The sequence below is a fragment of the Adiantum capillus-veneris genome, chromosome 4 (genome assembly GCF_014529385.1).
Source record: "Adiantum capillus-veneris isolate H3 chromosome 4, ASM1452938v2, whole genome shotgun sequence".
In the NCBI taxonomy this organism is placed as follows: Eukaryota; Viridiplantae; Streptophyta; class Polypodiopsida; order Polypodiales; family Pteridaceae; genus Adiantum; species Adiantum capillus-veneris.
In genome coordinates this window covers 93250072-93322160 of record NC_140934.1, presented here as the reverse complement: position 1 = coordinate 93322160, position 72089 = coordinate 93250072, and the positions used below count along the sequence as shown (strand labels likewise).

The window sequence follows — 72089 nt, the reverse complement described above, 5'->3', positions numbered from 1 at the left end:
GCCCGTAGTGGAAATGGAGGCCGAAATGAGCCCAAATCAAAATTCTGAGCAGACCAAGCTCTTTGAGCTTACCCAAAATATTTGTCGACCTGCGAACGCTCGCCAAAGCTCACTGAAATCGGAGAAAGTGAGCAGGCGTGTGCTGGAGCAGCTGGCGACTAAGCCCGAGAGGACGTGACCTGTTCTGATACCAATTGTTGGAATTAGGGTTGTAGAGAAACACACACAGCTTGGAGAAGACGAAGGAAGCTCAAGGCACACGATAGAGAGTGTGTTACTTAGTGTGCAACGGAAAGATAGATAGCCCTAGAGTGATGGGCGTATATACAATGCACGGGGGAAAAAACCTCCTAAAGAGGGAAAAAATGCCCCGGCGGTCCTAGTGTGTTCACACACATCACTACCACATGTATATGGTAACAAATGAGGCCGAATACCTCACGCTTTTCCTTGGGTTGAAGCAGTGTGTTGAGTTTGGACTAAAGAGGGTCATTGCAAAAGGGGATGCATTGCTAGTCATGAATCAGTTGCTTGGTTTGTGGAATGTTAAGAAAGACAATTTGAAGAAGTGGTTCTATGGCATCAAGAAGCTTTTGCATGAGTTTGAGAAGATACAGTTTAAGCATGTTCCTCGTGAGCAGAAAAAAGAAGCTGATGAGTTGGCGACAAGTTGGATGCCTTGGTAGCTCCTTTAAATGTCAAGGAAGCCTTGTATGCAGGAAGGGAATCATTGCAAGATGTAGAAGTATTTCTTGGTAAAGGGCAATGTCCAGAGGGCATGTCAAAGGTTCGGAGTAAGAGAATAGTTGCAAAAGCAAGAAACTACACATTGGTAGGTGAAGATCTCATTTATGGCAAGGATAGCATTTTGAGAAAAGTGCCATACAAAGAAGAGATAGGCTTGATTTTGGAGCAATGCCATGAAGAAATAGGCCATCAAGGCAAGGATCAGGTTGTCTTTCGTGTTTTAAGAGCAGGTTATTGTTGGCCCTCTATGATGAGAGATGCTTATTTTTGGTGCAAGTCATGCCATGAATGCCAAGTGTTTGCAAATCGGAAGCTTTTAGCTGAGCCTCAAAAAGCTATAATGTCTTTTGATGCATTTGCAAAATGGGGAGTGGATGCTATAGGTCCAATGCCGATGACCAACAATGGCAAAAGGTATATCCTTGTGGCTGTGGACTATTTGACAAAATGGGTGGAGGCAAGAGCAGTAAAAGATGTAACAGCAGGAAGAGTGGCCTCTTTTTTATATGAACAAGTGTGTTGCAGGTTTGGAGCTCCTATGGTTATCATTTCTGGTCATGGACCAGGGTTTAGGGGAAAACATGTTGCTGCTCTCATGGAGAAATTAAAAATTCAGCATAGGCATTCTTCTCCTTACTACCCACAATGCAATGGGTTGGTTGAGAACTGCAATGGCCAAATTGTGAAGATGCTATCAAAGTATGCTAGAGAGCATCCTTAAGAGTGGGACTTGGACTTGGAAAAGTGTTTGTGGGCTTATAGAACTGCGTATAGAGTGTCAACACAGTTTACACCATATGAGCTTGTTTACGGAAAGGAAGCTCTTATGCCCATACAAGTGCAGTTGGATGCCTTGAAGTTTTTGTGCAGAATGCAAGGTGAGCATAATGACAAGCTGCAAGCAAGAATTCTTTCTCTAGAGTTGCTGCGAATGAATAGAGAAAAAGCCAGTGATTATTATCTTCAACAAGCAGAGACAAGGATGGAGAAAATGAATAAGAGGCTACCAGAGAAAGAGATCAAAGAAGGAGATTTGGTGATGAAGTATGATTCTCGCTTGGATTTTACTTTTCAAAAGAAGTCGAGGGACAAATGGTTGGGTCCATACAGAGTGAAGCATGTATTTCCTAATGGCACCTATGAGTTGGAAAAATTGTCTGGTGAACGTTTGCGCTACAGAATAATTGGTTATAGACTGAAGAAATATTTTGCAAGAATGTGGTTCCAGATGCAAATAGTCTCTTGGTCGAGCATAAATGCTCTACCTAGAAGGTGGGCAATGATGATAGACCGCTTTTGGCGTGTACAAAGTAGCGTTTATATGCATGGTCATATGTACAAAAATATGTAAATACATGCATTTGGGAGCTTTGCAAAGTGGTTTCAAGTTCGAAAAAGGTGCAACGTGTGAACATTGTAAATATGCGTGTTTGCGTGTCGGCAGTCGAGCATACGTACCTGTCTGGATAGGGTACCGGGGCCTTGGATATGGTTCTAGGTGTCTTATTTTGGCTCTAGATAATGTTTTTGAGCTTTCTAGAATGTAAATAATGCAAGTGACAAGTGTGGGTACTCTCATCCTGCTCGAGAAGTTTTACACATGCGTAACTGTCTGTTTGCGGGGCTTGATCTGCGGTGATATGTGCATCGCCCTAGAAGTGGTTAAAAATGGAATGTGGAGATGTGGAAATTTGATTTGGGTATTGAGGATCAAGTGTGCGAAATTTGCTGAATTTTGGAGTCCGTTACGGGTTTTTCCCGCGAAAAACGCCTGTCGGGGGTCAAACTGGCCAAAACTGGGCCAAAAAAGGTCAAAAAATGGTCAAAAATGGTGTGAAATGGCTTAAAATTGCCACATCACTCACGGTGCCATGATGGTCCAGGCTGAGGGAGGACTTTGGAAGAGCAATATCAACACTTTCACCCCTTTGTGTGTGGGAGGAAGCAGGGTTCCTACAGGTGGTCTAGTGCAGTCCCGTTGCATTCCCGTCCTGTTTTTGAGGGTATGGAGGAGTGAATGAGAGCTTTCTCTCTTCAATTTTGCAGTTGGGAGAGTCTATGGAAGCTCTGAGGTTTCCATGGATGTGTGTGTGCAAGGAATTGAGGGAAGAAGGTGCGGCTTTCTGCAAGACTATGTGACCCTGTATCGGTGCCATTAGGGTTGGCGCTACTCCAAAGAGTCCAACAGAGTGGAGTTTGGTGAAGCTTTTGCAATGGTTTGAGAGTGGCCTTTTGTGTCTGGAGTTTTTGGTTTTTTGATGGTTTTTCTTGTATATTTTGGTCACCATCAAGCGTGATTTCAAGTGCTCATCACCTCGACTCACCTTGTAGTGTCTGCGGGCAGGCAAGGGCTTGTAGGTCGAGGCGTTTGGAGTTTGAATTGAGCTTGTGGGTAGAGTTTTCAGGGAACTCTTGAGTGGTAGTGAGTGAGGTGAGGAATTTAAGTAAATTCCTTGTGTTGTGTTGAGTTGTCTGGGTGTGTGAGTGTGCGCACGACATCTTTTGCTCCATCAACGTTTGACAGTGGGGTAATGGTTAGTTTCATGCAAAAGAGCAGGGGCAGTGCCAGAGACACGAATGAGAGCACTAGAAACCTAGATTACTGTGGTCTGGTGTCAGATATTGAAAGTCAGCTTCAGGCGGTTTGAGATGTTTTTGTTGGATGTGAAGTGGTTCAAGGTGATTACTTCTGGTCGCAATGCAACGGTACGCAGAGATGGAAACAAGCTTATGCAAATAGATTCTACAAAGGTTTGGACAGATGCGAGCGACACATTTGCTCTCCCCGAACATTGCGAGCAAGTGGTCTTTGTACCGGACCCTCGAGAGCGACAATGGTGGTTTGTGGTTCAGGTTGCTCCAAGAAATAAACAAGTATTTGAAGGGCAAGAGCTCCCGAAGGAAAGTAGGTCAGACGACGCAGATACTTCTGTGACATTAAATGAGATGGATGAAGGTATGGCAGAGGAAGCTGACAGATATATGAGGGATGATGCAGACGAGGCGGATATGACACTTGTAGATGAAGATGCAATGGATGAAGATAATTTGCCAGAACGAGTTGGGACAGAGTTATGTCTGCAATTAGAGATAGACGATGATATGGTGCAAGATCTTATCGATGATGCCTCACTCGTCGAGGCCTAGGTCTGTAAGTGTTTGTGTGAAGACGTTGATTTAAATTAAGCTTAAAGTTAATTTAAACAAAGGTGTTCTGATGCTTTCTTTTACTTTCTTTGTGCACGACTTTAGTATGGCAAACTAGTTTCTAGATCCCGCTTCTATGAGTGCAGATGCATTTATGGGCTTCGTCACATGGATGACGCCCAGTCATATGGCAGAGGCTTCTCAGTACTGGGTAGCCAGAGGCACGGGTACTACGCCTCCGGGCTTCACACCCAGAGGGTCCGACGCCTATGGGGGGGGGGGGGGGGGGGGGGGGAATGCCTACGGGTCCGACGCTTGCGAGGTCTCCCATCACGGCCGCTTCGACACCTAGGGGTACGGCAGAGGCGGATACGTCCTCATCTCCGCAGCACAGGCGTACTCGCTGATCTCGGTGATCGTCAGGTGGAGGTGGTGGTTGCTGTGGAGGAGGGTCCACAGATGCTTCGACCCCTCCTCGCTCACGACCCCCGTCCTACCCAGGCACACCTCTTGACACACCTCTTAGCACACCTCAGACACCTTGGGGGGCACACGATCCTAGTGCCTCCAAGCTCTATACTGTACGGGCAGATGGTTCTGTTGACATGGATAGAGTCGGGACTGAGATGAGACAGCGGATTCGCTAGCTCACGGAGCTGCAGTTTTCGACCAGCATTCTGATGCCTTGACCAGAGCAAGATCATGACAAAATCAATTATATAGCGGAGACCATCATGAGAGAGTATCAGTCTACTTCGGGTTCAAAGGATCTTCCGAGGAGATGGATCAAGGGTGTTGCACGGGACACCGTGAAACATCGACGAGATGCAGCTCGGCAGGCTTTCAGGACCGGCTCGCTGAAGCCTTCGGGCATCCCACACGAGACGTGGCAGCAGATCAGGGAGGATGAGCGGACAGTGACAAGCGGTTCAGACAGCAGCGTCAGGCCGTGCAGATACGACAGATGACCAGGGGGACATCTCATCTTGGCAGCAAAGGCTTCGACACCTTTCGCTATGAGTTTGTGAGTTTCCAATCCAATCCTAGCTGTGGCGTTTTTTTAAACGTGATGAATCATGTATTTTTAATTACTTTGATTTTTGTATAAACGCAGAATCTTGCAATGCATCGAGCCCCGACACGCCAGTAGGAGACATATGGATATCGCAGAGGTATTTATGAAGTATTGAATGATCTTGCTGCCTCAGGAGAGCCTGTAGACTGGGAGGCCTTAGAGTCTCGCTGATCGATTGAGGTGAGACGTTAATATGTGTGAGTTGGTTTAATTAAATAAGTATATGTGAAGTAATATCAATACTAATTTTGTGACTTGTCCTATGTGCAGGTTGTGAGGCGTAGTCATCAGTGGATTTCATATATATGTTTTGTGAGACACAGACACGCTTCTGTGTCTCTTTTTGTATAGACATGGTTATGGTTATTGTTCAGACATGGTTATGGTTATTGTTCTTGTATAGACATGGTTATGGTTATTGTTTTTGTATAGACATGGTTATGGTTATCATTATGGTTATGGTTTTAATTTGGTTATGGTTTTGCACAAAGTTTGTTATGGTTATGGTTTTGCACAAAGTTCATTTTATTTCTTGCATTTGCCTTAAATCTCATGTGAGATCCTACATGGATAACATGTAGGAGACGTATACATATGGTTTTTTTTGAAAAGTTTATCTTAAAACAAAGGGAACTCTGTTGAAATTTCTGCAGGAGCACGGTTGATTTTGGTGCTGCTCACTTTGTTGGGCAGAGGACAGGCAGTCTGGCTGTGGCTGTGTCCATCTTTTCACTGGGCACAGGCCAGGCTGCCTATCCTCTACCCAAGAATTTTTTTTTCTGTTATGGTCGTCGCAATTCGCATCGCTAGGCGCGTCGAAATAGGTGTCGATAATTGTGCCTTTCGACACCTATATCGACGCATATTGCAATGTTTTCGTAGGGACGGGTATTTCGACGGAGAGCGTTGAAACCTGCGTCGAAGGCCCCCTTTTTTGTTGTAGTGAACGGAACTACCTACGCAAGCACGATTGATGTTGATCTTTATCCAGGGAATAAGACATGTGGGACTTCAGAAGGATATGCATATGATAAGGAGCTTGACGCTTAACGAATTGATCAAAGAAGCTCTTTATATGGTGGATAACTGCAAGCAATATAAAGAAAAGGATTGTAAGAGTCAAGAGAATGACACATCCTCTCAGCACAATGTATCACAGATGAGTGAGTTCATTGCAAAACCAGTGGCACCTACCGATCAAGAAAAGTTTATCGATGAAATGGTCAAGAGTCCTCTTGTAAGGTCTGATCCGAGGGAGCCTAAGAGGTGCAAAATTGAGAGGAAATGGACAAACCATATGAGGGAAGAGTGTTACTATAGCATGGAATATGCTAGGGAGAGGTATGTACAACCTATTCCACCTAGATATGTACAACATATTCCAGTAGCACCTACTCCACCTAGATACATTACGGGGAATGCGCCAGGTTCAGTAGGAGTTTCAAGGACACAACCTGTCTTAGGACAACAACCTTCGGTGCCAATGCTAGAATGCCTATAGACATGAGATACACATCGATGTTATAGACATGAGATACACGTCGATGATGGAAGCATCTAATAAACAAGTGCTAGTACCAACTACAATGTGATAACAACCAAAGCGGGTACTACCCTTCTAAGCGACAGAAGATGAGAGAAACACATGGAGCGGTGAGGCCGGTACAACCTCCATTTTGTGTGTTTCAACGTGAAGAAGGGAGGTATGAGATGGACGAAAGGACATTGCGGTTCATTGTGAATAGAGGCTTAGTGAGGTCAGAGATTGTTTACAGCCAAGAAGAAGTGCAAGTAGAATCTCCTCAACCAGAGTTAGATTGTCACATACAGCCGTGACAACCACTTGGTCAAACAATGTCCTCATACAGAGATCACTTAAGTAAATGCTTATTGTCTTGACCGTGGCATCATTCACTTGATCCCCCACTGTCCAAAAAACCCAAACCGAGTCATAAAGATCACAACAAATGTCTCAGGAATCATTCAACTACTGAGTAGCTTGAAAAATGAAAACAGCATACCATTTCATGTAGTTACAAGATCGCAAGCTCAAAAGGAAGCTGATGAGGACCCAGAGATAGAGAAAATAGAAATGGACTCGAGTCTAGAGACGGGTGAGCCAAAGATTGACTCACAAAATAAAAAAACCAAGAGCAAACAAAATAGTTGGAAGGCTAGAAAGGCTAGGGTGAAGGCACGTAGGGAATGAGAGCAAAAATCCCTAGTTGAGGAGCTTACCTAAGGTAAAGAGAAGATAAGACAACATGAGAAAATGGTTGCACCTTCTCTTGAGTGGATATCTCAACCTCCAGAAGAACCATCGACGGAAAGCGAGCGAAGAAGTGCTAGTTCAGGAGGATCAGTATTGGTCAAGAAGGTTAATGAGCCATTAGATGTCCTCCTAAAAGCCTATGACACAAAACAACCAAACCCAATAACAGAGGTGGATGAAATATCAATATGTGGAACTAAAAAAGCAAAGGCTTCAAATGTGTTAGAAAATGATTCAAACAACCCAAGCTAGAACCACCAATTGAAAAACCTGAGAATGTGATCCTTGTCCCACCTACACCCGTAATCCACCCACATGAGGAACAAAAAGAGCTAGATTCTAGGCACGAGCATGTTCCAAAGCTTAAGGAACTAGCATTAGAACCAGGGATAGTGTTGAATACCAACGATAACTCTTTCGAGGAATTTCACCTAGTTATACGTAAGGGTTGTAAAGAAATAGATGGTCTTGACGAATTGTGGAAACAAGTCAGAGAGGCCAATGAAGACAGTGAGCTAAGCAGACGAGTAAATCAAACCGATGAGAGGAGAGGAGTGTCTCTTCCACCAATAGAAGAAATTGAGATTGGATCTCAAATGAATCTAGAAGTGGAATCGTATTGGGGAGACAAAAGGGTATGTACAGTCTATGGACAATCAACCCCATTCGCTAAGAACACTATTGTCCTATATGGGAGAGCACGAGGCCAAGTTAGATGTTATTGGAGTCCCATCACAGAGACTGCCTTTCAACAAGGTCATCAATTCAAAAGGGTTGATAGACATTTTATCAACATCAGTCACCTGTACGATAACGTTAACTGAGCTGCTCAGAATAAGACTAAACATGTGGACTACTGTGGGAAAATGCTTAGAGAAATTTGGTGTAAAAAAACCAATGACTCAAATCGAGGAAGGGATCAAAGAGTTGGAAATGCCTTGGCTAAACAGGCCAGTGCCATTAAACAAGGTAGGCGAGGAGAAGATGGAAACACCACTCTTCCTGTGGAGTTCCAAGGTGTAAAAATCATGGCAATCCTTGGCAGTGGAGCTGTTGTTGCCATCGCAACAAAAGAGTTCTGGAAAAAATGAGAAAAGCCAGTAGTGAGGGCTACCAGGATGAAATTGCAGCTTGCAGATGGACACAAGGAAAGGCCCATAAGACTGCTAGACAGAGTAATTGTTACTTCTTCTGGCATTAAATCACACCTTCGCTATTGTTGACTTTGGCAAGAAGAATAACTATGATATCATTCTAGGAAGACTATTCATGCGGTAATTGAAAACGGTCCAAGATTGGGGTTATGATCGTATCTACATGAGACACATGGAAACCACTACGAGAATAAATCTTAAGGACCATAGTTACAAGGATGTGACAAGAACCCCTATAGAAGAGTTAGATTCCGCTACAATAATAGGATCAAAACTTCCAGCATGGTTGGGTAAGCCTAAAGAACTATGGATGTGTGGAGCTTTGCAATGTGGAAGCTTAAAGCGAGAGGAGTGTATTTTAGAAAGGGCAATCCAAGATAAGGATTATATCCCAGAACCCTTTCCCGAGGAAGCTTTAGAGCCACTCGAATGGGAACACATCTTGGCTACTCTGGATATGTACACTATGGTGGCTGACGGTCCCACAACAAAATTTTGTGATAGAGATGGCTCTCATGTCATTCCTTACTTTCCTGTGAGTGTAATCCAAGAAAATGAAGAGAACTAGGCATCAAGAAGCTCCCAAGATGAAGAACAAACAAAGGAATGTGGTGAATAAAAAGATGAAGAAGAAGATAAGTTCGTAGAGCACTTGGAGCTTCAAGATGATGCACACAATTGAAATCCGGACAATTGAGCAGGTGACATGAATGACACTTTAACTAATGCACGGTTTTATGATTGTCCAGATCAAACCAATGTCACCGCTACAAGAATAAAGTGCATCAAGAATGGATTCAAAAATCCTGGGTGGTGACACAATTGCAACAAGCATCCTCTTATGTGGCTCCTATACAAGAAGAAAAGACTCGGTCAAGAAGAAGACGGCCACGTCAATGAGCTAACAATGCGCTCATCAATTGGGTAGAAAAGTCCTTCCAAGAACAACAATCCAAGAGCAAACAAATAGTAATTTTCCATAACCAGCCAAACCACAAAGGGAAAGCGCCAAAATTCAACCTTGTTGAGGAAAGTGCAACAATGAGGACTTTTATGACATCCCCTAACAGGCACTCAGGTTATCACCCTCACTAGCAGCTTCTGTAACAACCAAGGAACGCCAAAAGCAAAGAACAACAACTCAGAGCCAAAAAGTTCAAAAAATTTGGCTACTAAAGAGCCAGCTCAGCCAAAAGCAGGTATGGATCAAGAAGATAAAGATCTCTAATGAAAAACCACAAGATTCAACACCACAAGGAAAACAATCAAAGTCTGCAAGAACGGCTCAAAAATCACAAAGTTGCAAGTTGTCGCAACTCAAATTTGGGTTCTTAAAGAATTTGATTCAAGCACAAAAAGCTCAGGAGTTTATTTGGATTCCGACAGCTCCTACAATTACAGTACAATTAGAAGAGATCAAGTTGCTCATTTCACCACTCCATGTTGCACAAGGCTTACGAATCAGGAGGTGAAGTGAATGCACCAAAAAAGCTTGGAATCAAAATAATCAGAGGCAACCAAAGAGGAAATCCAAATATCTCTACAACCTCCAAGCAAGCAAATCACGTAGGAGCTTCAAAGACCATCACATTGCTTAGAATAGGAAGCCTCGCCAGCAAATGCCAATAAGCAAATTGCTTATACCCACATCTTGCACATCATAAATTTTTTCCATGCATTGACTGTGTATGCATAATAGGGCTACATTAAAAGGCTTGCATAGGTGCAATTTTTAGTTTCCCAAGCATATCACATACCCTTGACGATACCCTATCGTCAAGGAGGACTCAAAATGGGGAGGGGGGGGGGGGGGGGGGGGGGGGGGGGCATTCTAGATGTGGACCTAATATTATGAATATTAGAGGGCAATGTTTTGTGAGCTGGATTGAATTTTTGCGTTTCATTGTGATGATTTTTTGAGAAAATTCATAGTATATGCCCTCATAATAGCGTTACAGGAGGAGTATGAGGACAAAAGGCATATATGAGCCCTTAGGCACATGTGTATAGTACATTGTACATAGCGTTTAGAATCCTAGTTGAAGGATTTTGCTTTTTGTTGAGTTGATTTTTGGTTTGTTTGGTTATTGCCTGAAGTTCAAAGAGAAGGTACATGAAAATGACAAAACTTAATAAGGTATGTCTCAAAAGCCATGCGCACAAGGCTATAATGTCAGAGGTAAGAAAAAAATGCTGATTAGTCTTGAACAACAATATGAGGCCAAAAATGACTGAGACTTATCATAAAACCTCGGGATAGCCTACAAGGACAAAGAAATTTGGTGATGCGACTAGATGAACATACCCATCAAGTGCTTCTTAGACACTTCATGCGACTACAAGGCCGTGTATAGGAAGTATAACTTTATACTGTGAATCTTCTATCTTGTATGTGACTTAATGAAGCCTAACAAACAAAGGGACTAACAGTACAAACAAGAACAAAAGGGACAGAAATGACAGTTCAGTCATCCATCGTGATAGATGTCTGCAAAAGCAACCAGGGGTCAAGCCAAATTCTGGTCATCATCATTGGTTCTACATGTGTTTGGCAGCCAGAAGGTGCTAGAATGCGCATCAGACGTTTTCAAGACCGAAATCCAAAAAGTGCTAAATACAAGTCCAAATCAAGCCAAACTTTGTTAGTAGGCTATGAATAGAGAATACAAGCTAAGGGTTTTTGTTTTTTTTTGAAAGGGGATAAAAGTCTAACCCCTAGCCAAAGATGTAATTTTTTTCAAACCTGAAGTCATGATAGCCATCTACATACCCTGTACATCCTGTACATGAGTTTTGGGGACCAATGGACAGTGATGGCTCGCAGATGGTCATCTATTGCGAATGATTTCAGATAAGACCATTTTGAAGCAAGTTACTAACTTGGGGAATTAACTGGGGTTTGTTAGGCTTTCATTAAGTTATGTATTAAGTAGAAGCAATATAATGATTTACATAGCACACAAAAACTAACAGTGGAAAATGCGACTTTGATCACCTTGATGTAGGAACAAAGGAGTCACCAACGAAGAAGAGTAGACACAAATGGTAGACAAACCAACCTTTACAGGGTTACATATCTTGTCCTTCATGAGGCGGATCCAATGTTGGACATGGGTGTTTTGGACCTCAAATTAGAAAAATTCTACATAATCCTGACAAAGTTGTTGTTGGTTCACAAGATCTAAAATCCAATCATTCAATTCTACATATTGTAGAAGTTGTTTCTGAGAATGAGAAATAATCAAAATTGACACATTTACTAGAGCAAGTGATGGATGGAGCTTTATCTATACATGATGATAAGAGTCAAGCTGAACAAGATTGGGTTCTTTTTTAATTTAGATATGGCAATATTCCTATAATGACAGCAACAGATGTTGCAGCTCGGAGCTTGGATGTGAAGGACATAAAGTTCGTCATCAATTATGATTTTCATGGATCATAGTTCTTGTTGTGGTTTGACAAAAGTACAAGCAGTGGAGCACAATAAAGCAAAACAACAAAAAAGACCGCACTGACATCGACAACCAGGTCATGTCAGGGACAACATGAATTTTTTTTTTTAGGGGGGGGGGGGGGGGGGGGGGGAGTGTTGACCCATGGGTCAACAGTACGACATAACTGAACAAAGCCTTATTTTTTGAGAGTTATGAAATGCTACAGATTATGGTTATAAACATAATTTGTAATGAGTAGTTATTGTAGATGCAGATGTTGGGGTGCAATGGCACTTCCAGTTTTTACATACAAAGCCATTTGACCCATTAAACTATGTTTTAAGTTTAACCTATGGTAGCCTTAGTATATAAGGTACCTATGTCATTTCGTTAGAAAAAAATTATCATAATCAAAGTTTTGAGCTATTGTCGACCGTGTGTGAGAGAGAAAGAGAGAGAGTGTGAGCTTCATCTTGACGCAACTCCCTGCTCGCTCATCACATTGGAGAATAGATTGCACCATTGTGTTAGGCTCGGTGAGAGCTACGCATCAATGCCAAGCATTCCATGCAGAGCGGAGCACACGCGCTACCACATCTACTAGCTATTTGTGGCCGTAAGTATATCAAATGATGTTTGTTTTCTTCGTGCAAGTAGCCATTAGAATCATGGTAACATAGGCGATGCATAGGTACTCATAGATTTCAGTTTTGGGCACTTCCAAAATTCGGCTCTTCATACACGTTTTTTGCAGATGGGTCTGAGTGAGTGTTTTGAGTGTAGAGGCTTTGGGACAGGTGTATCCTAGTGAGGGGATGGTGTTCCTTAAGTTTCATACGATTCTTGTATGATTTGATGAGTTTCCTTCCATTTGTGTGTATGTGGGTTGGGTGGTGTAGTTGAGAGTAGTGAGATTCTTGATTGTGGTTTAGTTGGCCTTCCTGAGTGTTGTATGTGTGGGATGGTCTCAGCCTGACAAGCTAAAGAGATTGCCTCCGTGCGCCTATCGTGTCAGTTCTATCCTCGATTGACATTATGTTGACCTAGGTAGTGTTGCATGCACTTTATAGGTGGCGTGATTCGCTCTCGCAACAATAGTGCAACATCATTCATATTAATAAATATTTTCACACACAACACGAGTTGGATTTGTAAGGCAAGGATGTGTGGAAACTCTACTCTGGAGACCGTTTGCCTAGTATCAATAAGATGGAAACTCTCATGTATAGACCGTTTGCCTAGAGTCAAAATCAAGCTCAAGACGAGCTCAAGACTCTCTAGGGTAAAGGAGCCAGTTGTAACACGGGTGCCTTTTAAAAGTCATACACGCCTCAATTTAGAAACAAAAATTTGGAATATACTAAGAATCTTGCTTATGTGTCAACATGTGATTTGTTGAAATTGTCCCACTATTGGACCTTGGTTGTCTCTAACCCCTAAAAGACCTCAAAATTTAAAATTTCTCAAACTGACTGCCCAAATTAAATTAAAAAAATACCAATCTTGGTATTACCTAATCCGCCTTTGCATGAGGAATCTCATGCAATTTTCAAAATTCAAATCCGACCAAATTTGCAAAACCCCACTCAAAATTACACTTTTTTTCTTGAGTGTCTCTAAACTGGCTCCTTTACCCTACACCATCCTCTCAAAAACAAACCAAGAGAAATCGTTAAAAAAGCTTGTCCACAAAAAGGAAATTTGGTGTTGTGTCACGTGTGTAGGACACTTCTTCCACAGTAACAACCATTACACCCTCTTGTCCAAATTAAATGAAGCAAAATTGGTGGAAAAAATGTCTCCAACAAAGAAAAGGCATTACTCACATCTAAGAACCGTTGCACTTTGGATTTGTGAAGGGTTTGGCACCTCAATATAGAGAAAATAAAGTCAAGGTTTGGAAATGATGATTAAGTTGAGTAAGTTCTTCACTTTGAAGAAGTAATTGATCTTCTTAGCTTCTTATATCAATGTTGACCTTATAGCAAATTTGCGTATTAACAAATGCATCTAACCAAATCCTAGAAACCCATACCTTTGACTTGGTATCATCGTTGGCCATGTAGTCTCTCCATAAATTTGCTCCTTAAATCAACATACTCTCTTCAAAGGTATTTGAATACCTTTGTGAGCATATCCAAATTGTTTGTAAAACTTTTTAGTGTTGTACAATATCTTCTTTTGCATAAGAATTTTCTAATATCTACAAAAAGACATTGAATCCAATTCCTCTTACTCTATGTTCTTTCTTCCATTCGACCCATTTCAGTGTACATAGTGGTGTATAGGAAAAGAAAAAATGGTGTATGTGTATTTTCTAATGGGAACAAAGGTTTTTTCGTAGACTTGTGCATCATTTCCCAACTGCAAAGGTCTGATGGAGCAGTGTGCATGATAATATATTTGACTTAGGTCTTGGATAGAATCTCTTGATGCTACTAGACTAAGTACAACAGACAATGTTACAATTGTTGAGAACTACAAATTTTGATCGATGCAATGTTAGTTGAAGCACCTGGTATCATGTTTGTCATTTATAGAAGCAGATCCATGGAGCACATATGGTAAACATGCATAGGTTGTGTAGAGAACACCATGAGTGCCATGGTTTAGCAGTGGAGACCACACAATTTTTGAGAAACAACCCGAAATGGCCACAAAGGTGTGTATAGCTGAGCATGCTCTACCATTGTTTGCGGCCAAGAGTGGCTAGCCAGGTCTATATAAAGGGGACTGCTATGGTTGGGTGGAGAGATTATGCTAGTGCTCTTATGGTAGAGAGCTCTCAAGTTATCTCTTCCAAGTAGTTTAAGACTGAGGCATACAAAGCCTTCGCATCATATTAAGTACTTTTGTTGGGATGGTAGAGGAATGCAAGCATATGCTCTTATTGGCACAGCCTACTTGCAACTTCTTTAAAAATATATCATTCCACCCCTTCATTCTTGTAAGAGAGAACAAAGTGGCAAGGTTGTATTGTAAATAATGAGTATGTTGTTACTTGCTTGTGCTGTTTTTGAATTAATGTTTTCGTTTTTTAAGGTCAACCTTGGTAATACATGTCAAGTGTGTATTGTTGACCAGTATTTTATTGCATCTTGCAAGACAAAGCCTATATAGGTCTTTTCATTTGGCAAGGCATGCAAGAAGGGTGATGAGGACCAAAGCATACCTACAAAGGAGTGTAATTGCAATCGATTTCAAATTGATGGCATGTGAGTATAAGGAAGGTTGAGGGAAAAAAAAAACAAAAAATATGGGTGTTGCAATTCCTTCTCGTTGCTCACGTTATTAAGGATTTCCTTAGGCTAGCAATAGAGTCAAAAAAGACATAGGAAAGACATGCTGAAATCTTCTCCTTTGACTACAGTTTGTCTAATGTCGCATATGAATCTTCTCCTTTGACTACAGTTTGTCTAATGTAGTACCAAAACTGGAAATGGAAGTGATTTTATCCCTTCTTTCCCTAGAATTTTCATGTTAGCTATATTTTCATGTAGAATACATAGGAATACCACTGGGCATGAACTTTTTAGCATGATATGCTTTTTTTGAGCATGCCATTACAAGGAATATTGTTGAATATGCCAACAATTCCACATAATTAATTCCCAACCTCCACCTACATCTTCAATACCTTGTATGTGTATGGGATAAAAAAGAGTTCCTACATTAGCCAAGTTGGCAAGGCTATTACAAGTATGCCTAAAAAATATACATTCACCGACTCTAACCCTATAGTAAAATTGTTGTCATCATAATACAATTGTGAAATATTGATGTTTATGCCATGAGTTCTACAGATTGAATGTGTGAAATGAATGAAAGATGTAGCATTTGCAACAACAAATTTGCCAAAAATTTCCCATGAAAGTTACTTGAAACTTTCAAGTTTGCTATATTTGCAAATTCTTGATTTGGTATTTTGTTCAATGTTGCCTCCAATTCGGGCACCTTTAACGCATGTATATTTAGGTTGGTAGAAACACCGTGCTTCTTTGTTTGAGATTGTCAAGATTGAGGCTTCTAAAAATACAATCTTTGAAAATTAAATGTACATTGTCTTTCAATGATGGTTATTCTTGCACACAAGTATCTTTGATGGTGAGATATGTTATAGGTTTAGTCCTAAATATTTTGTTGCTTCAAACAATTTGTCGGCATCGTTGAAGATATATTAAGGTGTAAAGTGTTTCGAATAGTTGCTCGCTATAGCTAAAAATATATCGAGGTGTAACGGGTGGAGTATATGCTCTAGGAAGATAAATGATCTTGGAATAATAGGGAAGAAAGTCCCAAGATATAATGCCTTGTAATCCTTAAGAAAGCGGTGTAGCTAATAGTAAAAGGAAGTATCTCATGGAGATTGTAAGATGCACAATCAAGAGTCGAGCTTTGCCTCTTGCTTTTTTGGCTTGAGCTTATTGACAATTTCACCTATTCGCCAGAAAGGGGATCCACTAAGACATTGCCATATGTTACTCCACACAAGTCGTGTCATACTAAGAAGCCTCATTTGCTCACTCACATGTGTTTGATTGTTTTTCTAATGTTTTTTTGTCATAGAACAACTAAAAAAGTTTGATGATAAAGTGTGAAACTTGTACCATCCTCAAACTATGCATGTGATCATCAATTTGGACGTGGTGTTTGTAGAGATGTTACCATGTAAGGAAAGTTTTTACCACTATTCAACAATCATTACAATATGTATAGAAAAATAATCTCCTTTCTATGATCTCCAAAGTTTACATATAAATGTTTCCAATAAGTCTAAAGATCAATCTCCCTATTTGTGTTGATGTCCAAGATGATCTTGATGGAGAATATGGAGTGTGCAGTCTAGGACAATGCCAAGATGACTATTGGTAATCTTTCATGATAGTAAATTGAATGGACCTTTGCTTAACAATATTGGTTGTGGTTCTCAACAAACATCGTATACATTATATTATTATGTGATGGTCACTTTCTTATGTCGGATGAAGAAGAGCATAAATCATGTGATAAGGCATGTGATTCAAAAAACTAGATGGCCACAATGTAAATGGTGTGTGACACTATCATCCAAAATGACACCTACTAATCATGTTCCTCATGGCAGAAATGCAATGAGGACGAACAAAAAAGACCTCTCTGACTACTCAAGAAGAGCTCTTAAACAAGCATGTTGTATTAGTTTCGCTTCATACTATTTTGGTCTTTTTTTTAGATCAGCTTGAAAACCTGCAGAACCTTGGCCATAGAAAAGTTCTTGCTCGAAAAATATCACAACAGACCCCAACTCAGAACAAATTGTGTATTCAAATCCACAAGATGAGCCCTCTTGCCAACTCAGGTCCATCTGGGTCCGCACCAAAATCACTGCCCACTTACATCATAAGAAAACAAGTCGACAAACATGAAAAGTCCCAAATTCAAGTCAAGTCCTACACACAAGCTCCAACATCAAAAACTGGCATCCTACAAATTCCATTGCTCCAACCTGAAACCATCCACCCTTCACACAAGTTTCAAGATGAAAAAATCTTGTCTACAATTGCAGAGATAAGCCTTGAGATCCACTTTAATTAGATCATTTGCTTCCTGTGGATTACATAATGGAGTGCATCTAAGCCCTCTGAAAAACCAATATAACCTTCACACCCATATATCAGGGTCAATTTGATGATACATACCCGCCGACCCGGTTGCATATTGACCGTCAACATAGGCAAGTGAAGGCAACCAAGAACTCCGACTTAATACAGCAAGGAGGCCTCCCCAATAAAGACCAACATTTGACTAAGTTACACCAAATTGATGAGATTGCACAGCTTATACCTGCAAGGCCCTGAGAGATCGGAGCTGTCCAGACCTCAGATTAATCAATGAACTCTTTTCCCAAAAAAAGAATCATCCTCTCGTGTGCTGTTTTCAGGTGAGACTCTTGCTGCAAATCCTGGCCTTTTAGATCCAAAGCCATTGCTGTTTACATCTTTACTTCCTTTTCCTCTGAAAGAGAACTGTCTCCTCAGAAGAGACCTCGTTGAGAAGCCCTTGTCGGCATTGTGAACATGAAAAACTCCTTTCCTTAAGGAGCTCTCAGTCAAGCCACACTGATGCTGCACAACTTTGCTTGGTTCAGCATCATCTAAGTCCTCTACTGAGACCCCCACTCGAGAAATCTTGCCTTTGACATGGGAGCACTCTCTCATCCTTGATTTGCTGGCGAGGTCTTCTGGTACCTTGGTTCGAGCACTCTTCTCATCCTTACATTTGGGACAAGGTGGATCACGTGCTTGTGCTACAGGAGTAGCTTGATCAAGACATTCAGCATGGTACACATGCCCGCATTCAAGAATGCCCACCACTGGCAACTCCTTACCGCCAAGAGCCCTCGACAAACTCCAGAAAGATTTCTGAGAGATTTCTTTGCTACACAGTCCACATTTAGGGCTTTCAACTTGTGGAGTGGAGGCATCATGATTGTGCATCGCTCCTGTGTTTCTTATGTAGAGTTCGTTAAAGTCTTCTTGCTCTCCGTCTGTAAATAGGTTAGTGGGGGTGCCCATGTTGGACCACCTTAAGCTTCTCGGACGTGGTGAATCTCCAAGCTCAGAAAAACCACGAGTCCTCCAAGAGCATGATTTTTGTCTAGGAATACTCAGTGGTACGTCCACACTACTCAACATTTGCTGAAAAGAACTCAATCCTGTTGAGGACCCTTCATTTACATATCCATCCGCCATGAAGCTTAAAGAGGACTCCATATTCTGTCTTGATCCTGAAAAATCGAACTTAGTCCAGTTTTGGGAACGTTTGCTTGTATCAGCTTCCTTGATGCCTTTTGAAAAAGCTACTGAAGATGCTGACAGCCCTGATTCCTGTTTGCAAAACAAGATTTCCGCATTTTACATATGCATAGCTCGAGGAATACAGTAAGTGTATAACACCTTATTTGAAAACACAGCTTTTATTGATGTTCCATGACTACAAGTAAATCAGAAAGCAAACCTGTTGATTTGGATGGGCTACAGACTTCTTCCAGATGGAGTCTGCAAAAAAATTCCACAAAACATGTAGGGCTGAGCTGTACAAATCCCTCCTCAAGATAGGAACTGTATTACATTAAATATTCTACCAACAATGTTAAATTTACCTGCTAACTAAGACTGTCACAAGGTGATGATGTGGTTGCAAGTTGATGGGGTAAGGTAATAATGTGGCAAGTGCTGCAGCACATGCCACCTGATGACATGAGCCACGTGAAGAGCAAGGTGTGAGTTTATCAAAAAGCTACATATTACAGCTAATTGAGTAGTTTTACTTAATTATAGGACTTTTCAGAGCTTCTTTAAGCGTTGCTTATGTGCCAAGTTGTAACACACAAGTTGTATCTGAGACTCTTTACTGTGAGCGGGGTCGCATCCCTCTACATTGAGGCTTTTGTATCCGCATGTGCACGCCCTTTGATTGATAATGCGAAGCCAAGGGCACAAACTCCTCTCCCGTCATAGTTTGTGTTCTTTGAATTGTTCTTTCAAGTTGTCACGTGCACATGGTATCAATGTGCCACAAGCAGATGCTTTTGGGATGAGGTGCAACTGACCAGCAACTGAAAATCGGTGCCACATCACCTGCAACATCAGCGCACTGTGCCGTTCCGTAAACCGCACTGGAATTTACAGGCCTGTTGCCATGTGTCATCATCTGTGATTTGACGATACTGTTTAAAGCAAAAGTCCCAAAGCATCCGGAAGCTCATGGAACATGCCAAGGACAGTTCTCTATGGACTCCAGCTCCTTGACTTATCCCTCGGACAAGCGAGTGTCCATTTCAACGAGGAAAGAGTTCCCATGAGAAAAAGAAGAGGGCAAGAAACAGCAGAAGAAACACACCCGCCCAACGTTGACAGTAGAGCAGCGTGCAGAATACTCCAAAGAGGGCAAGTGTTATGTGTGGGGAACAAGGGCACACTCTTGAAAAGTGTCCTAAGAAAGAACCAAAGGAGCAAGCTGATGAGATAGAGACCATCCGGAACTAAGGAATGTGCATGAAGTTTAAGCTATTTGGGTTTGTGCTCGTATAAAAGGCAGTCATTAGAAAGTTTGCGGAGATTGCTTCGCCTTTGCATACACTAACTCAGAAAAGAGTTCCGTTCACTTGGGGACCCTTAGAAATTGCAACGTTCAATACACTCAAAGAGAAGTTGACGACTAGTTTGTTTTGAGGTTTACTGTGATGCTTGTGGAAGCCGTCTAGGAGCAGTCTTAATGCAGGAGGGCCATGTCATAGCTTATGAGAGTGGAATGTTCTCTAGACCTGAGAGGGTTGCACAGGTCTACAAGAAGGAGCTGTTAGCAATGATACACGCTCTCATTCAATGGAGGCAGTACTCACTTCGAGCAGATTTCATAGTGTTTATTAATCATCAAAATTTGAGATACTTCTTGTCCCACAAGCAGATCTTGGATAAGCAAATGAGATGGGCAAGCATTTTGTCGTAGTTCCATTTCCGGATTGTTCACATTACGGGAAAGAAGAATTTTGGCACGAAGTTTGTGACATGGCATGCCCAACAAGAAGGACTGACTGAGAGGACAAGGGGTTAGAATTAAAACCTTTAACCCAGAAGATGTGGCTAAGGGACCTAAAAGAGTTTAAAAAACCTAACCCTACAACAGAATTGATAGACACTTGCCTAAAACCTAAAAACTCAAAAGCATAAGGACTGCGGCAGAATTCGGTGATTTGAGCTAGTATGATGACGTGGCATGGCTGTACAGATTTCCACATTTTGCCCTAGCAACCTTTGGCACTTTTGAGCGCCATGCTTTTGAGAGCAGATGCTTTTGGGATGAGGTGCATTTGGCTGGGAAGCTTTTGGGACTCTGCTTTTGGACATCCCTTGTACTTTATAGGTGTCCAGAGAGCCACTCTCACAGAGCATTTGGACGAAGAGTCTCAGAGAGAGCTACACCCTCGGAGAGTCGTATCTTTGCGAAGCAATAATACAGAAATACTGAAAGGGACGCGAGTCTTTGGGGCCAGTGCACCTGGGGATGGAACTCCGTCATTCCGTCTCTCTTAGTGGCATGTGTAGTGCAACTCTGTCTCCAACTCCATGTGACATAGAGGACACGTCCGGCCTCTTCTGGTACTCCACTGTATCTACCAGTCTCGATCCGAAGCTGGTGTGAAGATGTGCGTATCTGGCCAATAGCACATCGTATCCCATAAGATAAGTGGGTGTCCATGTATCTGGGCCTCGTCACAAAACCATCCTCAGTGAGCTGGAGAAGATGCTCTCTATAGAAAAACATCTTCGTGCCCAGTTCATGCGCCGGCTGTATCCAAGCCTCCTAGTATCAAGTTTAGTCAGATCCTGGTGGATGAGCCTGGTAATCTCGGACTGTGTAAGACTCAAAGAGGGTGCATCCAATGGGTACTAGAAAGGGGGCAATCTCTCCATGCTGAATCCACGTCTTTGAAAGCATGATGTCATCTCCCCATACCAGTATGTCGTGTCTCCTTGCATAGCTAACTGTCGAGAGGATTCAAGTCCTAGGCAGGCATATCTATCTCAGGGGAGGTCCCATAAGCAATGTATAAAGAAGACTGATCTGGTGAGCGCCTCAACCACTAGTGGGGGGGCATTTAGCTCAGCTTGAATAATGTCATGTGGTACTGAAGCCTTGGCTCTTATAAGCCGCGAGATCATAGAGACCAGAGGCTTCTCCATGGCTCTCCATCCATCCGTGCGACTCGACCTCCCATGCTGGTCCAAAGAGGGCCCCATTATCTGAACTCCATAGAGCAATGCGGAAGCCACCAGGGTGTCAAAAGGCAAGAGCTTCGTCTGAGGCTCTTGAAACTGGATTTGTGAACACATCCTCTCCAATCCCCCTAGTGTTGCATAGGCTCTAGTCAATCTGGTCTCTGTAGCTCTCCTCAATGACAATTCAAGGCTGAATTTTTTGAGATTTTTTTTTTTCCCTCTACATTGAGGAAGGCATCACAATAGATTGGGATCGGTTTGCCGCAAATAGAGCACAAACGAGTCATAGATTACTCTTTCAAAGGTGGCTATTCTTGACCCTCTTTGAGGAGGAAAAGATGAAGAAATTTCACAAAGGACTTTTACCCGAACTTCATAGACGCATCCGCAAGATACTTTGCAGCGGATGGTGGAGTTATCCAGGCAAGCTGAAAGTGTACACTTTAGTGTACGAAGAATCTAATCCCCACCGTGGGATAAGAACCATCGAACACGAAAATAACAAATTCTTGTTATCTCTCCTCGAAGGATACGTGGCTATCTGGAGAAAGTTGTGGAATAAGGAAATTCACTCTTTAACTCCAAAGAATTTTGAACACAAGACCCTCAACATTAAGTGAGAGGGTAAGTCTTTGATCAAAGTTAGATCTTTCAAGAAATCATAAAGCGCGTTTTTCTTTTTTTTCGCGTGAGGCATGCATATGTCTAACCAAGACCGATCACTCTCAAGTATTTATGAGCGTAGGATCAAGTTGGAACATTGTTCTATGAGATGAACTGATTTGATCAACCATCTAGAAGGTCCATGATTGATCTGGTTTGTGTGGCAAATCGCGAATGTAGCAAGTATTCGGTAGTTCTCCAACAGATTACCTGCTACTACAGGTAGGATATTACAAAGGAACCATTCTGAGCTTTCACTAAGCTTGAGTACTCTCTACACCCACGCCCCTACCCGTTACGAGAAGATACGGTAATGCTCTTCATACAAGTGACTGAACACTCTCTTTATGAGGGAAGGAGCAAGAGACGGCTTCGGCCTGTGCTCGAGAAACTCCAAATTTGGAATCCTAGTTTATTTGATGAGCGGGTTTGTTCTCAGACCAAGTCGAGGGATCATGTAACAAAGTCAGTCTTTGTAAATAATTAATTTATTTACGAGAAACTAATTATTTGATTAGTTGTGTGCGCATCAGAATAGAACTAGCAGTTCTAGGGCCTTGGGTGCGCCTAAATGCGGGCCAGAGCACCTTAGAGGGACCCTAGCAGAAAATACCTTGAAGCCCTAGTGATTGAAAAATCGGGTCTTCAATAAGGGGTAAAGAGTAGCCTCAGACTTTCAGGCTCAGATAATTACGCGCGCCAATGCGAGCACACGAATGAGATGGGGTCCTTAGAACAGTGATTCTAGGGCCGGAATTACTTTTTATAAGGCCCTAGGATAAGCTAATTAAATTAAGTTTAATTATTTGTGCGCTGACCAAATGGCCAGACAAGTACGAACAGGTGGTGCAAGAGCAATACCGGTACGGCATTGTGCTGGGGAGCAGCTTATGTTTTCATAAGTAGCATTCATGCGTGCATTAACCAGTTGTGAGTTAATTGCACATTTCATTAATGTGCCTAGGAACTTTTAAAGTCAAAAGTTGAATGGTTTTTCAGTTAATAAGTGTGCCACTTGGCACACTTACCCATGCAAAGTGACTCTCTCTCTTGCTCTCTCACCCTCCCTCATCTCCTAGCGCCCCTTCTCTGGCTGGTTATATAAGAGCAGCCTCTCCCTCTCTTCACATGTGAGGTGCAACAGAAATGAATGTTGAACTTTGCTCAAGATGAGTGCTCTGAACTGTGCTCAAGGGTTCCTTTTACTTACGAAAGGCTCTCCCTTCCGTTCCTTTAGTGAGAGAGTACAATGATCATAAATAATTTGAATGACACTGTGAATGAAGGTGTTGAGAGAGAGAGAGAGAGAGAAGAATATGACACCAGACGGTTGTCAAACCCTCCTCCAAGGGCCCCCCTCTCTATGGCGAGAGAGGTCTATGCTATTGATTGCACAAATCTGGTACAATGGTCTATATGCAATGGACTTGCCGACGATGTCGACAACAGTGATAACGACGACAAGACGGGCTGAAAACTGAAACGCTAAGGGCTGAAATCGGAAAATTTGCTAACTGCTGAATTCTGACACTGTGTCGCGAGGATGGCGATGGCGACAACGATGCGCTGAAAACGCAGATGCTGAAATCTACAGACAGCAGGCTGAAACTGAAAACGCTGGCTGATCTCACCGTGCGGCGAGGATCTGCTGCGGGTAGGTGAGATCTACGAAGTTTGGGGCTGATCTTGCGGAGTCTTAAGTGCTGAAAACTGAAAACGCTGATGCTAGGGGCCGATCTGTCGCCGGGAATCTACAAAACGCTAGAGTAGTTTGCAAACTGCAAAAACGCTAGGCTTAGTCTGGGATCTGCAAAACGCAAGGGCTGATCTGGTGCTGCTGATGAAAAATGCTAGGCTTGATCTGCTACCAAAACGCCGGTCTTGATCTGCTATTGGCTGGAAACGCTAGGTCACCTGCCGGTCTTGCTGAGAAGGTGCACTGTAAGTTGGTGAACTTCTGCTCCCTCTTCTGCCAGAAAGTGCTAGCGCTAGGTTTCTTTTATAAGACTTTGCAAATTTGCCCTACCCAGTTTCCCAACAAAGTCACTTATTAATAATAAGTGAAAAATGGATAAAATAGGGGAAATGGGTTCTGTGCACTGTAAAATGCTCATGATGAGTACTGACTATAATGCTGATGATCATGATGTGTGCAACCAGAAAATATGCAACTACTCTAAGTGCTTGGACATGCGCGGCCTGCGCACAGGCTCACAAAGGTGCCACAACCCTTCCTAAGTTGACATGAACCCTGGACCTGAAGTAGCTTGTCCACATGCTCATCGGGTTAGATGTGCACGTGGCATCCCCTCCTTTTTAAAGTGAGGTACCGATACCGAGTTGCATAGCTCCTTGTAGTCTGCCAACAACTCTGGGTAATCTTTGAAAAACTCTTCATCGACCCACACTGCCTCGTGCGTTCCTCGATCCTTGAACTTCAAAAAGTACTATCTGACTTGCTTCTTTGAGCCATGGCGAGACCGATGCAACAACACTTGCTCCGGCTCCATGACTTCAGCTTCATCGATGATCTCGGGCTCTTCTTCTTTGGAAATGTCCTTCGGAGGTGTTCCTTGAAACACTTTCAACCAAAAAACATGGAAAATGTTGTGCATTGACCATGATTAGGCAATTGCAATTTCATAGAAACCTCATTTATCTTTTTAATGACAAGAAATGGACCATACATTCTGAAAGACAACTTAGGATATTTCTTTCCAACTTGCTTAAGAGTTGCTTCATGATTCTTAAATAAACCCAATCCCCTTCCTTAATAGAAACATCTTGACAATGCTTGTTAGCCTGTCGTGAGTAAGACTCCTGAGCCTTGCTTAGCCGAAACTTCACACTCTCAAAAATCTCATCCAACGACTGACTTTCAACATTGGCATCAGACATTTGACTGACCGAGCAAGTAAAAAATGACTGGAATGGACGGCCAAAAGCTGCCTCATATGGAGTTTGATCAATGAGACTGCTGATCTAATGAAAAACGCTAGGCCTGAACTCCTACCAAAACGTTGGTCTTGATCTGCTATTGGTTGGAAACGCTAGGTCAACTGCCGGTCTTGCTGAGAAGGTGCACTGTAAGTTGGTGAACTTCTGCTACCTCTTCTGCCAGAAAGTGCTAGCGCTAGGTTTCTTTTATAGGACTTAGCAAATTTGCCCTACCCAGTTTCCCAACAAAGTCACTTATTAATAATAAGTGAAAATGGATAACATAGGGAAAATGGGTTATGTGCATTGTAAAATGCTCATGATGGGTACTGACTGTAATGCTGATGATCATGATGTGTGCAACCAAAGGATATGCAACTAACCTCGACATGCACGACAGGCTTACAAAGGTGCCACAACACTTCCTAAGTTTGACCTGAACCCTAGACCTAAAGTAGCTTGTCCACATGCACATCGGGTTAGATGTGCAAGTGAATCAGAGATTGGTAGTGCTCCTACCCCCTCTAATGTGAGCGTGCTCTACACGATGGAGCCCTCCATTGAAGCATAAGAGCAGCCCCTTGCAACATATGTGGTAGCCTCATGCTCCCATTGTCTAGAACAAGGGCTCTTACAGCCATAGCCACCTTTTGGAGAAGATTCATCACAAGGTTGCAGCAAGCACTCCCTTCGTAGAGTGCGGTGGCTGTAAATTCTTTGTTTTCAGCCCCTAATCACCTTGATTAGGGTTGTTTTCAGCGGAGCACTCAAAGAATTTCACTCCTCTCTACTTATCCTACGCTTACGCAAGGTTTGGTGCGATTCCATCGCAAAGAGGGCCTCCGTTTCAGCGTAGGAGTGCGTGCAGGTAAGAATTTCACGTTGTGCGCAGACAATTACAGCAAGCATATGTGCGTGCATTTTGCTTGTTTCTCTTTGGAGTTTGATGCATGCATGAAGACCAACACATAGCGAAAGATACTCTCCCTTGTGAGAGCTTCCAACAAGCTGTTTGGAAGATACTCTCCTAGTGAGAGCTTCCAACAAGACTTGCAGAAGAGGGGAAGTCCTCTTAGCAAGAGGAGAATGGAAACACTCTCTCAGTCAGTAGTCAAAGCAAAACAAAGAAAGAATACAGGACGGGCGATGCCCCGTTTCTGTGTTCGTGAAGATTCTCTCTTAGTAATAAAGATATTCTCTTTATGGGGAGGGACCAGCCCATCTTCTGGTCCCCAATGATGTGTCGAGCTTCTCTCTCTCTCTCTCTCTCTCTCTCTCTCTCTCGTACATGAATTGCATTTTAAAAGTTAGTTTACGCTTCCGTCTATTTTGTGACACATCATCTGGTTGAGCGTGTTTGCTCTGAGAATCTTAAGAGAGAAGGAAATCTTCCGAGTTTACAAAAGCCGTAACACAGCATGAGTATTATGTACACTTTCGGGTACATGTTAGGTGCAGCGGAATGAATGTTTGCGCTTTGCTCAAGATGAGTGCTCCGAACTGTGCTCAAGGTTCCTTTTGTTCTTATGGAAGGTAGAGCCTTCCGTTCTTAATGAGAGAATGCTATGATCACAAACAAAGTGAATGGACACTGTGCGTGCAAGTGTATGAGACTGAGAGATAGAGAGAGAAGAGAGATACGACACCAGAGACGTTGTAAAACCCTCCTCCGAAGGCCCCACTCTCGTCGGCGAGAGTGGTCTACTATTGATTGCACAATCTGGTACAAACTGTATGCATGAAACTGATGCAAGTCTATGCTATGTCAACGATGACGACAGTGATGACGAAGTCGACCTAAGGGCTGAAATCTGCAATCTTTCTACTTCTGTCCAAAAACACTATGGGCTGAAATCTGCAAATCTTGTATCTGCTGAATTCTGATTCTATGTCGATGACGACGATGCGACGACGACACGCTGAAAACGCAGATGCTGAAATCTGCATTTTCCGGGCTGAAACTGTAAACCTTGCGGAAACTAACCGTGCGGCGAGGAACGGCTGCGGGAAGGTGAGATCTGCAAGGTTCGGGACTTGATCTGCAATGTCTAACTGCTGAAAACTGAAAACGCTGATGGTATGGCTGATCCTGTCGCGAAGATCTACAAAAATGCTAATGTTGATCTGCAAACCGAAAACGCTAGGGGCTGAAATTGGTCTTCTGTCGCCGTGGTTCTGCAAATGCAAAAACGCTAAGCTGATCTGTTGTGGTCTTGTCGCAGGGATTCTGCAAGGGCAAAACGCTAGGCTGTTGCTGTTGGAGCAAAATCGCTACGTCACTTGAGGGGGTTCTGCTTGGGTTCTGCTGAGAAGGTGCTTGTTGAGCATGTGCTCCTGCTGCCTCTTCTGCCAAATAGTGCTAGCTCTAGTTTGCTTCTATACAAACTTAGCAAAATTGCCCACCTACTTTTGTTGGAAAGTCACTTAAATTACTAAGTGAAAAATGTCAAAAATAGGAAAAATAGGCTAAATGCATTGGAAAAATCCCCTAACTGATTCTAATGGATTCTGATGGGAATACTGATGATCATGCTATGTGCAACCAGAGGATATGCATCTATACCAAGTGACTGGGCATGCACGGTCTACGAATAGACTCACAAAAGAGACTGACTGGACTGACTGAACCCTGATCATGTTGTAGCTTGTCCATAGACACATAGGGTTAGATGTGTCACGTGACAGTACATGGATTGTCACGATTGTGACTTGTTACACTCTTCTTGATTCATTACAGATGCAGATGCGAAGTGTGACCAACCCAGGAGGACTCCTGTTCTCGAATGGTCACACCCCTTCGCCCAAAAGACATACCTCTTCGCCAAAAGCCACACTCCTTCGACGACTGGTCACACCCCTTCACCGTACGAATGCGACTCTTCACCCAATGGTTGCAGCTCTTCGCCGAAAGGATGTCTTTTCGCCTAAAGTCATGTCTCTTCACAAAGAGACATGCCTCTTCACTGATGACTATTCAATTCCTATAAAAGGAACCCTTGTATCACACTTTCAATCAATCAAACACAGAGTCTTCTAAGTCTTGTTCTAAGTTCAGTTTCAGTTTCTTAAGTCTTAATCATGAGTTTAAGTACTTAATTAAGGATTAGTGACTAGAATCCTTACAGTGGTCTCAGAGCAAATTTTTCTCGGGACCCGAAGGTTGTGAGCCTCTCACCCTCGCCGCTACTCTCCCCCTTCCTAGAGTTGTATGGAAGCAGAAGAAAGATGGCCAGGACCCATGTCAGCATGATATAATCTTTTCTCAAATGCATACATAAAGATAAGCAGAAGATGGCAGACAGAGTAGGTGTTGCAGCGTACCGGTTGCAATTCCAGACTCTTCGCGAGGACAAGATGGGTTGCACTCTTTCCTTCTTGCGCAAGTGACGCGACCCAGTGCATCCAAGCCGCCCCTTCACCCGGCACCTCACTCACGGCAGCCCCATGTTGGCAGCGCTGGCTGTTTTTCCAAGAGGCAGCAACGTTCGAATTAAAAGGCAGCTATGCAACGTTTCACTTTAATTCCCAGTGCTGATTTAAATTGGGGCCACCTTTTCATTTTAAAAGGTTTATTGGCCGGCCGCCCAACCTCACTTTTAAGTGGGCACCCTTGGGCAGCCCATAAATAAACCAAAAAAAAAAAGGACAAGAAGCCAACGGCAGCCAGCGCAATGACAAATCAACGCCAACGTGAGAGAAATTCAGCGCACCCTCTTCTGCTAATTCCCAGCGCCACCAATTCTGGCCATCGACAGACGCGCACGCGGGCTTGTTCAGAGTCATGGAAGACGATGCCCTCGACGTTCCCGTCAATTTTCTCTCGTACATAGACGAGGTGCCCGAAGAGATATTGCCAGAAAATCCTCCTCCGGCTCCCGAAGTGATAATTTTACCAGACACCCCCGAAGCAGAACCGTACCCGAACCGGAACCCGCATTCGAACCAGAAGTCATTCTCATTTCGGATTCCCCGTCTCCAGTTCCAGTTCCAGAGGAAAGACAGCATTACAGCCAGCAGTGTTGCCCCAAAATTACCTGGTTTATGTCACTCATCGGCATGCCTCGCGCTCACAGGGCTGGGTGGTGTGGCATATCATCGTTACATGCGAGCCTCTTCATTTGCCACACTACGAGCACATACTGAGCCGGTACCCCCACTTGGCCTATTCTCTGGCGAAGTGTCGCGTGGATTCAGTAAACGACATCATTTCCCAGCAGCCTTTAGTTCGGGTTCACAACGAGTTACAGCTTCCGGACTACACGCCTTTGACGCCAGACGACACACCTCCTATCGACGAGGTGGAAGATATCGAGGATTCAGATCTTGGACCAGATTTCTTAGAGGAGTGGGACGCAGCATCAGCAGCAGCTTCACTCTTTTACGGCAACCACACCTCTCCAGCTTCTCCGAGATATTCCCTCTGAGCCGTCAGAATGTCAGAGACAGGCAGTGCTGCACCAAACGATCCGATAGCCATCCTCAGAGAACAGATGCCCGTCCTCCAGGAGGCCCTCTCCACCGGTCTACTAAAGGATACTGCATTCCTTTGGTGGCGTCGCCGCATCAAAAATGGAAAAATCACCGCTGCTTGGGACAAATTCCGGCGCGTTCTTTGCAAGGCTTTTGAGCCTGCAAATGCCGATTTCCACGCCCGATCTTCTCTTCGCCGCCTAAGCCAAACTTGTTCCTTGGCCGCGTACATCTCAGAGTTTCAGAAATTAACTCTTGAGATAGAGACTCTCAGTCCTTCCGACAAACTCCACAGTTTTATTGACGGACTTGAGCCTTCCCTGCGAGATGATGTCCATAAATTTAACCCTGCCACACTGGATGCTACAATCGCTTATGTTGAGCGTCTTGGTGACAATCGGCGCCCACTTAGAAGTTTCCTTCCTGGTGATCGAGTTTTCAATTCTGCAAGCTCTTCACAACGTAATTACCAAGGACAAGGTGGTCAGAATCAGCATTCATTCTCAGGAGCTCACTCTTCGAGACAATCCTCTGCTGGACAAACTTCTTTCCGACCCCAATCTTCTGGACAAGCAGCCACTTCAAGAGCCTCCTCTTCGGCAAATAATCAGAATCGACGAAACAATCGTCCCAATCATAGAAGGAATGGTCGTCGTGATTTTCAGCCGAATATGTCCTCAAGACAGCAATCCTCTTCATCAGCTCCTTCAACCTCCAACTCCAACCGTACAGGATTATGTACAATTTGTCATGGAGATCACACATGGTATGAATGCCCCAAGAAGCCAAATCCTTCAAATCCTCGCCAGAATTCTCACATGGAGACCACAGTTGCAGAACCTATCCACAGCCAACCTCCTGTCCCAGACAAAGGCAAACAGGCAGCACGTTGTGTTCGAGTTTCCAAGGTTGTAAGTGCCTTAATGATGAATGCTCGGAATCACGTTACTGCTCCAGTGGATCTTTCGAATCAGGTTCTCAGCCTCCTTGGCTTTGTTGGCAAGCAGCCAATCAACGTTCTTGTGGACAGTGGATGTTCTACTAATTTCGTCAGCACATCTTTGATTACTAAACTGCGCCTTCAAACTCAACCTAGTGAGGCAGCTTACCAAGTAGAACTTGCTGATGGTTCCTTCCTCGAGTGCAACCAAAGGATTGAAAAGCTGGATTTTCAGATACACGATTACCAAGATCAGCTTGGTTTTTCAGTTATGCCCTTGTCACATTACGACTTGATCCTTGGCCAATCTTGGTTATTTCAGTATGATCCAATAATCAATTTCAGAGATCACTCAATTCGGCTCTTTCACAAGCAACAGGAAATAGAGCTTCGTGGTCTTTTCAGTGCCAAACCCATTATATTGGTTTCTGCTTTACAAGTCAAACGGCTGGTTCGAAAACGTGATTGTGCTACAGCCTTAATCATGTTAAGAGATGTTAAACCCGGTGCAGAAGAAGCAGAAGTTAAATCCTCCTCAAATATTGCCTATTTGCAGCAACCCTTCTTTCAACCACATTTGGACTTGTTTCCCGACGAGCTACCAACAACTTTGCCTCCTCGGCGTCCCGTGGATCATCCCATTGATTTGATCCCCGGCCAACCTCCACCAATTCGAGCCCTTTATCGAGTTTCATACTCAGAGTCTCAAGAGATACAGCGGCAGCTAGAAGATTTATTGGATAAAGGTCATATTCGCCCAAGCAAAAGTCCCTTTGGAGCTCCTGTTCTGTTGGTCAAAAAGAAGGATGGATCTATGCGTCTTTGCATCGACTATCGTGCTTTGAATAAGTTGACGATCAAAAACAAGTTTCCCCTGCCTCGCATTGACGAGTTATTTGATCAGTTACTGGGAGCAAAGATCTACTCCAAAATTGATCTAAAATCAGGGTATCACCAAATTCGCATTCGCATTGGTGATGAGCTTTGCGCACAAAGTATGGTCACTATGAATTTCTCGTATTACCATTCGGGTTAACCAATGCCCCGGCCTCTTTCATGACGCTCATGAAATGAAATATTCGGACCATACTTGGACAAGTTTGTGATCGTGTATTTGGATAACATTTTAGTTTTCAGTCGAACGATGGCTGATCACAAGGAACATTTGAAGCTTGTCTTCCAAGTTTTGCGAACCAATGTGCTATACATCAATAAGAAGAAAAGTGATTTCTTCAAGAATCAGGTGGAATACCTTGGTCACATTATTTCTGTCAGTGGCGTCGGTCGATCCCAAGAAAATACAGGTCATAGTGGATTGGCCTTTACCGCTCACCATCTCAGATGTGCGCTCTTTTTTGGGACTTGCAAACTTTTATCATACCAAGGTCCACAAATTCTCCAACATTGCAGCTCCTTTGATTGAGCTTACCAAGCAGGATAAACTTCAATGGACTGAAGAAGCAGAACAGTCGTTCAAAGCCCTTAAGCATGCCTTGACGACAACTCCAGTTTTGGCTATTGCAGATCCTACTCAATCTTTCAGGTCATGACCGATGCGTCAGATCGTGCTTCTGGAGGTGTTCTTATGCAGAATGAGCGTGTCGTTGCTTTTGACAGCCGCAAATTTTCAGCCATACAAATGAGATACCCAGTTTATGACAAGGAATTTCTAGCCATTGTTCATGCTTACCGCACTTGGAAACACTATCTTCTTGACGCAGATTCCGTGGTGCAGACAGATCATCAATCATTAACATACATTTTTACTCAACCGGTGATGAATCCTCGTCAAGGACGATGGGTTGAGTTCTTGGCAAATTTTCATATGATTATTCAATACGTGTCAGGCCTTGCAAATGCAGTTGCAGATGCCTTAAGCCGTCTTCCTCGAGCCATCAACTTTGCCATTTCCGGTGTGCAAATGGAAATACCTGATTGTTTCAAGCATAACTATTTGATGATCGAGATTTTGGGGATGCATTTCAAGCTCTTAAATCCTCTACTCCGACTCCTGCAGAGATGAATATGTTTGCAGCTTACACCATTGTCAATGACTTGCTGTATTACATTGATCGCATTTGTGTTCCACACAATACACCATTGCGGAAAATTTTGATCCAAGAACGTCATGAAGTCCCTTTTGCTGCTCATCCAGGCATCAACAAGACATACAGATTTTTATCTACAACATATTTTTGGCCACAAATGCAACAAGATGTTATCAAGTTTGTCAAAGCTTGTCATTCCTGTCAAACAATGAAGGCCTCTCGACAACTTCCTCAAGGGTTACTTCATCCTTTGCCCGTACCTCAAGAAAGATGGGAAAGTGTCAGCATGGATTTTATCACTACATTGCCTCGTTCTCAAAAAAGCAATGCACAGATTCTCGTAGTGGTGGATCGGTTTTCAAAGATGACACACTTTATTCCTTGCAAGAAAGCTGTCTCGACACCAGACGTTGCGCAATTATTTGTGCAACACATTTTCAGATTACATGGATTACCAAAGTCTATTGTTTCAGACAGAGATCCAAAATTCACAGGGCATTTTTGGACATCCCTTTTCAAATCCCTTGGTACAAATTTGTTATTCAGCTCAGCATACCATCCTCAAACTAATGGGCAGACAGAAAGAGTGAATCAAATTTTGAAAGAAATGCTTCGACATTACATACAAATTCGATTGGGATCATGGGAAGAGTATTTGCCACTTGTAGAGTTCCCATACAATAACTCTATCCATTCAGTAACTCGCGTGACTCCATTCCAAGCAGCTTATGGGCATACTCCTCTTATACCGACAAACTTTGTTCTTCAACACAAAGTAGCTCTAGCAGATCAGTTGGTTCAAGAAATGCAAGATGTACTTATTCAAGTACATGACAAGTTGGTTCATGTCCAACAAAAGTACCAGAAACAAGCCAATAAGCATCGACGACATGCAGATTTCCAAGAGGGAGATTTGGTTTTATTATATGTAGCACCTCGTCGCTACAAAACTGTGAAATCGGTCTTTCCAAAGTTGCGCCCTCGCTTCTATGGACCTTTCAAAATAATCAAGAAGTACTCAGTTGTCAGTTACAAGTTGGAACTTCCACTCTCATGGGGAAAACTTCATCCAACTTTCCACATTTCTTGGCTCAAACAATACATACAAGGAGATTCGCCAATTCCAGACTTATCTTCTTATGTGCCAGAAATTGAAGATGAACACATAATTCTTGTTCCAGAAAAGATTCTTGATGTAAGACAAAAAGAAACAAGACGAAAGATCACAACAGAATTTCTTGTCAAGTGGATGGATCTTGATGAGTCAGACTCAACTTGGCAGACGGATGAAGATATGCAGCAGTACCCAAACCTCCTTCAAGAATTCTTTGAAAAGCGGAAGACTTTCATATGAACACGGGGTTTTAATATAAATGGGAGGGAATGTCACGATTGTGACTTGTTACACTCTTCTTGATTCATTACAGATGCAGATGCGAAGTGTGACCAACCCAGGAGGACTCCTGTTCTCGAATGGTCACACCCCTTCGCCCAAAAGACATACCTCTTCGCCAAAAGCCACACTCCTTCGACGACTGGTCACACCCCTTCACCGTACGGATGCGACTCTTCACCCAATGGTTGCAGCTCTTCGCCGAAAGGATGTGTCTTTTCGCCTAAAGTCATGTCTCTTCACAAAGAGACATGCCTCTTCACTGATGACTATTCAATTCCTATAAAAGGAACCCTTGTATCACACTTTCAATCAATCAAACACAGAGTCTTCTAAGTCTTGTTCTAAGTTCAATTTCAGTTTCTTAAGTCTTAATCATGAGTTTAAGTACTTAATTAAGGATTAGCGACTAGAATCCTTACATCGATAATGCATGAAGATGCAAACCTTGTTGTCAAAGTGAGTCGACTACCATCAAATTTTTTTCTGCTAGCCAGAATGAGATGAGCCAATTTCCTTTTCAAGATTGGAACAGCATTTGAAAAACCTCTCTTGAGCGCCTTTTTACGCACCATGATATTTCGACACGAGAATCTCTATTTGAGATGTGTTTGATAGCTTTGAGTTTCTCTACTCATTGGTCATTGATCATCGAGTATGCTTGACCACTAAATTCTAAAGTAGCAAGTTATGGTTGCAGTATACGCTTCTCCATAAGCAAGTCCAGCAATGAATTCTTATGTTTCAAGATGGAAAGAACTACCTTAACCACATATGGGAGAACATCCCTGAGAATCAAAGTGGGTTTGCTCTATTGTGAACCCAGTTTGAACATACTTTCAGAGAATGCTATGGCTAGAATCTTATCTGCCTAAGATTTTGCAAGCTGTCATCCATGTTGGCTTTGTGGCTTGACATGTCAACAGTTTGTGACAATCATAAAAAATAATTCACCATGGAAACCTGTTGATCTCGATCGAGGAGCCTAAACCCTAGAAGCAACAAAAGAAGCAAGAGCAGCAGAAGCAGTAGCAGAAGAAGTTTTACCAACTTGCAAAGTCTTGCCGAGCGGCCTATTTATAAAGAGGAGTTCCCACCAACTTATGGGACCCTGTCCGATGGGGACCCAAGTCACCAGAAGTAAAGCCGGCACACACGCACAGTAAAAGGTGATGGCGTGGCACTGTACGGACAGCTTGCAATTTCTGGTGACATTCTGACAAGGCACTTCCGCGTTTTGCACTGCTGTTTGTTGACGTGGCAAGTGTACAGATTTCCATAATTCACGCTGGCAGCTCTTCACGCCAGTTTTTGGGACCAAGTGCTTTTACAACTTGAAGTTTTCATGTAACTGCTTTTCATGGCCAAGGGCCTTTAAATATGAGCCAAGGGCTCATTCTCTGGCACTCTTCCGAGTGAAGGTGTAGAGCGCGCGTATCGGCATTGTAATGAGTTCAAGCAATATAAAGAAATACCAAAAGGGGCGCCAAGGTTTGGGGCGGTTTTATTGAGTTTATGGCAGGTCCATACCATTTTTTTTTAAAGACCGGCCGTCCACTTAATAAGTGGGCAGCCCTCAATTAGAATAAGCAAAAAAAATCCAACGCTCCTTTAATTGGGCAACCCACGATCTCTCTCTCTTTTCAGTTGAGCACTTGGAATCCCTCTCTTTGGGGTCCTTCTCCCTCGCTTATTCCTGCCGAGCAAGGTCGCCCCTATTCTCGTCGGTTGCCAAGAACAATAAAAGCGCTCTCTCGCTCACATACCAAGAAAAAAGGCCAACGCTAGCAAGGAGGAGGGGTTGCTGCAGATTTCCGCCATGAAGTCGACGCCGCCGGTGATGTCCATGGCTACCCCGAGTGTACCGGCGGATGATGCCAAGACCATGTAGGCGAGCTCCATCGCGAAGAAGTGCCTACAGAGAGTGTTCCCATCGTGCTATTTTTCTCTGTTTTCAGCCCACAAATGGAGCAAGGGGGCCCTTGAGGGATGGGACCCGACATCCCTGTGTCGTCTCTTTTCTCTTTCTTGTCTCTCTCTTTCTTTCAATTCAGTTCACTTCTTTCAAGTGAAGTAAAGTGTCCCTTGTGTTTGTGCAAAGTACTAGATCCAAGCTAAAACCATAAACACTTCCGCTACACCTGACAACTCCAACATTTCCCATTTATTGAAGGGTGCACGTATAAGACGATGCTTCACCGAATGCGTACTTGGAGGTGCCTGCCATATGGTGCACGGCACAGGGTAGATGTCACAAAGTGATGACGTGGCTACCGATAGCAGAAACCCTAATTTCTGCCAAAAACCCTAAAAATCCTGCAAACCCTAATTTCTGTTGAAACCCTTAAGTGGCTGGAAATCGTAAAATATGGTGCCAGTGCCACGTGGCAGCAGGTACGGATTCCCAGATTTTGCGGAGGCTGAAAAAAAGCTCCTAGCGACGCAATTTTTAGCAGCTTTTTGGCTACCCTTTGAGAGAGAGAGAGAGAGAGAGAGAGAGAGAGAGAGAGAGAGAGAGAGAGAGAGAGAGAGAGAGAGAGAGAGAGAGAGAGAGAGAGAGAACTTGCTTTATTTTGCTCTCTCTTGAGATAGAGAGAGAGAAACTGCTTTTGACTGAAAGCTTTTGGGGCTCAGCTTTTGGGCATCCCTTGTAATCTTTTTATTAGTGGTTTAGGGCTCACTTCTCAGAGCATCTGGACGCAGAGTCTGAGAGTGAAACCCTAATCGCTCTCTGTACTTTGACATTGATTTAATACATAAAGAAAAACCGAAAGGGGCGCCAGTCTTTGGGGCACGAAACTCCGCCGGGCCAGTGCAAATCTATTGTGATCTGTGAATTGTTTTGAAGTGGTTATTTGGTGCTGTCGCGATTGATTCTTGACTTGGAGTGTCCAAATCTGATACAATGGTATCAAAGCATGGCCGATTTCTCTTCTACGAGAAATCCGATCCCCAATTTTTTTTTTCCCGCAGCAACTATCGCTTCGCGCAAGGATCAGTGGACTCCCTCTGCATCTGGTGATGCGAACACGGATCACAACGAAGATTCCAGCAGAGAGTATGGCCCGCCTCGGCGTACTCAGGCAGAGCAAAGAGAGATGAAGCGTCGTCACTTGATCGGCGATGCAACAAAGATGATGCTTAGTTTTGCGAAGGATCCGAAATTGGCAAAATATATGAGCAAGACTTCTTTTCAGGAAGTGCATGCGCAGTGGCAGAAAATCACTACCCACCCCTGAAACCCGAAAGGGGCGCCAGTCTTTGGGGCACGAAACTCCGCCGGGCCAGTGCAAATCTATTGTGATCTGTGAATTGTTTTGAAGTGGTTATTTGGTGCTGTCGCGATTGATTCTTGACTTGGAGTGTCCAAATCTGATACAATGGTATCAAAGCATGGCCGATTTCTCTTCTACGAGAAATCCGATCCCCAATTTTTTTTTTCCCGCAGCAACTATCGCTTCACGCAAGGATCGGTGGACTCCCTCTGCATCTGGTGATGCGAACACGGATCACAACGAAGATTCCGGCAGAGAGTACGGCCCGCCTCGGCGTACTCAGGCAGAGCAAAGAGAGATGAAGCGTCGTCACTTGATCGGCGATGCAACAAAGATGATGCTTAGTTTTGCGAAGGATCCGAAATTGGCAAAATATATGAGCAAGACTTCTTTTCAGGAAGTGCATGTGCAGTGGCAGAAAATCACTACACCACCCCTGAAACCCACTCTCAAGAAACCTTCTGATCACAAACAGTATTCAGAGAAGGAATTACAAGAGGTGGTTGATGCACGGGTTGCTCAGCTTTTTAACGCGCAACAAAAAGCCAAAAAGCACGGCAAAAAGCAGAAGAAAGGCACTGACTTCCCGGGATATTTTGGTTGTCGGTCGACATTTGACAAGGAAAAGAAACAGAAGAAGCGTGTTCGATTTGAAGGAGTACCCAATTCTTCTTCTTCTTCTTCTTCTTCTGACAGTTCTTCTAGCTCTTTAGATTCGAGCGAAGAAGACAGAAAAGGTAAAAAAGCGAAGCAAGAAACAAAGCTTGGAAAAGGGCAAGAAAAAGACAAAGAAGGCTAAATCTCGCCCAGAGACTGACAGTTCTACTGAGGACTCATCTACAGACAGCTCAGATTCCGATGACGAAAACTTTTATGAGAACAAGAAGAATTTTTACAAAGCCAACCAGTATGACTTTCTCGAAGATAAAAGCAAGAAAGTCCGAGAGTTTAAGGAAGGTGGCCACTCGATCAAGTTTGATACTTTTCAGGATACTCAGATGCTTCGAAGGCTTTGTCTTTTATACAGCAGTTTGACATCGCTTTCGCGGGAGGATTCTATTCAAAGCACTCCAAGATTTGGAGAGCTACCTCTTACTTTAAGGGGAATGCTCGTACTTGGTGGTCCACGCTTCTTTTAAACAATACTGCGCCAATTAAATGGCTGAAATTTAAGAAGCTTTTTATTTCTTCTTTGTTGACGCAAGAATAGGAACGAGATGTACGAGCTGCTTGGAACCATCTTCGGATGACCAAGAAAGATACAATCAATGCTTACTGTGAAAGATTCTAGAGCTCTTTTCTACCGCCTCTTCATTCAAGAAGATCTCATTCAGAGAATAGATTGAGCGGTTCACCTTGGGTCTACCTATAGAGATCCGAGATCATTGCTTGGAAAAGAAGTCGGCTTCTATTCAGGAGTTGATGAGTCATGCAAAGCGGGGCTTTACCATTCACTCTGGCAGTCTGACCTACCCCACAGATGAGGCCATGACACAACGAGCCGAACAGACTTCTGGGAATGAAAGTAGAAAGAAAAAGGGCAATCCAGAGAAAATGGATACACGACCCAAGCTTACTCCTGAGGAGAGAGCTCGCTTCATCAGAGAGGGGAAGTGCTTTGGATGCGGGGGAACATGGACGTATCTCCGCGAAGTGCCCTAAAAAGGCACAGAAAGGATAGAATGATAAAGACGACGACAGCCTGAAAGTTCGAGAGCAGCTGAGGAACGTGGCAGAAAAGGCAGATAGAAAAGCAGAACTGGTACCACATGGCGTGATACCTGCACCGAATCAAATGAATGGAAGTACAAACTTTGCCGCTTTTGGGGCAAAGTGACGGATCAGGAAGCTCTTTTGAAGGAGCCAAGGCCAACTTCTTTTCACTTGGAATTGGCAGCTCGATTTGGAATTACGCTCGACAGACTGACGCCACAAGCGGAGGTAGTTCGGTTGGCACCCGGATGGGATGTTGCCGTTACACCGAGCATTGACAAACTTCGTTTGCAATGACAGGGGTGTGCAAGGCACGCGAGTGACGTTCTACTCAGGATCCCTTGGTACCACAAGAACTACACCGTCGTTGACTACCAAGCCGAGAAAGCAACTTTGATAAATGAAGGGCTCAAAGATTGTACTTGATGAACTTCAGTTTCTTTACTCATTCCTTTAGGAGAGAACTGAACGATGGCTAAAGGTTGAATATGTTTTGACATGATCAAAAGAACGCCAAGATTTTTCTCCACACTCATGCCGATTGCTTTTTAAAGGGCTTGAAGATCATACCATTGACCTGATACCTGGAAGCACGTCACCGAACCGGCCACCTTACCGTGTGAGCTGAGTCCAGACTGAAAAGATTATGAACCCAGTGAAAGACCTCTTGGAAAAGGGTCTTGTCCAGCATAGTACTTCACCGTATTGCTCTCCACTGTTGTTGGATTTGAAGAAAGACGGATCTTGGAGAATGTGCATCGATTATAGAGCTCTCAACAAAATCACCATCAAGAACAGATTTCCGATTCCTAGGATCGATGATATACTCGACACGTTACGGGGATCCTCGTGCTTTAGCAGGATTAATCTGAAGAGTGGATATCATCAGATCCGAATCGCGACGGGAGACATCTACAAGATAGCCTTCCGGACTACTTTTTGGATTATTTGAGTTTTTGGTGATGCCTTTTGGCTTAACCAATGCTCCTACGACATTTAACCGGATGATGGACAGGATTTTTCGAGAGTACAAGCTATTTGTTGGCACTTGCTTTGATGATATCATTGTTTTCTCCAAGAATGAAGCAAAACACAGAGATCATATGCTTCACAGATGCATTTTTTTTGGGACACTGTCTCTCGGCAGCAAGAGTGCAAATGGATCCGGCCAAGATAGACACTATCCGTGATTGGCCCGATTTGAAGAATGTCCATGACGTTGGAAGCTTCTTAGGACTGTGTTCGTACTACAGACGGTTCATTCGAAGGTTTGCAGCGGTTGCTTCCCCTTTGCATATCAAGAAAGGAGTCCCTTTCTCGTGGGGATCCACAGAGATGACTGCCTTTCAAACATTGAAAGAGAAATTGACTACGGGACCAGTTTTGACTTTGCTGGATTTGCAGAAGTCATTTGAAGTATATCAAGGTGGAAAGGTACGTAGTGTACGGTACGGTTTAGGTACGTACGGAACATACTTCCGTACTCAACCAACCTTTAGGTACGTGATAGGTACGTACCATTTGTAAAAAAAGAAAATTACACTAAATTTAAGTTCACAGACCTTTCAAAAGAGAGTCTTTTGTAATCCTGGTCGATTAAAAAAGCCTAAGGCTCTCTCCCTTTCACCCTATTATCCCAAACTGAAAGCGCCTCTAGCGCGAGTGGTCCGTGGAGAAAATGGCCACAAAAAAAAAAAAAAACTTGCCGTATTGTACCGTACCATACGTACTGTACCATACGGAATCGTAAGGTACGTACGTACGGATTCCACCTTGAAGTATATTGTGATGCTTGTGGTCGTAGTCTAGGTGCGGTCTTCATGCAAGAAGGCCATGTCATTGCTTACGAGAGCCAATTGTTCTCTAGGCCGGAAATGACAACACAGATATATGACTCATGAGAAAGAGCTTTTGGCGGTTATCCACGCTCTTACTCAGTGGCGGCATTACCTACTCGGAGCGGATTTTACTGTCTTTATAGACCATCAGAGTTTGCGCTACTTCTTGTCACAGAAGCAGCTTTCGGAAAAGCAGATGCAATGGGCGAACATCTTGTCACAGTTTCACTTCCAGATTGTCCATGTGCAAGGACAGAATAATGTGGTGGCAGATGCTTTGTCTCGGAAGCCGTTGGTTCTAGCTATTTCCGCGATACATCATAGGAGCTTCGAGGATATGGTCGATCAGTATGCCACAGATACAAATTTTGCAGATATTTTCACACGGATACGAGATGGGGAGACAGTAGCAGGATACTCCATTCGGGAAGGCTACTTGATGAGAAAAACCATGTTGTGCGTTACACAGCCGTTGAGGGAAAAGGTTATGACTGAATGGCACTGTCCACCTTTTACGGGTCATCATGGCATTGCTACCACCATGAAAGGGGTAGAGAGATACTTCTTTTGGCCGAGACTCAAAAAGGATGTAAAAGAGTTTGTGCGTAGTATGCCAGAAGGTCAAGTTTGACAAGCATAAGGCACAGGGATTGTTACAACCTTTACCCATACCCACCCGCCCCTGGGAAAGTATTGCAATGGAATCATGGATTTCATTTTTTATCTCCCGAGAACACGGAATAATCACGATGATTTTCCGATTACATGGCACGTCTGAGACGATTGTCTCCGACAGAGACCCCAGATTTATGAGTGTTTTGGAAGGCAATTTGGGAGAACATTGGCACGCGGTTGCAGTTCTCGTCATCGTTCCACTTGCAGACTGACGGGCAATCTGAGATGAGTGCTCCGAATTGTGCTCAAGGTTCCTTTTGTTCTTATGGAAGGGAGAGCCTTCCGTTCTTAATGAGAGAATGCTATGACCACAACAAAGTGAATGGACACTATGCGTGCAAGTGTATGAGACTGAGAGATAGAGAGAGAAGAGAAATACGACACCAGAGACGTAAAACCCTCCTCCGAAGATCCCACTCTCGTCGGCGAGAGTGGTCTACTTATGATTGCACAAACTGGTACAAACTGAATGCATGTGACTGATGCAAGTCTAGGCTATGTCGATGATGACGACGGGGATGGCGACATCGGTCTAAGGGCTGAAATCTGCAAGTGAGTATCTGCTGTCCAAAAACGCTATGGGCTGAAATCTGCGACTAGTCAAAAAACGCTGATCCTGGGGCTGTTTCTGTGGGTCTTTGACACTGAAAATCTGCAGGTTTAGGCTGAAAACTGAGGCTTCTTGGGGCTGAGTCTGCTACTCTTTAGGGGCTGAACTTCCCGGTCTTTCTACTGCTGAAATTGGCAAGGCTGAAAGCTGAAAAGGGTGAGATCTGTAGCGGCTGAGGTGGGGACCAAAAACGCAGGAGGCTGGAATCTGTAAAACGCTAGGGTCTGGGTTCTGTGGCGATGATCTTCTGATGGAGAAACGCCAAGCTGATGCAGGTGATGGCGATGTTCTCCTGCTGAAAACGCTAGGGATGAAGCTAGCAAAAGCTAGGTGCTGATGTCTTTGCTTGGAGGGGATCCACCAAGTTCTTGCTTGAGAAGTTGCCTGCTGAGCTTGGCTCATGTTGCCTCTTCTGCCAAATAGTGCTAGTCTAGGTTTGCTTATATACAAACTTACTCAATTTGCCATACCTACTTCCCAACAAAAGTCACTTAAAAATAATAAGTGAAAAATGTCAAAAATAAGGAAAATAGGCCTATGCACTGTAAAAATGCTACTGATGGGATCTGACTGGAATCTGATGGTCGCTAGGGATGAAGCTAGCAGAACGCTAGGTGCTGATGTCTTTGCTTGGAGGGGATCCACCAAGTTCTTGCTTGAAAAGTTGCCTGCTGAGCTTGGCTCTTGTTGCCTCTTTTGCCAAATAGTGCTAGTCTAGGTTTGCTTATATACAAACTTACTCAATTTGCCCTACCTACTTCCCAACAAAAGTCACTTAAAAATAATAAGCGAAAAATGTCAAAAATAGAGAAAATAGGCCTATGCACTGTAAAAATGCTACTGATGGGATATGACTGGAATCTGATGGTCATGCTATGTGCAACCAGAGGATATGCATCTAATCTAAGTGTCTGGACATGCACGATCTGCGAACAGACTCACAAAAGCGCCGGATCGCTTCCTATTCTAGACTCACTTAACTGAACTGAACCCTGGTCATGCTATAGCTTGTCCACGGACACATAGGGTTGGATGTGTCGCGTGACAAGAGGCTTTTTCCAAAGCTTAGTATGCGATATTACGAACCTTTCCAGATTACTAAAAACATAAATGATGTCTCCTTCCGATTGAAACTGCCAGATACTGAGGATTCACAATGCATTCCATGTGGGTCTCTTGAAACCTTTTTAAGGGTGGTGTCTGATGATGGGGAGCCTGATGAGAAACCCGAAGTGGAAGAAAACGAGGAGACCCTTGTTCCTGGACATATTTTGGCACATAGGGATACGAAGAAAGGTAAAGTCCGAAGGCGGTTCTTGGTTAAGTTCAAGAACTTTCCTACATTTGATGCGAAGTGGATGGAGGAGGAGGACCTAACAAATACTCCTCGGATTGTGGAACTTTACCTCGATGTTTTGGTTTAGCATAGTCTACTCCAAACGGAACCCAGAAATTCAGCTAAGCAGGAGATCTGGTGCAGTGGGATGCACAAGAGGGGAGTTACTCCGCTCCTTTGTTAACAGATGCCTTGATTTTGATACTAAAGTCACTGATGTCTCTTAGAGCTTCAGGGATACTGAGAGCTGACAGTATTCTGCTGGATGACTTTATGAAATGGAATTCTTGATTATGATACTGATTTGTTCTTGACTTCTCTCAAGTGCAAGAACTGATAAACGAAATGACTACAATATTTTGGTCTGATTGATCTCGAATAGACATGGTTGCAATAGGGGTTAGTCAATCGAACATCGATGAGGTCCCGATTGGACCTAGATGTGATTGCTAGCTACATTGCCGATAAATCATGATCTAAGATCCGAATGAATGTTGAATGTCTAGTGATGTCCTGTGATGTGACTGTCGATTTGGTACATGTGCTAGATGTGTGTCCCTAGTACGTAGGTACTAACAGTCGGTGTCTGCTAAGACGGTTTATGGCTTCTGTTGGTTTTGCAGGAGTAATCGCGGTCGATTACAATGCTTTCAAGAGGGGGGTATGTCACAAAGTGATGACGTGGCTACCGACAGCAAAACCCTAATTTTTGTCAAAAACCCTAAAAATCTTGCAAACCCTAATTTTTGCCAAAAACCCTAATTTTGCAAAAACCCTAACCCTAACTGCTGGTTGAAAACCTAAGTGGCTGGAAAGCCTAAAATCTGGCGCCAGTGCCACGTGGCAGCAGGTACGGATTCTCGGATTTTGCGGAGGCTGAAAAAAAGCTCCTAGCTACACAATTTTTAGCAGCTTTTTGGCTACACTTTGAGAGAGAGAGAGAGAGAGAGAGAGAGAGAGAGAGAGAGAGAGAACTTGCTTTATTTTGCTCTCTCTTGAGATAGAGAGAGAGAAACTGCTTTTGACTGAAAGCTTTTGGGGCTCTGCTTTTGGGCATCCCTTGTAATCTTCTTATTAGTGGTTTAGGGCTCACTTCTCAGAGCATCTAGACGCAGAGTCTGAGAGTGAAACCCTAACCACTCTCTGTATTTTGACATTGATTTAATACATAAGAAATACAGAAAGGGGCACCAATCTTTGGGGCCAATATCTCTAGGCACGGAACTCCGCCGGGCCAGTGCAAATCTATTGTGATCTGTGAATTGTTTTGAAGTGGTTATTTGGTGCTGTCGCGATTGATTCTTGACTTGGAGTGTCCAAGTCTATTACAGTAGAATTTGCAAGCCGATGCCTCTCCATACAAATTTGCTAATGGTGGTCCATCTAATAGCATGATAGGGAATGTAGAGTGTGAGAGAACATCTCTCGTACATGGTGCCATTGATGCCTAGCATTAGTCTCACCAAAAACTTGAGACAATCGCCTATCTAGAATATGCGGTGCATATTGCATGCTTAATATCGGGTGTGTAGCGCCTGGTTATTGTTGATGGCGATGGGCATATTGATAGTGATTGGTGTGTGCCTATCGACGTGCCTTGAGAGAGACCTCCTCCTCTTTATATAGGTGGAGAAGAAGACTATTTACATTTTTTTCACTGCCAGACACAGAGGGCTTGGATCCTGCCACGTAAACTACTGTTTGGGGCTATTTAGAAGGTTAAGATAATGACTAGATGCCCTCTAGCTCATGGGTGGCGATCCATGCTAGAGAGAGGAAATATAAATGATTTTATACTTTAATATTACAAAAATAGGGAATAGGTGAACGGGTAGAAAGATACAAAGAAAATTTACAAATTTACAAGCAATAATTGACGACTAACTAGCCACGGGACTGCTAAACTGAAGTCAAGTGGTCAGGAAATCCTCACAAGCCTGATGTTCCATCGTCGTAGCTTCGCGCATTCGGCGTTGTCACGTTTCCTTTTTGCAATCGCTTGTGTCACCAAAGGTTGCCGTCGAAACCTATTTTATTTTGTTTGCTTTATCTTCTTATTCTTGTATGTGTGTGCATATATGTATAGTGAGAGTGTGTGCGCGCTTGTGGATACAAGGAAGAAAGTAAATTGTGTGTTTCCACTCCTTAGCATCTCTTGAAAACGTTTAGTTCAGAGATTGTTGCAGTGATTTACCACCTCATCAATGGATTGCCAGTTATATATGCCACCCATTAGAACTCATGACTTGACATATGGGGCTACTCTTCGCATGAGAAAGTTGCAAGTCTTTGTCAAACATCGTTACCACATAATACGTATGTGGCCTTTCATAAAGCTTTTGGACTTATTGCCTTACAAGAGCTTATCAAAACTCTATACATATTCAAGGTACCACTACAAGGAGAAATTCTAGACATTCTCGGATGCTAGTGTTACTCTTAAACACTTACAAGTATTTAATTGAAAAAAAAAAATCTCATTACGTTTTTTTCCCATGTATCTAACGAGATAAGGTTTCCTTATCTCGCTAGGTTTTCAACTCTTTAGGCTCACCCTTAGTCAATGTTGAGGTAAGATATAGTCTACAAATCTCTAATGAGAAAATACAATTGTTTTCTTTCTTAGCTAGCCAAAAACACGGTTGCTAAGGTGGTTGCTCTTTATCTCAATGTGCTTCTCTATATACCTTCATAAGTTCAAAGTAGTCTAAACTCACGAATTATAAGAGGGAATAAAGCACTCATAAAACTATAAAAGCAAGGGACACGAGAAAAATAAAAAATAAAAAATAAATCTCTAAATCACTATATTTGCAAACTAGATAAACAGAACGTTATTAACCTAAAAATGCTTTTGGAAAAGGGACGCGCAAAATAAGTTGACGCAGCTTACTTGGCTAAAACTTAAAACAAGTACTCAACTTTAAACAAAAAAGGAAAAGGCATCTTAAAACCTTATCCTAGAAATTAAACTTCACACAACAACTTCTAAAGGAAGAAATTCTTTAAGTCCTAACGTAGGCTAAATACGAAATCGAAAAATGAATATTACTACAAACCTACGAAGAAAAGGTTGCAAATAACCAAAAAGGTACAAAGATCCAAACTTGACAATATGTGACCTCAACTTCGCTGCTTGTCCAAACAAGAAGAATAAGATTATCACCTTTATCATGCATAGCTTGGACAGCAGCTATGACATCCCTACTCACGTCGTCAGTGCCCAAGAGTAGGTGCAGGTTTGTAAAGAGGTCATTCATGCTTTGGACGTACTCTACAAAACCAATGAGCAACGTTTCTATTACCGAGGTCATTCATGCAGGTTTGTATAGAGGTCATTCATGCTTTGAACATACTCTACAAAACCAACGAGCTCAATGTGCTTCTCTATTTTCTTTGCCCAAAAATCTTGCAAGATCTTATTGCTCAATTGGTAGAGCATTGGGCTTTTAATCTACTAAAGTAAAAAGAAAATGCCATAACCAATGGATTCTCTTTCTAAGTCTTTGAACCATGTCCCACACCTCCATTTTACCTCGTTCTCTGAAAGGAGATAAACGACAACGAAAACAAGACAGAGCATTGTCACTGTGTGCATGTAAATTTCCTGTGTTTCATAATTTCCAACACTTAGCATTCCCCACTTAGAGGGACTGCACAGAATTAACCATCTCTATCTCTTCATTCATCCCTGTGTCCTGCCATCGCTACAAGATAATAAGGTAAGACGTAACAAATTGCAAAGGATACCTTCTTAGTCAGTATCAGATATGCAATACATCTACAGTCGTATTTCTTTCAAGGTACCCAAACTGTTTTCAGAAGCATTATTGGCACTTCAGCTCAAGATGCTTCCAAGGGGGGAACAGTGAATGGTACCCTACAGCTGGCACTTCACAAATAGCCCTGCTCAACTTCACACTCAGCAACAATGTTCCAACCTTGAAAAGCTCTAAACACCACCACGCCCAAAATTCAAGCATGACCAGTACTGGAATTTACTTCAGGAATGGTCGATTGTGACTGAGAATAATTATGATTCTAGAACTATCATTGTCCAATCAATTTATTTCAAATGTGCTGTTTTTTTTGTTAGTGTGGCCTTGTTGGCTATTCATTACACCACATTACCACAAAGCCTAGTAAAAGTTTAGAGGGTAAGAGAATGCCTGCTCACCTGAGGGTATGGTGATTGAATCAGCGATATGATCTAGTGGCCGTTGCAAATAACGGAAGCTGTCAGATGGGCTATTGAAGACTGCAAGCAGGCCATCTGACGTCTCGCAGCGCCGATGAGAAGCGGTCGTACGACTCTCACTGCTGATGCTATTACTGCAGCTTCTACTAGAAGAAGAAGCTGTCCTGTGGAGCAGCATACCATTATAGCTTGCTGCAAGATCGGAAAAATGTGGTCTCCTGTCCCACTGAGAAGAGATGGGAGGAGGGGATAGAGCCCCGTGGGTTGCTCTGGTATTCACATGCCTGGTCTGTTCCATAGACCATCCATCGCTGGCCTCGGTCATGTCCTGTGCCCGTGAAGCGGTACAGCAGACAGACCCCATCTTAACCAACCCACCGAGTGTCTGTCTTGATCAGGTTATAAATCAACTGCTACCATGGCACAGAGTTGCTAACCCTCCAAGAGCGAGAAGATAGAGGCGTAAAATTGTATTATGCTGAGGGGGACACCTGCGTCGATGTCTCCGATCTCCAAAGCGGAGCAAATATGGACTTCTGCAATTAAAAAGAAGCAACATCAAGAATAGGAAATGATTGCGAAGGCGCCAGCGAAATTAAGATCCTGCAGAGGATTTGGGATCTGATGATGAAGCTTTTGCGCTGTGTGTGAAAGCGATGAGCCGAGCTCTTAACTCTGCAGTAGCCATGGAGGCTCGACTTCCCAGAAAAACAGTGGAGCTATTGAAGATGCGGAAGAAAGCCGCCCGACTCTGTGTGCGGGCTGAAGAGAAGCATGAAACCTGCGAATCCTTGTATTCTCCCAGTCTACTCTCTCTAGGCTACTCCTCCTCAAGGAATGTGCACGCTCAAAATTAGCGCACTTGCACTCAAGTTGTTTGTCACACAGAAAGATCCTGCACATTAACTAGAGTCCGCTACATTCTCAAATTAGACATTCAATAATGTTCACCATTCACACTCCGCCACCTCTAGGCTTCTAGCTTCTCAAGTTCCAAGACAATGGACATTGGACAAACCAATTTCCCAAAAATATAGAATTTGAGAATGGGCATCAGCACTATTTTTTCCCGAATTTACACAAACCGCATCGGACGGCTTAGATCCCCGAAATGGGTGTGGGCCATTGATCCCCTCATGCCCATGCTCGTGTGAGATAGTGAGGAGGCTACGCGAAGTTCAGATGGGCCGGCCGTAGAAGGAGAGTGTATCGTTTGGGTTGCTACGATTGGATACACAAAATGGTCCGTGTCCACCATTCCTTGTGGTGACCCCTCGGAAGAAACTCATTTTCCTCATCAAAATAGAGATCTTGGAGTTTGGACTAACTGAGCTAAGTATACTTGAATCGAGGCGAGTTTAGCCGTCGATTCTAAGAATCAAGCTAGTTGTTTACATTCCTAACCATGTATACTATCATTTCGATTTTCGTCGTGATGTGTGAACAGTGGATGGAAAGGGATTCCTTGCACCTTTGTGCTTCATGAAGTGTAAGAAGTTCAACCTCGTCACACATACTTGACATGGCCAAAGCATAACAATCTAATGCACAAGAAGCATGATGAGAACTCAAACAAGTGAGACTAGATAAAGGTGCATCCAATTTACTGTCACACAAAGCCCTCGTGAAGTATGCACCAACCATTTTGGCATACCTCTAGCTTCCTCTTTTTTAGCCCTATCCTCATCAAGTGCATCATTTACATCTGTATCAGAAATAAATTGATCTTTGACCTCACTTAAAACTTGCGTCGGCTGAATATTTGTCTCATTTGGACATACATTTGTATTCCTACCATTCAAAGAGGCAACAAGGTATCAAAAATGTCATGTGACCTTACACCTATCTCTTTAGTACATGACAACAAGGGTTGAACTACATCTTCCATAAAAACAACATCTCAAGTAGTTAAGGTATGTTTTGATTGCGAATGATATAACCTGTAACCCTTGCTTTCAGCACTATAACCAACAATGATATATTTGACAATCTTATCATCCAACTCCATGCATTGTTTTTGTGGCACTAGAGCATAAGCCAAGCAACCAAAAATACGCAAGTGACCAATAGATGGCTTTTGATGATGCCATGCCTCATTTGGAGTCATAGACTACAAAGTTTTGGTGGGACACATGTTTAGTATGTAGGCAACACATATGACTACCTCTAGCCAAAAAGCATGTGGGAAAGCTTGACTTTTGACCATACATCGTGCCATCTCCATAAGTAACCTATTTATTCTCTCAACAACACCATTTTGTTGAGGTGTATAAGGCATTATACATTGGTTATTTATCCCACGTCCAACCAAAAATGCATCAAATTCTTTTGACATATTCCCTCCCCTCGACCGCTCGATCAGAACGGAGGGTGCACATAGTACAACCACATACATTTTCAATCAACAACAAAGACATTTTCATTCATACATTTTCAATCAACAACAAAAATTGTTTGAAGCAAATAAATACTTCGAACTTAGCCTTAACCGCTATAACTATGTGTGCCCTGAGTAGTCATCAATGACACTCACAAAATACAAATACTTACTAAAAGAAGGAGTTCACATTGGGCCGGAAATATCATTGTGAACAAGCTACAACTTGCAAATAGCTAGCATTGAACCACCTTTTGGAAACTTCAAACGTTGTATTTTCCACAAAATACAACCTTCACAGACATGCTTAGTTGGTGCCTCTAAAGAGGGCAATGACGCAACCATATCATATTTTTGCAAACACATCAAACTGGTAAATTTAGATGTCCAAAATGTGCATGCTATAGTTTCACATTTGTAACTGCATGTGCAAATTTTTTCACACACTTGTCATAAGAATTGAGCTTGTACACCCACAAGACAATGTACCTAATGCCACAATAGTATCACCTAAAGTAAGATCGTGAACAATGCATCTATCATCCACAATACCATATATGTGAATCTGCAGCCTCAATCACGCATGCATCGTGGACAAATGGGTCGTATTAACACTGTGCACTAAAATCCCATTCTACATCAACAATAGTATTTGCAGATTCTGCAACAATGATTGCATTTAAATCAGATTCACTTTCTTTCTTATGTGCCTCTTTAGCCTTTAGCTGAGGACAGTGCTTTATTAAATAATTAGCAGCTCCACAATACCTGCAATGCAACTTTTTTCTTTCCTTTCTCACCAGACTTACCAGATGCAATGCTATTATGGGAGGCATTTGTCACGTATGGTTTGCTACCAAGAGAGCATTGTTGTTGCTTCTTCTTCTTTATGCAACGACAAACGACTGATCAACAACGCGTTGCTTAGCCCTATTTTTCCTTGACATAGCCTCCTGTAATAGAAAATTGACCAACTCATCAAACTTAATAGTGTTATCGTTGCCCTTAGCCAATGAGCCTCAAAGTTGAAGCAAAATTTTCATATGAATCTAGCAATGCATCCAAGAGACATTCTGCACAAGTGAATGGTCATGAATGACTTTATCCATAGCAATAAGTTTCTCATTGATATCTTTTATCTTAGTAAAAATAAATTGTCCATTTCATCTTTGATTCTAATTGTTTGCAAAGATATGCTATTCTTCTCTCGTTGCAATCTACATACAATCCAGCTAGAATGTCCTAAGCATGTCTTGTTGTTTTTGTTGAACAAATGAGAGGAATAATCATACACTTCACAAACAATGCAATCAATGCATGTGCATGCACATGCCTACTATCCCAACAAGCATGTTCTAGGTAAAACAACACGAGCAATAGGGACATGTAATGGAATTGGCCTATTTAATTTGAGAGTAGCGGAAATTAATGAGAGTACTTTTGAGAAATGACTTTGTGAGCATAGCGGGTGAACATAGTTGAAGATAGCAATTTAATCATAGCAATTAGCTAACTTGGCATGAACAATAATTTTGCAAGAGAGAGAATTTAGAGAACATGACAACAGTTGAGGAATGGATTTATGTGGAGCTGGTCACCCCTCCAATAGGCATTTGCATTATGATTTCTCCCATTAAGAGAGACTTGTTACAATACAATCTTTGTGTTCCTTGTGACCTAGGTGATGCAATGAAGATGGAAAGCTTCATGCATCACAAACATAACATAAACTTAAAGAAAGCTTTAACTATCCCAAGCCTCAGTCCCAAGACCTCAAACACCTTCGAAGGTGGAGAGAGCTAGCAAGGAATGAGGGTAGGGAAGAGGAAGAAGAAACATTTCGTAGGAGAAAGAATTAGTTCCTCGCTTATCATAACTCTTGTTGCTAGCATACATAATACATAGTAATGAATAAGAAGGAGATGGCAAGCTTAAGCATTGAAGCATGGCTCTTGGTTGGATTTGCACTCCATATCCAAGAGTGTTGGTGTAGGCTCTCAACCTCCACTTGCTTGGAGAAGGAGAGGGAGATCTTGCACTTTGCATAGCACACAATGAGAGTGTTTGTGAGTGTGTGTGGGTGAGTATACCCCCTAAGAAAATCCCTAGCTTGCTTGGGTCGACCCCCCCTTGTAGCTCATGCTTGAAGCTCATTGGACCCCTCCAGGCCTAGCCAATCACAAGCAGGAGGCATTACAAGCAGCAAGGGTAGCCATGAGACAAGTGTCCCCCTTTCCCCTTTGAGAGAGAGGACTTGATAAATGCAAAATCAATTAATTAAATATCCTAAATTATCATTGGACCCCTTGGGTAACAAACCAATAGGCTTCAGGCACACCATGAGGGCAACATGAGGAGAAACTTGACAAGTGTCCCTTTTGCAAGCCTTGTGTGAGTGTGTGGGTGTTCTCTCTCACCCCCCCTCATGTAGGGCTCGCCCCCTCCTTGTAGGGATTGAATCTTTGACTTTTTGACACCTCAAGCCTCTCATGCATAGGCCCAGTTCCCACCACAAGCTTGGCTCTTAAGCACTTTAAGCTTGGGCTAAGTTCTCACCTCAAGTGCAACCCTAGCATCTCAAGCATGTCAAGCACCTCAAGCATCTCAATAATTAAGCACTTCAATCATCAAGCACCTCAAGCACCTTAGTCATCAAGCATGACAAACACCTCGAGTTGGGTCGGGTTCCCGTGCCTCAAGGTCAGCCCTAGCTTACCTAAGGTCAAAGGCCTTTTACACACATTATTGGAGGTCTTCAATGAAGCTAACCCTAAGGTCTTATGCTCCATTTGTTAGCCTTGCTCTTTGATAGATCATCTCTCATTTGGGCCCCTTTATCATTGGCCCCGTGTTGAGATAGATCTATAAGCACATGTTTATATCTTAACACTTGTTCCCGTTTATTCTCCCACACTAAGAGATCAATTTAATATGAGAAAATCATTTGGGTTGGTTAGATATTAGATATTAGATTTTATGACATTACCTCTCTCTTGAAATCATAGTCGTCCTCGACTATGAGGTAGAAGAGATAAAGCCTTAGTCATTAGTCAATTTTACTTAGCGGGTAGAGGATCCCTTTTTACCCTACGACATCTTTCCAAGATGGATGACTAATCCATTTGGTGCTTGGGAGACATAGCTGCCGCAAGCATGTCTGCTCTTTAGTCCATTTCATTCTCCCAAAGTAGAGTGACAAATTCTACTTGGTGTTTGAGAGACGTCATCATCACAAACATGATTCTAAGCATGCATAATAGTTAAATTTGTGCACAATTAAAAAGAGGACTAGTCTTATAAGACAAAAAAATGAGTCATTTAAAAGAAATTTGTATATTTGCTTACTCTAATGTAGCATTGTAAGCATTGACAAGGTTCATACTATCCTTAAGCTGTATTCCTTGTAGCCATTTAGCATCTTCAAAAGGATAATTTTTAACTTAATAAGATACCGTCGGATAATCTTACCATGTCGTAGTACCTTGTCTTCATGCCGAAGGACAGCTTTGGGTTGTAGCACATCTTCTTGGTCTTCAACTTCGAGAGGGTCTTCAATAATTGGTTCAGTTGGTGGCTCTCCTTTGTAGGGCTGAAGTAGGCTTACATGAGAGGCATTGTGTATGAGCCAATGGTTGGGAAACTTGAGTTGATAAGTCGTCTCATTGATGGGCTTCAAGATTTGGAAAGGACCATAGTATCTTTTTGCTAGTTTAGCATAATACTTTTGATGGCCCGTAGGATTTTTGCCCGTCGTTTGCCTTAATCGAGCCTTAGGAAACTTGAGTAAGACCCAATCATTTTCTTTGAACATTAAGCCTCTTCTGTGCTTATCAACAACAGCTTTCTGCCTTTGTTGAGAGATGGATATAGCCTCCCTAATCTTTTGAAAAGATTCTTGTAGATCACAGCTATACTCATCGGCGGCGAAGATCTTCCATGTACTTTGAGTAGCAAGAAACTTTTAGGTCTTCCCTCAATGATCTCAAAAGGTGCTTTTCCCGTAGAAGTATGTACAATATTATTGTAAGCATACTCTACAAGAGGTAAGTACTTTTCCCATTGTGAGCGTTGATCTACTTCGGTAACATAAATCTTGAGTAGATCGAGTATCGTAAGATTGGCTATCTCACTTTGGCCATCCGTTTGTGGGTGATAGGCCGAAGAGAAATTCAATCTCGTTCCTAGATTTTCAAAGAGACCTTTCCAAAAATTACTGGTCATTCTAGGTCTCTATCGGACACGATGGATGTGGGTAATCCATGGTGCTTGAAAATCTGAGATATGAAGAGAGTTGCCATTTGATGTGCCTTAATAGTCTTTTTGACAGGAATAAAATGTGCTTGCTTGCTAAACTTGTCGACTATTGTCCATATTCCTGTATTCCCATGGATAGACTTGGGTAATCCAAAGATGAAATCCATGGATATACTCTCCCATGGTGAATTTGGGATAGGCAATGGCTGGAGTAATCCAGGTTGCTTCCCTCTATCATACTTGGTCTTTTGGCATACTACACATTTTGAAACATACTCTTGTATGTCCACTTTCATGGTAGGCCAATAGAAGTACGTCTCTACTCCTCGGAGAGTAGGTTGAATACCTCTATGCCCCGCATATGGAGGAGCATGGGATTCATACATAACTTTCTCACGAAGGGAATGGGCAACACATAGCCTATTGCCGTGGAGAAGATAACCATCCTGCAAGGTGAATGGTTCCTCTTCCTTCCCCAAAGCAAGGGCTGACATTATGTCTCTAAAGCCAAGGTCAGTAGCATACTCATCTATCATAGAGGATAGATCATTGTGAGTAGTTATAGACACCGCATTAACTTTGGGTCGTCGTGAAAGTGCATCGGCCACTTGATTGTGCTTACCAGCTATGTGAGCAATATGGAAATTAAATTGCGAAAGAAAATTTGCCCACCTCATTTGTTTGTCGGAAAGCTTGGTTTGCATCATGAAATACTTGAGACTTTGGTGGTCGGTTCGTAGGATAAATGGAGTCCCCAATAGGTAGTGCTTCCATGTGTCTAGGGCATGTAAAACAGCCAAAAGCTCTTTCTCATAAATGCCCAAGACTCGTTCATCAATATTGAGCCTTTGGCTCTCGTATGCTATGGCATGCCCTTCTTGAAGCAAAACTGCTCCAAGGCAATCTCCACAAGCATCACATTGGACCTCAAATGGCTTTGAGAGATCCGAAAGCACGAGGACTGGTTGGGAAGTAAGCTTCTCTTTGAGCTTTTCAAAAGCATTTTGCTCCTTAGCAGTCCATACATACTTAATGTTCTTCTTAGTTAAGTCGTGTAGTGGTCCTGCAACTTGAGAGAATTTTGCTATGAAGCGTCTATAGTATGCACACATACCAACAAAGCTTCTTAGCTCATGTAGATTTCTTGAGTTAGGCCATGCTTTTATTACCTCTAACTTTGATGGATCCATTCGGATACCATCTTTAGAGATAACATGACCTAGGTACTGAATCTCGTGAAGGAAGAATTCGCTTTTCTTTTGGTTGAGAAAAAGCTTATTCTCCCTCAATGCTTGAAAAATCACTTGGAGATGTTGCTTATGTTCCTCCAAAGACTTGGAGTAGATGATGATATCATCAAAGAACACTCCAGTGAATTTGCGGTATGGTCTAAAAAATTTCTCCATCAAACTATTGAACGTAGCTGGTGCATTGGTCAAGCCAAAAGGCATGACTAGATATTCATAAAGACCAAACGTTGTGCGAAACGCGGTCTTTAAGATATCTTCATCCACTATCCTTATTTGATGATAGCCACTCTTAAGTTCAATCCTACTGAAGTAGGTAGAGCCTTGTAGCTTATCAAACAGATCTTCTACCCGAGGTACGGGAAATCTGTTTTTGATAGTGATATGGTTTAGTGCTCGATAGTCCACACACATACGATATGTACCATCTTTCTTTTGTACTAGAAGGACTGGAGAACAAAAGGGAGAGGAACTAGGCCTCACCATCCCTTTGTCTACCAGCTCTTGTACTTGCCTCATGATCTCCTCTTGTTGAGCTTGTGAGACTCGATAAGGAGGCTTGTTAGGTGGTGAGCTTCCAGGAAGGAGCTCAATGCGATGGTCATCATCCCCTCATTTTGGAGGTAAGTCCATAGGGATATCATCGATGAACACATCTTGGAATCCTTTTAGAAAATTAGACAAGTCTAACTCTTCTTGATTCCTACCATTTACATTTGATGAAACATTAGTATCTTTTAGAGACTCTTTGACAAAAATCATGTACGCAGAAACTGAGCTCTTCATTAACTTATCAAAAGCAAGAGGATTTACAAGTGGAATAGTGCGACCACGCTCACTAGCATCTATATACATGTTCTTTCCCCTATAGGTGAAGTAGATTTTCCTTTCAGGGAACTTCATGTTGGCAGCCATGCTATCAAACCATGGTGCCCCTAGGATAACATCCTCATGTTGGAGAGGAGAGATGAAGAAGTCTTCTTTATCGACATAGCTTTGGACATGAAGCCTCAACTTCCCAATCAAGGGAGTAACAGAGGCTTGTTGTCCCTTGAAATCTGCATCAGCCACTACTATATCTCCCATCTCAAAAGCTTGAATACCCAACTTGGTGGCCAACTCCGTTGATATGAAGTTGAAAGTAGAGCCAGGGTCAAACACGATGAAGGTATCATGCTCTCTTACCTTTCCCCAAGCATAGGAAAGTGATGATCCTTTGCAATGAGCATCCTCTTTTGGAGCTTCGATGGTGGAAGCCCTAGGAGTCTCATTGCGAGTATTCTTCTTGGGACAAGAACGATAGCCATTTCCTTGCTCCCCACACTTGAAACACTTATGGTCCTTGCGAAAAGCTTCAAGCTCTTCAAGAGAGAGTTTGTTTTTACCTTTGTAAACTCCCTTCTCCTTGGACCGATTGTTGTTGTTGTTGGAAGTGACTTGGGAAGTATTTTGAACATTGGTTTTCCCCTTTGCATCATTTTTGTCTTTGTTTTCCATGGGCTTGACATTACGTCTAGCCCCTTGATGGAAATTGATGTATGAAGCAACCATGGTGTGATGTATTACTTCGCTAATAGTACCAGGACATTGAGAGTTGATGTATTCGGCCATCTCTTCAGGTAATCCCGCACAGAATTGCTGCCTTTGCTCGACAAAGTCTATCTTTTGAAAGACAGTAGCCTTGAGATGTAAATCCCAAAACTTTGTCTACATATTTGTGGATAGACTCATGGGAGAGGAGCTTCAAGCTGCGCCATTCGGTAAGCACTTTGTCCTTTGCATCGCTTGCAAGGAATTGCTTCATGATGGAAACTTGTAGAGTTTTCCATGTCTTTGGGGCTTCACCATTTCCACGAAGGCTAGCCCACCATTGACGAGCTGATTTTTGGAAGTGCATAGCTACATGGCATAGCTTGGAGGACTCTGTGAAGCCCTCATCTCCAAAGGCCGCATCAAATTTCTGGATGAAGGCCAACACTTTGTCGGTAGCACCGAAGGTGCCATCATAGGTGAGAAAAGAGATACTCTTTCCTCCCTCCTTGAACTTCTTTAGCTTTTGTGACCTTCGCCATGCAGGAAATGATTTGCAATGTCCTCCCCTCTTGTATTCTCCAGGAGAATAGCCATAACTTTCGTCAGAAGAGGAGGAAGGTGAAGAAGAAGGAGAAAAGGGTTACCTCTTCCTAGCCCTTTTCTTCCTTTGTTTCCTCTCTTGCCTTTCAGAGTGATGAGGAGAAGGACTATGTGTTGATCTTTTCCTCTCGGGAGGAGTGGGCGATCGTCTAGACCGCCGTCTTCGTGGAGCCACACTTAAACTTTCATTTCTTTCTTGCTCTTTGGATTCCTCCTCTCGAATGGGAGAGAGTCTTCTTTTGGGGGTCTCTTCAAGAGGCCTCCTAAGCTCTCTCTCCTCTTGGAAAGGAAGGGAAATTCCATAAGCACGAAGTTGTTGAGTAACTTTGGCTTGCAAAGCAGGGTTGCCCATAGCTTGCTGCAACCTAGTGACGAGATAATTCACAAACATGGGAGCATCATCATTAGCACCTTCATGTGCAAAATCAAAGCTATCAATGTTCATTCTACTCTCTTGATTATTGTCAGCCATGTTAACAAAATTTATGTATGTACTTAGTGTATGCTTTGGCAATTCAAAACCTTAGTTGCCACTCCTCTTAGCCTTTGAAAATCGGCTCTTAAGTATCTACACCCACGGCTCGAAGTGGTTAATTATAGAGAGTAGAGGAGTAGGTCTAACATAGCAGAGTTGCCAAGGGCTAGCTCCTTTCGGACTTCTTATGGCTCAATAATGGTAAAGCCGTAGGCAAGTCTAAAAAGACTCCATTATTAAGTCCAAAGCTCCCGAGGTGTGCACCATCCCCCACATAGTGGGCTCAACAAAACTGATAATAGATCGTAGTTCCACTTACCCTAATATAATTAACAACATCAACCATTTATAGGCTACTTAAGGACCTCTCTTCTTAAGCAAGAAAAGAGAAACCAAATATTCTGATACCAATGTAATGGAATTGGCCTATTTAACTTGAGAGTAGCGGAAATTAATGAGAGTACTTTTGAGAAATGACTTTGTGAGCATAGCGGGTGAACATAGTTGAAGATAGCAACTTAATCATAGCAATTAGTTAACTTGGCATGAACAATACTTTTGCAAGAGAGAGAATTTAGAGAACATGACAACCGTTGACCGGATTTATGTGGAGCCGGTCCCCCCTCCAATAGGCATTTGTATTATGATTTCTCCCATTAAGAGAGACTTGTTACAATACAATCTTTGTGTTCCTTGTGACCTAGGTGATGCAATGAAGATGGAAAGCTTCATGCATTACAAAAATAACATAAACTTAAAGAAAGCTTTAACTATCCCAAGCCTCAGTCCCAAGACCTCAAACACCTTCGAAGGTGGAGAGAGCTAGCAGGGAATGAGGGTAGGGAAGAGGAAGAAGAAACATTTCGTAGGAGAAAGAATTAGTTCCTCACTTATCATAAATCTTGTTGCTAGCATACATAATAGCATAGTAATGAATAAGAAGGAGATGGAAAGCTTAAGCATTGAAGCATAGCTCTTGGTTGGATTTGCACTCCATATCCAAGAGTGTTGGTGTAGGCTCTCAACCTCTACTTGCTTGGAGAAGGGGAGGGAGCTCTTGCACTTTGCATAGCACACAATGAGAGTGTTTGTGAGTGTGTGTGGGTGAGTATACCCCCTAAGAAACCCCCTAGCTTGCTTGGGTCGACCCCCCCTTGTAGCTCATGCTTGAAGCTCATTGGACCCCTCCAGGCCTAGCCAATCACAAGCAGGAGGCATTACAAGCAGCAAGGGTAGCCATGAGACAAGTGTCCCCCTTTCCCCTTGGAGAGAGAGGACTTGATAAATGCAAAATCAATTAATTAAATATCCTAAATTATCATTGGACCCCTTGGGTAACAAACCAATAGGCTTCAGGCACACCATGAGGAGAAACTTGACAAGTGTCCCTTTTGCATGCCTTGTGTGAGTGTGTGGGTGTTCTCTCTCATCCCCCCTCATGTAGGGCTCGCCCCCTCCTTGTAGGGATTGAATCTTTGACTTTTTGACACCTCAAGCCCCTCATGCATAGGCCCAGTTCCCACCACAAGCTTGGCTCTTAAGCACTTTAAGCTTGGGTTGGGTTCTCACCTCAAGTGCAACCCTAACATCTCAAGCATCTCAAGCACCTCAATCATCAAGCACCTCAAGCACCTTAGTCATCAAGCATGACAAGCAGGACAAGCACCTCGAGCTGGGTCGGGTTCCCGCGCCTCAAGGTCAGCCCTAGCTCACCTAAGGTCAAAGGCCTTTTACACACATTATTGGAGGTCTTCAATGAAGCTAGCCCTAAGGTCTTATGCTCCATTTGTTAGCCTTGCTCTTTGATAGACCATCTCTCATTTGGGCCCCTTTACCATTGGCCCCGTGTTGAGATAGATCTATAAGCACATGTCTATATCTTAACACTTGTTCCCGTTTATTCTCCCACATTAAGTGATCAATTTAATATGAGAAAATCATTTGGGTTGGTTAGGTATTAGATATTAGATTTTTGACAGGGACAAAGCTATTAGAACTCTTGGAATCTTCTCAATGCATTTCCAAGCCCTCATAGCTACATACACTCGAGTACCTCAGTGAATGTATATTGGTCCTTACTTCAAACATCGACAACAATCCATCTGTTGTCACCCCCTTTCCCTGAGCCCTTGAACATGTAAAAACCCATTGTCTCCTTTTAATTCCAAATTCGAGGAAAATAGTAGCAGATGTAAACCCCTTAGCAACCTCGTTTCTCTCTTCGCATCCAACCCTTTTGCACCTTGATCCCATTAAAAAAAGCCCCTTGATCTCCTTCTCGTATCCTCTCTGCTTCTCCTACTCAGTCATTGTTACCCTTCCCTAGTAATCCAACGAAGCCTTCTTAATCTTCTATGGTTCCTTCTTCACAAACTTTGAGAGAGAGGAAGAGAGTCTCCAATTCCATTCTTTGCCATCATCAATTTGGAGAGAGAGGAAGTTGATCCCCCCCTTCCTTGTACCTCACCCCCCTTCTTTTCTCCCTTATATGCCCATACTACCTTCTTTCCCAAGTACTTACCCCTTTTGTTCCTTCCCTCATTCTAATGACTCATTCCCTCCCTTTGCTTCATGTTTCCCTCTCGTATCCCTCATGCTTGTCCTTGCCTTTTTGTTGCCTTCTTCAAGCTCAAGTTCAAGAGAGAGGGAGGACAAGTAATTTCTCCTTCTTTTCCCTCTTCACCAAGTATGAACCCTCCATCCCTTTGAACTCCTGTATTGATTCTCCCCTCTGGTAGCTCCTCTTCCCTCGTTACCTCCCAAACACCCCTTTTACATGCAATAGCTCCTCGTGCGGCCTTCTCCATGTTCCACACTGTTGCGGGAGCGACTCACACACCCATGAAGTGCATGCAAACACTACCTAGATCAACATAATGTCAATCGAGGACACTAATGACACGATAGGAACACAGTGGAAATCTCTCTAGCTTGTCAGGCTGAGACCACCCTACACATACAACACTCTGGAAGGCCAACTAAACCACAATCAAGAACCTCACTGCTCTCAACTACACCACCTAGCCACATACACACATACGAAAGGTAACTCACCTAATCATGCCAGATTCGTATGAAACTTAAGGAACACCATCCCCTCACTAGGATACACATGTCCCTAAGCTTCTACACTCAAAACCCTCACTCTAAACCCATCTGCCGAAAACACGTAGGATGACAGAGGAGAATTTTGAAAGTGCCCGAAACTAAAATTTATGAGTACCTATGTGTAGCTTATGTCGCAACGATTCTATAGACTACTAGCACACAGAAAATAGACATCGTTTGATACACTTACGGCCACAAATAGCTCGTAGATGCATCGGCGTGTGCGCTTCGTCTCGCGTGGAATGCTTGGCATTGTCACGTAGCTCTCCTTAAGCCTACAACAATGGTGCAGTCGGATCTCCAATGTGTTGAGCCAGCCGGGCGTAGAAAGGGGATAAAGCTCACGCTCACTCTCTTTCTCTCTCACACACAGTAGACGGCAGCGCTAAAGTTTTGATTATGATTAAAGTCTCCCCTTTACAAAATGACCTAGGTACCTTATATACTAAGGCTACCTTAGGTTAAACCAAAAATGGGGTTGAAAGGGTCAAATAGCTTTGTATTTACAATCTGGAAGTGCCATTGCACCCCGGCTTCTGAAACTAGAATAACTACTCATTACAAATGATGTTTATAGCCATAATCCGCAGCATTTCATAACTTGCAAAAGATAAGACTTTGGTACGAAACTTGAGTTATGTTGTGTTGTTGACCCAGCGGTCAACACTCCCCCCTTCCGCGGTCATGTCGTCCCCGACATGACCTGATTGTCAATGGCGATGTGGTCTTTGCTGTCGTTTTGGCTTCATCTGTTGCACTGCTTGTAACTTTGTCGAACCACAACAAGAACTATGATCCATTAGAGCGGACATCTATCATCATAACCATTCATCTTTTGAGATCCTCTGATTACTTTTATGTCTGCTCTTCTTCATTGGGGACTTCTTTGTTCCTGTGCAATCGTGTTGTTAGTGTTGTCTGCAGCTTTGTCATTGCAGGCCATTCTTCAACTCGCCATTGAGGAGAAGTATGCTATGATCTGAAATTGGTGCTGCAATTCATTTGTCAATTGATTTGGGTAGCATTTTCTTATTGTTGATGTAGAAGGAATGTGTACAAGAGGATGGTGATAGGTGTCTTTAGAGTAGGGTCTAAAACCTGGATGACCAAAGGGAAAAAAATCCGATGGGAAAAAAATGCCTTTGGTATACGCTCTTATTGGAGTTGAGCAGTTGAACGTGAAGTACATGTTCATGAAAGGTGAGTGCTTGGGTGAAACACGGAAAGAGTGCCTGGTGCAAGTGCCAATTATGGGACACTCTATATGCATATGAGAAATTTGTCAACAAAAGCATGCAATGTGAAAGAAGGAGATGATGGGTGTTTCGAGGAATAAATGTAGCACATGTGACATCAAAAGATGTCTCAATAGCTTCCACCTTTCCAAGAAGGGTGGTCGATGTAGAAGTTTCTCCACTTGTATCTCACTGTGCTCAGTACGTAAGTGTCTTTTGGACGTTATCCTTCACTTCACTAGACTTAAGTACTTAGACTTCGACTCTTTTGCTCACCTATACCAGCATGAGCGACACAACGTAAATATGCTCAACTCTTCCAGCTTGAGCAGTACCTAGAATAGCTAAGATGCTTAGACCACAGAGAATATTGCTTGAAGCTTTGGGACTAACACCTCACTCATTTTGTGGCTTAGCTACTCGACTTTGACTTTTATGACTTGTCGGTTGCATGTTGACACTACTTTGTGACAAGTTCTTCGGCTGTTGTAGTGGCTGCTGAGACATACTTCGTGAAGTTTCATCATTTCCCTGTACCTTCTTCTCTTTGTAGTGCTCAGGCCTCTCGTCAGCCTTTTCTTCATGTGGATTATGGATTTTTTATTTTTTCTTAATAATAAACAAAGAAAATCTTTAAAAAAACTTAACAAAAGAAAAATCATTCAGATAGAAATCTAAATGCTATGTACACTATACACATGTCCCTAGGGGCTCATATATGGATTTTGTCCCCATACTTCTCTGTAACACTACTATGAGGGCATATACTCTAAATTTCGTCAAAAAATTATCACAATAAAATGCAAAAATTCAATGCATCTCACAAAACATTGCCCTCTAATAGTCGTAATGTTAGGTTCGCATTCAGAATACCTCCCCCCTTCCTATTTGGAGTCATCCTTTACGACAGGGTATCGCAAAGTGTATGTGTTGTGCTTGGGCAATTAAAAGTTGTGCCTATGCAGGCCTTGTAATGTAGCCCTATTATGCATACACAGTCAATGCATGGAAAAGATTTATGTTGTGCAAGATGTGGGTATAAGCAATTTGCTTATTGGCATTTGTTGGCGAGGCTTCCTATTCTAAGCAATGTAATGGTCTTTGAAGCTCCTGTATCGTTGCTTGATTGAAGCGACTTGCTCTCTTCTAACTGTACTGTAATCGTAGGAAGAATTGTAAGAATTCAAGCGGTGATGCATTGACATCAGTTTTGTTGTTCTTCTTTGGGACCCATTTCTTTGCGATTATTGGCTGTTTTGTTGTTGACGCTCGTTTGGGAACCCATACTTGCCCATGCTTCGTTTGTGTTTGAAGAGACTTCTTTGGGATCCACCTTTTTGTTGTGTGAGACAACAGTGGTCTTTGCTTCAGCCCTTGTATGCTTGGTTGGGGACGGGATTTAGGCTTTGAAAGTTGATACTGTGGTTGTTTTGGAATCCAAATGAATTCCTGACTTTTTTGTGCTTGAATCAACTTCTTTGGAGCCCAAACCTGAGTTGTGAAAGCTTGTGACTTTGTGATATTCTTACCCATTCGTGCACGCTTTCCTTGTTTTTGTTTTGGTGTTGGATCTTGTGATTTGTCATTAGAGATCTTTGTCTTCTTGATCCATATCTGTTTTTGGCCGATCTGGCTTTTTGGTATCCAGATTTGTCGAGCTTTTTGGCTTTGACTTGTTGTCCTGTTCTTTTGACCTGTCATGGTTGTTGCTGAAGGGGTTGGTGATAGTGATGGCCTGAGGGGATGTCGTAAGATTCATCACTATCGCTACTATCCTCAGCAAGGTTGACTTCTTATACTTTCTCTTGATTTTTTGGCTGGTAGTGGAAAGTTACTGTCTGTTTGCTCGTGGGTGGTAGTTTCTTGGAGGACTTTTCTAGCCCATTGATTAGAGCATCGTTAGCTCGTTGCTCTGGTCGTATTCCTCCTAGCTGAGTCTTTGCATCCTTATTAGGAGCCATGTATGAGGATGCTTGTGGTGGCTGTGTCTTCATCGAGGACTTTGGAATCCACTTTTTATGCACTTTATTCATGTAGCGATGACATTGATTCCCGGGTCGTTGATCTTCTTGAAGCTCGAAGTGTTCTACAGAGTCTTCTTCTTTTTTTTATTCTCCACATTTCTTTGTTTGCTCCTTATTTCGAGAGCTTGTTGATGTCTGGATCTCTTCGTTTTCCTGGATTACTTACTGCAAAATACGGAACGACATCATAGCCATTTTCATCACAAAACTTTGTTGTGGGAGCATCCTCCACGGCACACACGTCCAGAGTAGCCAAGATGTGTTCCCATCCAAAAGGCTCTAACTCTTCTTTAGGAAATGGTTATGGGATATAGTCCATATCCTCTATAACCCGCTCTAGGATACATTCCTCAAGTTTCAAGCTACCACATTGTGAAGCTCCACACATCCACAGTTCTTTAGGCTTACCTAACCAAGCTGAAAGTTCTGATCCTGCTACTGTGGCGGAATCAAACTCCTCAACCGGTGTTCTCGTCACATCCCTATAGCTATGGTCCCTCAAGTTTATTTTTATTATGGTTTCCATATGTCTCAGGTATATATGGTCATAACCCCAATCTTGGATCATTTTCAATTGTCGCATGAATGGTCTTCCCAGAATGATGTCATAGTTGTTCTTCTTGCCAAAGTCAACAACAGCAGAAGTGTGTTCATATTCAATGCTACAAGAAGTAACAAGTACTTTTTCTAGCAGTCCTAGGGGCTTTTCCTTGTGTCCGTCTGCAAGCTGCAGGATCATTCGTGTGGATATCAAGGCAGGTTTTCCCCATTTTTTCCAAACCTCTTTGGTCGCAATGGCCACACCAGCTCCACTGTCAAGGATTGCCATGGTTTTTACACCATTGAATTCCATAGGAAGGGTGGTGTTTCCATCTTCTCCCTCGTAATACTCGCCTACCTTGTTTAATGGCACTAGCCTAGTATTTAGTTGAGGCATTTCAAGCTCTTTGATGCCTTCCTTGATTTGAGTCATTGGGGTTTTTACACCAAATTTCTCTAGACATTTACCCACATTAGCCCACATGTTTGGTCTTTTCCTGAGCAACTCGGCTAACATTATTGTACAGGGGATTGGGGTAGATAGAATATCTACTAGCCCCTTTGAATCGATGGCCTTGTTGGGAGACAGTCTCTGTGATGGGACTGCAACCACATATGACTTGGTCTCGTACTCTCCCATGTAGGACGGTAGTGTTCTTAGCGAATGGGGTTGACTATCCATAGATTGTACAGATCCTTTGTCGCCCCAATACGATCGCACGTCTAGATTCATTTGAGATCCAGTCTCAAATTCATCTATTGGTGGTAGAAACACTCCTCGTTCATCACCAGTCTTGTCTACTAGTCTTCTTAGGTCATCGGCTTCATTGGCCTCTCTGACTTGTTTCCACAATTCGTCAAGACCATCTATCTCTTTACAATCCTTAGGTATAGCTTGGTGAAATCCCTCGGAAGAGTTATCTGTGGTATTCAGTACTATCCTTGGTTCTAATGCTGGGTCTTTGAGGTTTGGTATGTGCTCATGACTAGAATCTGGATCTTTTAGTTCCTGGTTTGGTGGGATTACTTGTGTAGGCATGACACGGATAACATCCTCAGGTTTTGGAACTGGTGGTTCTAGTAAAGCTTGGGCTGTTTGAATCATTTTCTGGTACATTTCAAACCTTTTCTTTTCTAGTTCCGCATAGGGATATGTCATCCACCTGTGTTCTTGGGTTTGGTTGTTTTTGAGCCTCACATCATAGGCTTTCAAGAGGGCATCTAATGTCTCATTAACCTTCTCTGCCAACACAGATCCTCCTAAACTAGCACTTCTCGGTTTCTCATCCGTGGATGGTTCTTCTAGAGGTTTAACCATCTGTGTAAGAGAAGGTGCCTCCTTTTCCTCATGTTGTTTTATCTTCTCCTCAACTTCGGTAAGCTTCTCAGCTAGGTATTTTTGCTCTCGTTCCCTGCGTGCTTTCATCCTAGTCTTTCTAGCTTTCCAACTATTTCGTTTGCTCTTGGTTTTCTGACTAGGTGCGTCTGTCTTTGGTCCATCATCTGTCTTTGGACTCATGTCACTTTTCGTGTTATTTTTCACTGGATTCTCATCAGCTTTCTTTTGAGCTTGTGCTTTCGTAACCACTTGAACTGGTACGACATTTTCATTTTCTGAGCTACTAGGGAGCTGAACAATCCCTAATACATTTGTCGTGATTTTCCTGATTTGGTTTGGGTTTTTCGGGCAATTAGGGATCGAGTGAGTGATGCCACACTCAAGACAATAGGCATTTACTTTGACAAAGTGGTTGTCACGACTTTTGTGACAATCTGTCTCTGGCTGAGGAGATTCTTTTAGCATTTCCTCTTGGCTATAAGCAAGCTTTGACCTAGATAAGCTGTTATCTGCAATGAATCGCAATGTCCTTTCGTCCATTTCATACCTTCTTTCTTTCGACTGAAACCCAGGAGGTGGAGGTTGTACCGGCCTCATCACTCCATGTGTTTCTCTCACATTTTGTTGCTCCGAAGGGTAGTACTCACTTTGGTTGCTATACCACATTGTAGTTGGTACTGGTGTTGGTTTATTTGATGCTTCCATCATTGGCATGTATCTCATGTCTACCTGCATTCTAGCACCTGGCAGCGGAGGTTGTTGTCCTAAGACAAGCTGTGGCCTTAAAACTCCTACTGGTCTTGGCGCATTCCCCGTAATGTATCTAGGTGGAGTAGGTGCTTCTGGAACAAGTTGTACATACCTCTCCCTAGCATTTTCCATGCTATAATAGCACTCTTCCCCCGTATGGTTCGTCCATTTTCTCTCAATTTCACACCACTTAGGCTCTCCCGAATCAGACCTTACAAGAGGAATCAACCTCTTGACCAAGTCGTCGATAAGCTTTTCTTGATCAATAGGTGCCGTTGGCTTGGCAATGGACTCACTTATCTGTGAAACACTGTGCTGAGAGGATGTGTCATCTCCTTGACTCTTTAAGTCCTTTTCTTTGTATGCCTCACAGTTATCCACTAGATAAAGAGCTTCTTTGATCAACTCGTTTAGCGTCATCCTCCTTATCATATGCAGATCCTTCTGAAGGCCGCATGTCTCATTCCCTGGATAAAGATCAGCATCAGTCGTGCTTGCGTAGGTAATTCCGCTCTCGGAGAGAGCTTAACATATCTCTTGAGCCGTAATGATGCTTTGCGTATTGATTCATCCTCTTTCTGTTTGAATCTATGGATTTGCGAGACCGTGTTGTGAGCAATTCCTTTTGGCGAGAATTCTTCAATAAACCCCTCAAACAGCTCATCTAGGGTCTCAAAATCCCATTTTCCACCGAGTCGAACCATGTAGCTGCATCATCTTCTAGAGTCAATCCAAATCCCGCAAACTGTGTTGCAAAATCTGAAACTTCCTCTGCTCTAATCACTCTTCTAAAAGCCGTTACGTGATCTCTCAGATCTTTAACTCCGAAGTATTTTCTGTTTACCCATTTTTGGACTTGGGATGGTCTAACTCGTCGATTGTCTACAAGTCTAACCAGAGACTCTCCCAATCCTTCTCTCGTTATCACTCTTGAAGGGAATCCCAGTGGCTCTCTTCTTGGAATTCCTATAGGAATTCTCGTGTTTGGTGGAGGCATTTGTGGTCCTTCATTGACCAAATATCCACCTCTTTCTAGTACAGTTTGTGGATTTGTGCTTTCTACAACTCTGTATTCTCGTCCATACTTGTCGACAACTATAGATCTCCATTGATAGTTGACTCCGTATGTGTAGACATATAAGAGCTTGTAATCCGTTATCTCTTCTAGCTATGGATCTGAGCACCTATAAAGATTGACCTCATTGTCGTCAATGTATCTATATAGTCCTTCACTTTCATGACCAATCATCCAAACTCTCTCAACAAGATGGATCTTTATCAATTGCAAGTTTGGAAGATCCATTGTGGGAGGATATTCCTCTATAGTCAGGATCTCCAAGCTTATGTAAGCTGCGTTTGAATCTAGGGTAGACATGATTTCTGGGCTTAAGAGCTTTTGCTTGGTTCAAGTAGACTTAGTCCACTGTGTTCAAGTTCTTTGGTTAGGGAAAAGTCGAAACTATGTCCAAAACCGCAACCGTTTTGTCACAATTCTCGTAAATTGTCGCTTTTAGACACCCCTAACTTGCGGATGTATTTTGAGGCCTCAAACGACGTTTTTTTCAAAGTTTAAGTAAATGGTTTCCATTGGCATACATTTAGTTCAAGTTTTGCTCTAAGATCTGTAGAGCCGCTCTCAGGCTACGTTTTGATATAAAAACTTTTCCGATCCGATACCGTTTGTGAAAGTTATGGCCAAAACAATGAAATGTAGTTTAGAATGGTCAAAATGAGTCCAACTTCAATTTTAAAAGAAGATTTGGGATCTTTGTGACACTGTGAATACTTTTGTATTATCAAAATTACAGTTGGACCCTAAAACTGGCCTAGAGACATCCTACGCGTAGGATGTCTATATGCTCAGAATTTAACAAAATTTGGTCCAGAGACTCCCCTTAAGTCCAGCAACACAATGGTATGCTCAGAATTTCATGTGGACCTAAAACTGGCCTAGAGACATCCTACGCGTAGGATGTCTATATGCTCAGAATTTAACAAAATTTGGTCCAGAGACTCCCCTTAAGTCCAGCAACACAATGGTATGCTCAAAATTTCATTTGGACCTAAAAATGGCCTTGAGACATCCTACGCGTAGGATGTCTTTTTGCTCAGAATGACTTGAAATTTTCACCCCAGCTTCTCCTTGATGTGCTGGTCACAGTGGTGTGCTCATAGGTTGGTTTGGAGTCCTAAATCATGGTGAAGATATCCTACGTGTAGGATGTCTAAGTGCTTAGAATTGCCCCAAACTTGAGCCACAGATTCCCCTTGATGTTAGCAACCCAATGCTATGCTTAGATTTTAATTTGGATGTCAAAAGACCCCAAAACTAGCTATTCTTGCCTTTTTCAGTAAAAAATGCTAAAGTCTGTTCAATCTTCCCTTTACTGACCCAAATGAGATGAAATTTATCACATGCACTGAAAACATCATGTATAACATGCACATGAAGTCACCCTATGGTTTGGTCTCAAAAATTATGCCTTGGGCACAATTTGGGTAGGATGTCTGGCAATTCTCGTCTTTTGGCTTTGATCTGTCAAAATTTGGTCAAATTTCCACTTTCCAGGTGAAAATAGGGTAAAACCTACCTTCTAAACACATTGGTAACCTCAGATTTTCAAAAAAATGCCCAGATCACCATGAAGACATCCTACGCGTAGGATGTCTACTGCTTATTTTTTCAAACTGAAGTGTCCCTGATGCTTCCTTATGCTCTAAGCAAGTGCAAGTATGCTTCACAATTGCAAAAACATGCAAAAATCACTCAATTTAAGCCTTTTCTGAAATTTTACGTTTTCTAACTCCGCCTTTTGGCTTTTGGTCAACCAAAATAGGGAAAAACACTCAAGTCAATATGCTATTAGGGTAAAACCTACCCTCTGAACCCACTGGTAACCTCAGTTTTCCCAAATTCCCTGCCAAAAGTGCCCTAGAGACATCCTACGCGTAGGATGTCTACTGATGAAAATTTTTGGCAGAATTCATCCACAGGCCTCCCCAAGTCTTGAGCACTACTTTTCAAGCATTCCTAGCAGTTTTTATGCAAAATTGTGCTCAGAATCTTAAGTTTCTTGTTTTTGCGTTTTTGACACTCCGTCTTTGGTCTTTTGGTGTCAAGAGTTGGTCAAAACTCTAGTTTCAATGTATACTTAGGGTAAACCCCCCCTTATGAACACACTGGTGCAGTCAGAATTTTCAAATTTGGTCTCCAGAACCCCCTTGAGACATCCTACGCGTAGGATGTTTATGTTTACAGAATTGTAGGTTTTCTTCACAGAACCCTTGCAAATGCTCTTTTATATGTATAGCATCAGTCAGTCATACAAAAATATCCACAAAGGCTTGTTTAATGCATTTTTACCCTCAAAAGCACACTTTTCCGTGATTCCAAATGCAATCAAGCACTTTAGCAAATAATTCAGTGCTGAATAGCTCTAGATTAGAATCGGATCACTTACCTAAAGCTACTCCTACAAATCATATGGGGTTTTGCATCTATGAGTAGAAAAACGCATCACTGCCACACACGGACTAGTAAACTCTTTTATCAACTCACAAATCACTCGACCACCAACAACTACTCTAATCCACAGATCCTAACTAAACCTATCTAGTCGCAGGCCCTCGGCAAGACACATGCTTCCTGGCTATCCACTTGATCGCGGAATATCCTCTTCTGGATCCACTTAAGAAAAACGCTTTCTTTAGCCAAAACTAAATCAAGCAACCATCACAGGAGTGTTAGTAAGAAACCTACTTAGGTCCTTGTGTCCCCGACAGCGGCGCCAATGTTGCGGGAGCGACTCACACACCCATGAAGTGCATGCAAACACTACCTAGATCAACATAATGTCAATCGAGGACACTGATGACATGATAGGCACACGGAGGAAATCTCTTTAGCTTGTCAGGCTGAGACCATCCTACACATACAACACTCTGGAAGGCCAACTAAACCACAATCAAGAACCTCACTGCTCTCAACTACACCACCTAGCCACATACACACATATGGAAGGTAACTCACCTAATCATGCTAGATTCGTACGAAACTTAAGGAACACCATCCCCTCACTAGGATACACCTGTCCCTAAGTTTCTACACTCAAAACCCTCACTCTAAACCCATCTCCGGAAAACGCGTAGGATGACAGAGCAGAATTTTGAAAGTGCCCGAAACTGAAATTTATGAGTACCTATGCGTAGCTTATGTCGCAACGATTCTATAGACTACTAGCACGCAGAAACAGACATCATTTGATACACTTACGGCCACAAATAGCTCGTAGATGCGTCGGTGTGTGCGCTTCGTCTCGCGTGGAATGCTTGGCGTTGTCACGTAGCTCTCATCGAGCCTACAGCAATGGTGCACTTGGATCTCCAATGTGTTGAGCGAGCCGGGCGTAGCAAGAGGATAAAGCTCATGCTCACTCTCTTTCTCTCTCACACACAGTAGACGGTAGTGCTAAAGTTTTGATTATGATTAAAGTCTCCCCTTTACAAAATGACCTAGGTACCTTATATACTAAGGCTACCTTAGGTTAAACCAAAAATGGGGTTGAAAGGGTCAAATGGCTTTGTATTTACAATCTGGAAGTGCCATTGCACCCTGGCTTCTGAAACTAGAATAACTACTCATTACAAATGACGTTTATAGCCATAATCCACAGCATTTCATAACTTGCAAAAGATAAGACTTTGGTACAAAACTTGAGTTATGTTGTGTTGTTGACCCAACGGTCAACACACACATGCTCTCCTTCCCTTGGTAGCCAACGACATACACCGCTCCTTTTCTTTCCCTGGTGATCCTCTTCTTCCTACCCGTTGTCCTCCCACTAGAGCCTTCTTGCACCCCAATAACTCCTTGCATCCCTTCTTTTAGGGTACCCAACAACATGTATATTGTTGGGGT

At 42.8% G+C, this 72089-nt stretch overlaps 1 protein-coding gene across 2 annotated transcripts; it reads right to left on the bottom strand.

Moving 5' to 3' along the window:
• Positions 1-17230: 17230 nt before the first annotated feature.
• Positions 17231-48613, bottom strand: LOC147459610 (uncharacterized). Of its 2 annotated transcripts, XM_086510828.1 has the most exons (4): positions 47669-48613; positions 46658-46765; positions 18829-18869; positions 17231-18698 (listed from the first exon to the last, which is right to left on the bottom strand). In XM_086510828.1, the coding sequence occupies exons 1-4, from the start codon at positions 48051-48053 to the stop codon at positions 17700-17702; spliced, it is 1533 nt and encodes a 510-aa protein (XP_086366954.1). In that variant the 5' UTR covers positions 48054-48613; the 3' UTR covers positions 17231-17699. The 2 variants fall into 2 exon arrangements, with proteins under 2 accessions (XP_086366954.1, XP_086366955.1); XM_086510829.1 differs by lacking the exon at positions 46658-46765 and having other exon boundaries at positions 47669-48610.
• Positions 48614-72089: the final 23476 nt, after the last annotated feature.

Excerpts from the sequence above, each read along its gene's own strand:
- LOC147459610 (XM_086510828.1), bottom strand. The coding sequence starts at position 48,053 with ATGGGGTCTGTCTGCTGTACCGCTTCACGGGCACAGGACATGACCGAG. Across the intron at positions 46,766-47,668 it reads TTCAATCACCATACCCTCAG|AGTACGTCCAAAGCATGAAT; the intron begins GTGAGCAGGCAT and ends TTGGTTTTGTAG. Across the intron at positions 18,870-46,657 it reads CCAAGCTATGCATGATAAAG|ACTCCATCTGGAAGAAGTCT; the intron begins GTGATAATCTTA and ends ATTTTTTTGCAG.